The sequence below is a fragment of the Rutidosis leptorrhynchoides genome, unplaced genomic scaffold (genome assembly GCF_046630445.1).
Source record: "Rutidosis leptorrhynchoides isolate AG116_Rl617_1_P2 unplaced genomic scaffold, CSIRO_AGI_Rlap_v1 contig58, whole genome shotgun sequence".
NCBI lineage: Eukaryota > Viridiplantae > Streptophyta > Magnoliopsida > Asterales > Asteraceae > Rutidosis > Rutidosis leptorrhynchoides.
The window spans coordinates 34663-106751 of NW_027266801.1; the positions used below are offsets into that span (position 1 = coordinate 34663).

The following is a 72089-nucleotide window of genomic DNA, read 5'->3' on the forward strand; positions in this document are numbered from 1 at the left end:
CCTAAAGTCTAGAAAAATTTTTAAAACCTTACTAAGTTATGAAGCCCCGAGAAATGTGAAGGAACAAGCCGATCCGAGTTTACTCTCGGCTTGCCTCGTTCTGTTCGGGCAACGTCGCATGCTAGTGCTTATCTCAACAAGGAGTTAGCCAAACCAACGTCTAAGTGATGTTGATGGGACATGTTATTGAAGGGTGTAGGCATTTAGCGCTAAGTGTGACAATCTAAAGTCCCTTTTCTAACGACAAGTGATCGAATTTCATAGCAAAGCCGATCGCTTCGTTCTATTCGGACAACATCGCATGCAAACGTTCCACTAAATAAAAAACTAGCCAAACTAACGTCTAAACGACTTAGATTTGCCTCGTTTTTATGGGAGAAATCATTCAAAACTAAGCTAATGAACCTAAAGACCGAGGGAACATCAACTCATCGGCCTCTCGGGAAGAACCAACCCCTTCGTTTTGTTCGGACAATGATAGTACACACAGCGAAATTCAATGTAAAATTTGCTAATTACAGAAAATTGATAAAATGCAAGCGAGATGAATAATCAAAAAGTATAAAATCAAATATGAACATAAAATTTAAGCAAATATTTGCTACAACCATCCAACAAATGCTTCACAAGTTTGACAAATACAACAACGAGGGGAGTGAAGCCGAGAAAGGCAAGTTATCTCTCTGGAAGCTCGGGCTCAGTCCAGGTATTCAATGCGGATTTTGGGGTCGACAGAGTCTTGGTTTTCGTTGGCAGCGTCTGTGCCAGCCAAGGCTCTATCGGTCGCTGTCTTCTCAGCAACCTGTTCCCTCCCTAGGTCGACGAGACTTGATTCAGCCAAAGTCTCGGTCTCTTTTTCCTTGCCCTCGGCCTCGTGCTCCACATCATTGACTTCAGGGATGTTCTCCTCTATATTTTCATCGACATTGAGCTCCTCATCTTCAACCTCTTCATCGTTCCCAACCTCGACCTGTTCATCGACATTTGTTGCCGCCACGCCCTTTACATCGGGTCTCAAGTCATAGGGGTTGCCAACCTGATGTAGAAGGTTCATCTGGGGAAACTCCTTGGCCAAGTCCTCCAATGTCTCCTGGTAGTACTTGCAGGCAAAGCTAAGCTCTTGTTCTTCTAAAGCAACCCGAGCATCCCTATAGAACTGTGCAGACTCCTTGTAGTCTCAGATGGCCTTGACCAACTCCCTCTCCAAAGCCTGAATCATGGACTATGTTGACTCATACAATCCCTTGTGGAGATCGATACTCTCCCTTAGATCTCGGTTCTGCTCCCTCAGCCCCAAGACTTCCTGCTTCGCGTCTTGCAGCTCCACTCTTAGCCCAGATCGCTCCTTATGAGTATCAAAGAATCGACACCCCAAGGCCCCTACGATGGAACCCAAGAAAACGTCAAAGTCCCTAGGGGGCAAAAGCGTGCCATTACCCCAGACTAAAGAGGAAGCGCGAGTCAAGACGCCGCGGCTAACCGCATTGTATCACCCTATGGAGTTAGACACTTGCCAAAGCTCCAAATGTCGGAGCCCGATAAGAAGTCCAACTCCCTAGAGGATACAGCTTGGCGTTGCTCCAACTAAGAAGGGATAAACGCCGAATGAAATTCCCATTTTGCCAGAATATGTCACACAACAGAGTTCGACCTCTGCCTAAGCCTCGATACCGACACTCAATTAGAAGTGGAGCCCTCTCAGTGGCATGACATAGCAATATGGAGACCAGTGACAAATGCCGAGGGCATGTCGAAACCCTCTATACCCGTGGTCTCGACCTCTATCCAAGCCTCGAAGCCGAAACTCAAAAAGGAGTCGAACCCATGGGATAGAGGGGCATGACTTTGCCCTCAACCGTAACGAAGACTTGTGAATAAGGAAGACTTATTGCCTTGACGTGCAAACAAGACTTGAAGAAGATCTGCTTGTTGCTCTTCTGGCTCAGGATCGCCCGATTGGCATCCGTGATGATCTTGGTGACTAAATCTTGTGCTTTGGCCGAGTCTCCATGAATTCATTCGGTCCTAAGCAAAGGAATCCAAGGATTCCAAGCGATAGCGCCTGATTTCTTGGCTTTCTTTGACAGCGTTGGATCACAAGCCGATAAGTTAGGGGAGGAGAGCTCGATATCAGCATCTGCTCTCGGGCTCTCGATGAAAACAACCTTCCTTTTTGCACCCTTTTGCCTATCAGTATCAGAATCTTCGACCTCTCCCTCTGGGCCCTTGCCTTGGTTCTTCTCGTTCAACATGACCATCTTGGACTGCATCTCCTTGGTCTTCTTGACCCTATCCCTCAGCTTCGTGCTATCTACAAACGACATAAGTCGAAAAGGGTTAGGCTCAGAAAACGTGAAGAAGGAACCAAAGACTCAAAATGAAAATAAAGCAAGACATATCAGGCTCTTGCCATGGACGAGACAGAGCCCGAAACGTTTGGGCTCAGATGGGATCCTCGCTAATCACAAGACGAAGACCGATAAACCCGTTCTTATCCGAAGAAATGACGAGTCGATCCGACACTTACGTGATGGATCCACCGCCATTCTTCCCATCTTATAGAGATTCTCATCGCTCAACATGTTGAACCTGTTGCTCTTCTGCTCGCCTGCCTTTTCCAAGGCTCTCAATGCAACCTTCTCGTCGTCATTCAGATCCTTGAACCGGACAAGCTTATCTTTCGGCTCCACTATAGGTCCCTCTAAACATTCACTTGTAGTGCACTGGACCTCTCATCATAGCATAATGGCCTCTCCAATATTTGTTCATAGGCCTCTTCACTATAGGGATAATGGTCTTGGTTCCACCCCTCTTGTGGAATCCCTGCCAGCCTTTCCAAGACCTCTTCTCGATTTTCTTCTTCCCCCCTAGCTTCTCGGCCTCAGTCTTGTCGGCCTCAACGTCGACCCAATCTGGCCCGATCACCTGTTTGTCCTCTTCATCAGAATCAAGGAGTATGGATTTTCCTTTCCTAGAAGAACCGACAGCCAAGCCTTTCTTCTTCCTTGCTCTCAAGGCTTTCTCGTTGGATCTCTTCTTGACTTCTTCGAGTTCTAGGGGATATTCCTTTTGAATCTTCCATTGACTCCTGAAGACCATAGGATAGGCTGGAAAGCAAACTTAAAAGCACTATACTTTGAAGATACAAACCATGCCAATAGCCTTGCCGATAAATTGTTTGGGAACTACCCCCAACTGGATCATCAAATCCACAAAAAACATGTCGTACGACACCCTCAAGCCGTATTTCAGATGAGTCTTGAACATGGCCATCCCATTCTTTGGCCAATCTTAGACTCTCTCGTATTTTCCCATAAGCTCAAAGTAATATGATTTGTCTGGAAAGCCGAAAAGATCTAGCCATTCATCCGCTTGGCTCTGATCGGTGATCGTTGAGCTTATAACACTCATTTTCGTGAAGCTCATATCAGCTTCCCTCTTTGGAAGGATCTCTATGTCTTCCTCGGAAATTTGCTCATACAGCAACTCATCATCGTCTTCATCCGACCCATCGTTCTCTGACTCGTTGTACTCCGAGTCTTCATTGCTTTGTCTCTCATGGCCCTCATATTGACCATGGACCTCTTCCCCGGAAAACCTTTTTATCGACATTGTCGTCCGATCTATGCTCGCTCTCAGTCGCTTCGCAATCACCCCCGTCGAAGTAATCCGCTTTTCAGCGGCCTAAAGAAGCCACCAAGCGAAACCAAAATAATACTGATTTTGACAAAGGAGAGATAAGAGCCGACAAGCCCCTAATTATATAAAATTACAAGAGAAAGAAAGGATTAAGAGAAATTTACTTTCTTTCAAAAGCGTCTCCTTCAGAAGCGGATTTAGAGACTTTCCTGCGGTTGTCGGGCGCGCACTCGTTTCTAGAGTACGAGAGCGAGGCCGAAGGCTTGGCTGCGAAAGTCTTTCTGCGATCTTTTTCTTCGTGGTCGATACCCTCACCTTGTTACTCGGGAGCAAGCTCTATCGGGAAGGAGAAGCATCGCTACCTTTGTTATTCTTGTTAGAAGATTTTGATGACATCCTGAGTTTAAATGAAGATTGCTTAGAGAAAGAAGTCAAAGTTAAGGACAGAAGCCGAATAGATGGGCTAAAAGTCTTGAAGAAATAGTCTCTCTCGGTCTCTCAATAGCCTATCGGGCTTTGTCTTTTTAAACGAAGCAGAGCTCTCACAGAATTTGCCAAAAGTGGAAAATGAGAAGGGAGGGGTGGTATTTATAGGGAGGTCAAAAACCATGATGAAATAACTTGTACACAAAGTGGAAGATGGAGGGACTTCATAGACATTATTATACCATTGGTTCGCGTGCCTGGGTCAACCTGTGACCAGTCAGTTCGCCTTCCCCAATTACTAGGCACGACCCGACCCGTTTTCATCCGACCGGCCCGTTTCACTGATTCGTTTCAGTTCGACTCAATTCGATTCGTCCCAAATCAAGTCAATTCATCCTTTCCCTCCTCACGTCCGAGTGATCCGCCTCCACATGGATCAACACGAGACAAATTTGACTTGATGCAACGCCGATTCTCATCGGTCCAACTATGAATCAAAGCGCGAAGAATGCTCTTAGATTCATCAAGACATCTCATGAACACATTCATGACTCCAAGCCCACATTATGGAGAACGCGTGCTGCAACAAGCCGAGAGCTTCTTTAGTAGCACCGAATTTCTAAGCCCTGATCGGACTACGACGTTCTGAAAGTCCCTGCATCAATTCATTTCTTACACGATGATCACTCCTCGTTCAAAAAAGGGGGCAAATGATTTTTTTAGGGACTTTTGGATGACCGATCCCGAGAGTTTAGTCTCACATATTGGAATGGAGAGGCCCTACACAAGGATAGAGTCCGGCCTCATAGGTAGGCTCCAAGACCCACAAAGACAGATGGAGAGGCCCTCTCGAAACAGGTCTCTCGGTCTCTCTCTCTCTCCTTGGCTATGTTGACTTACACTCGGAGGCAATATGGTCATTTCCGGGTAGCCCTAGCGACTCCCTATAAATAGCCCTTGACAAGACATTTGTCAAAGAATCCCATCACTTTACTGTACGCAACCCTAGCTTGCTAGCTCGGTTCCGTACACTCTCTCTCTATCACTGGAGACGCTCTGCATATGCAAACACACATCGACACCTCTCGACCCAATATGAGTGTCCACACCTAGAGCCTAGCCTTACTATGGGCCTCTAGGTGAGTCTTGTTGGCCCGGATAGGCCGTATAAGCTCAACCACTCTCATCAGAGTCCTTCTCCTCTTACGATCAAGACCGACTATAACCATACAAGAAGCACGTGCTCCTCACCACTCTCAACTTTCTATCTGTGGACAAACCATATTGGATATATATTCCAAATTGCTAAAGGCAAATGTCGTGGTATATAAGAGGTTACTTGTACGAAAAATAAAATGAGAAAATTGAGGTTGTGAGAGGTAAACTCGCCTCGTCGCATAAGGTTTCTCCCCAAGGTTCGACATTGATTATAATTAGACATATATGTCTGCGGTGGATATGCCTTTAGTCATTTATAAATCTGGCAGTATATAAAATATTTGATATGTGTACTATGAAACTCTTGATAGGAGACTTATATAAAAATCCTTGAAGATTAAAATTGTTGAAGCATATAAGACTCTCAAGAGATTAGTCCCGAAAATGGCTATGTAGTTCATTTGAGGGGGAGAATCATGCATGATGTACTCTTTTTCCTTCGATCAAGATTTTGTCCTATTAGATTTTACTTGACGAGGTTTTAATGAGGCAGGTGCTTTAATATACTCTTTCTCATCCATCAGTTTTTTTTTCCCTAAATGGTTTTACTGGTGATCATGATGCAATATTATGAATTGTCAATTAAAGAATATGAAGTGATGTTATCATATAAGTTGTATTCTTTTTCCTTCATTCGAGATTTTTTCCCATTGGGTTTTTCTTGAAAAGATTTTAACGAGGCAACATTTTAATGTATATGATATAATTGTGAACTCCTTCAGTCCATCAGATTTTTTGCTTATGTGGTTTTACTGATGATGTTTATCGATGAAGAAGAAATGATCTAATGATGTTTCATGAGGGAATGCATACACTTAGCACTCTTTTTCCTTCGATTAAGATTTTTATCCCACTGGATTTTTCTTAACAAGATTTTAATGAGGCAATGATTTTATGTGTATGAAGTAATTGTTTATTCTTCCCTTTCCACCAGCTTTTATCCCCTAATGTTTTACTATGATATACAATATGAAATATTTATTTCGATGAGGGGGAGTAGGCTACACTCTGTACTCTCCACCAAATTTCTCTAAAAGAGTTTTACTGGTGAGATTTTAATGAGGTAGCTTCTCATGTGTATGACAATTATTAAATACTCTTTGTTCCCTCCGATCAAGGTTTTTTCCATTGGATTTTCTTGATACGATTTCTACTGAGGCATGTTATTGATGATTGTACATTCAAGGAGAGTGTTATAAATCACATAGTAAATATGTGATGAATGAATCTTAATAACTTACACAAATATTAATATCTTGTGTGTTGTAGTTTGTAACATTGAATGTTACTCACTTTACATTTAAATCTTCATTAATGTAAGTGTATTATATGTTTGATTAGAGAGGCTATACAAGAAGTTCTCCACTACATAATGAAAACACATAATATATGAATACAAATCAGTCTCTCTTTTCTTTTTATCTCCAATTTATCTTCAGTAGCCATTTCATTATAACTACATCTTTTTATTATTTTAATATACAAATTTTTTGAATCATATATAATTTGATTAAATAAAACTCATAACAATTAAATAATAAAGTTGTAGTATAAAAATTTGAACAAATTTTAAATAATAGAGTGTGCATATATTTTTGAAGAGATTTGGTTACATTATTTAAGGAACTACATAAGTATTTAAGAATGATTTTTAAAAAAAAATCATAATTTTAATCAAAAGAAGAGAAAAAAATTTAAAATCTAAAGTTGCACAGGGATGTATTAATTGATCTTAGGAGATTTTGGTGGACGGTATTATAAATCAATCATTTGACTAATTCTTGTTTATTAGTCATTTTTGTATAACTCTTGTTTATAAATATATATATATTCTCTTAGCATATACTTTATTTATCATTTTGTTTTTCAGGCTTAGGCGAATGTTTTTTTGGCCTAAATGACATACATCATAATACCATAATGTAAGATCCAAAATTAGATGTAATTCCACTAATTTATATTTTTTGATAAACGAATAGCTTGATATTTACTAAAAATAAAATCAACTTTTGTTACATATTTTTTTTTATTATATCAATATTTTTTAATAATTAATATTATAAAATTTAACAGTACATTAAATCGGATGTGAGCCAATTGATGAGTATCGTTCTTTATTTGTGGAGAATTATAATGAATAAAAAAAATTCCACAATAAAATTATATTATGAGCAATTGGTCAAAAGTCAATGAATCGACGGTGATGAGAAATTAAGATGACAATCAGACGGCTTAAACATGAGATGCACAACGTAGGAAGTGAAACACGATCCAATGATTCAAACGACACCGTCTTGAAGACAAATACGCACACGCGGCGCGTGCGTTCATCGACTCATGATCGCCTTAACTTCACTTCACATTTGTCTTCATTTATCAGCGCTCCCCAAAATCATTTCGGTCCGAACAATCTCGAATTTTCGAATCTCGGTGACCGTCCGATCCTGGTTGCATCATGTACAGAGCCGCCACTTCCCTACAGGCACTCAAGGTAAGTTTTGTTAAGCATTTCGAGATTAGCTGATGCCAGATCTGTTGATCTTCGTTATTTTGATTACGTTTGTTAGGTCTGAATTTGTAATTTAATAAGCAATCCATCGGAAATTTTATGGAAGTTGAAATTTTTAATTGTAGTCTCCGTAAATGTGTAGGTTTTGGTGTTAATCTATCCAATTGAATGATATTTTGATGTGGATTGTGATGACAGGGCCGTGCTGGCAATAATTTTGTCAGACGATATGCGAGCTCGAGCTCTGTGGCCACAAAATCTTCCTCTGCTGGTGGTATCTTCAGCTGGCTGACAGGTGGTTCCAACTCTCTGACTCCTCTAGATTTCCCTCTTCCAGATGTTGCAATCCCACCTTCTTTGCCCGATCGAGTAGAACCCAGTAAAACTCAGATTACCACTCTTTCAAATGGGGTCAGAATCGCAACTGAAACATCCGCGGTACGTAAGCTGCCTGCCCCTGCCATAATTTTGCATTCTTGCATCCGTTGATCTGCCATTTATTTGTGACATTCCTCTATTCCAGATTCCCACTGCCTCAATTGGGGTTTATGTTAATTGTGGTTCGATCTATGAATCGCCTCTCTTGCCTGGGGTCTCTCACCTTCTTGAGCGCATGGCCTTCAAAAGCACAAGAAATAGGAGCCACTTTCGTGTCGTGAGGGAAGTGGAGGCAGTCGGTGGATATGTGCACGCTTCAGCTTCTCGAGAGCAGATGGTTTACACCTTTGATGCTTTGAAGACTTATGTTCCGGAGATGGTAGAGCTACTTATCGACTCTTTTAGGAACCCTGTGTTCCTGGATTGGGAGGTTAATGAACAGGTATGCATTGCCTTTTATCTTACTCAATGTTTGTGGTTTTTTATTTTCATTTGTCCCCGTGAAATTTATAGTGTTTATTCTGCAGCTTTGGAAATTGCAAGAAGAGATTAGTGAAGCTTCTAAAAATCCCCAAGACTTGGTATTGGAGGCTATTCATGCTGCTGGATATTCTGGCGCATTGGCAAATCCTCTTTTAGCCCAAGCATCATCAGTATCTAACTTGAATAGTAAAGTTTTGGAGGAATTTGTGGCTGTAAGTTTAAGTCGATGTTGAAATATTACATGATTTCTAGATCTTGTGTAGTTTATTTATGATTCTGCAGTTGACACTTTTTTATTGCTTTTGTTTCTCTCTTAGATTCTTATATGAGGTGTGATAATTTCAGGAACATTTTACTGCTCCACGAATAGTGATTGCAGCTTCTGGTGTTGAGCACGAGAAGTTGGTTTCTGTTGCAGAACCAATTTTGTCTGATCTTCCTAGTGTTTCCGTGCCTAAACAGCCAGAATCAGAATACACTGGGGGGGATTATCGTCTCCAAGCTTCTACTGAGGTATACCTTTATTTTCTTAGACAGTGAGCTTCTCTTACCTAATATAGGAGTTGGTTGGACATCCCACATTACTCTTGCATTTGTATCTTAACTTATGCAACCTGATTCACGTGTTACTTTCCTTACAGGGAAAAACCCATTTTGCTCTAGCATTTGAACTTCCTGGTGGATGGCATAAGGAGAAAGAAACGATGACTTTGTCAGTTCTTCAGGTTTTGGTTCAACTTCCTCACTAAGTCCATGAGCTTCAAATTTATTTATTTTTTTCCGTTTAATACATCCTATGTAATTATGTTTATCTTTCGTGTAAGCTTCCTTTGAATTGCTCTTTTAGTTTGTTTTATTTCTCATTAGTGTTCTTGAGTTGTGAAGCAATAGTAGTATACTACTAATAATAGTCATAATTGTCATGTAGATGCTCCTGGGAGGGGGTGGATCATTTTCAGCAGGTGGGCCTGGAAAAGGAATGTATTCAAGGCTATGTAAGTCTTCTTACTTAGCATACATTGACTTCTAATGTGTCTGGCTGATGTGATGTGTGAATGAAACATAATGATACATGAATCGACCTCTTGCGTCATTCACTTTTGAAATTTTTGGTCCCTCAATGGAAACTAGTGTGTAAATGTAAATTATTGTTTTATTTCTTGATTCTTTCGTATATTACCTTTTTATAGCAACACTACTATCCATTTTTATTTTATGTGAAAATTGATCTGGAAATTCAATATTTTTTGCCCTTATGATGAGCAGACCTCAATGTCTTGAATGTGTGCCGAGAAGTTCAGGCATTTTCTTCATTCACCAACATTTATAACCACACTGGCATCTTTGGCATCCAAGCTACCACAGTAAGTCATTGTTTCACGTGAAGAATCCTGTTGTGACTGAAAACATTGTTTCACCAACATTTATTGTTGTAATTTTTTCTTGTTTGGTCAACTCTTTGATATCTGCTAGGCAAAGTTTTAAGTCGCTCCGAGTTGTTTTACATCAGGTGTCATTCTTTCTGATCGAGAAAGTTGAAATAATATGTCATGGTTAAGTTACTTGATTTGTGAGAAATATGATGGTCCATTCTCTGCCAATGTGTATAACATTTAACATAAAGTTCTGTTGACTAAGAGGAGCCTTATTTTTTTTTATTAGCGAATTGAATTAGTAGTTGCAAAATTGGACTGGTGATGAATACTACATACCAGATGGTGAATGAAATGTATCTTGTTGAGATTTGAGTATGACTACCCTGTACTATCTACCAGTTAACCCTTTTAACAATCTCGGTCCTCCATCATAGCTTTGCACCAGTGTTTTAGAAATTAAAAGAATTAAGCATCTGCATTTGCTGATCAATACCCTTTTTGACTTTGAATTCAGAGTTCGGATTTCGTTTCAAAAGCCATCGATCTAGCAGCCAAGGAGATGATTGCAGTTGCAACTCCTGGACAAGGTTCAATCTTGCAACTATGTTTTCTCTGATATTGTTTGGCCTTATGCTTTATTCAACTTGTTAGCTTGATAGTTTCATGTACTTTTGGCAGTTTCTCAAGCACAGCTAGACCGTGCTAAACAAACAACAAAATCTAGCATTTTGATGAACTTAGAATCTAGAGTAAGTGGATAACTATATTAAGACTCTCCAACTTTAAATATATTGATAATTACTATTATTTTTTTTGAAAGTCGATATATTAATTATTGATTACTCTATTGCTCTAGATGATCATAACCGAAGATATAGGGAAACAAGTATTGACCTACGGAGAAAGGTATGACCTCCTCCTGACTTCTACTTGTGATTGTTTCTATTGACTTTGACCATTGATCTGACTAATTGTAATTTGTGAGGTATCTACTTTGCTAGTACTAGTAAGTGGGCCCGTCCGTTGGACGGAAAGTCTGTACTTTAAAAATAAATAATTTAAATATATATTACAAAAAAATTATATAATAATTATTTACATAAATATTATTAAATCTATGTCAAATATTATATCAAAAGGAAATTATTTTAACTTTAAATCAATTAGAATTATTTTGATTTTATTTCAAAATCTACAATCCTATTAAAATTAAATTTATTTTGTTTGAAAAATAAAATATGTCCGTTTTATTTAATAATAGGAAAAAAATATAACGGATTTTTATGAGGAATAATAGTTTAATAAAATAATTTGAAAAAAAATATATATATTTTAATTTGATTAGGAATAATTTTTTTTAGCAATATGCCCGTTTGAATAGGAAAAAAAGAATATAATGAATTTTAATTAGGAAAAATTATTAAATAAGAAGATTAGAAAAAAATATAGTGTATTATAATTTTATTAGAAATATGTTTTTATTGTGTTTTGATTTCCTAATTATAATAGGAAAAATCATAGACTTATAATTGTAATTTGAAATCTAATTAAACTCAAAGTTCTAAATGAAGAATATAGTTTAATAAAAAAATTAGAAAAAAATAATATATATTATTATTTTATTAGGAATAATTTTTTAATAATATGCCCGCTTGAATAGGAAAAAGAAAAAGATGTGTCTATTTTAATTAAGAATAGGAAAAAAGAATATAATGAATTTTTATTACGAAATTTCTTTTAATAAAAAATAGAAAAAATATAGTATATTATAATTTTATTAGGAATTTTTTTAAAAATAATTGATAATAAATTGATTAGGAATAAAATTATTATATTAATAAAAAGTAATTGGTAGAATTTATTAGGAATCATTATGTTTTTATTGTATTTTGATTTCCTAATTAGAAAAGGAAAAAAATAATATCATTGACTTAAAATTGTAATTTGAACCTAATTAAACTCAAAGTTTTTATATATATGTGTCAAATTACTATTCGTTAATAAAACGACATGTGTCGGATGTTGATTTGACAATAAAATTTGCAATTGAATTTGCAATTAAATTGTAATTGAGACAAATTAAAAAAGTCTCTTTATTGTCTATAAGATTGCTGACATTGCCAACTCCAAACATTCGGGTTCCTCTAGTTAATTATTATAGAATTGATTGACTTCCAGGAAACCTGTGGATGTCTTCTTGAAGGCTGTTGATGAAGTTACTCTGAAGGATATCGAGTCAATATCTAAGAAACTTCTTTCTTCCCCACTTACAATGGCCTCATATGGAGATGGTAACCTTGGATTTTTTTCAGCTTATACTGATTTTTGTTTCACTAATCTTCCTACGGTTGATTTATCATCCTCTCTTCTTTTTTTCTTTTATGTTTTACAGTTATTCATGTGCCAAGCTACGACTCGGTCAGCAGCAAGTTCAAGTTGTAATGAAAGTGGGCAAGCACCACCATACACCTTTTCCTTAATTTTTTGCCAGGCATCTGGAAAAAACATAACTTTTTTTGGTTAGTCTCATATGAAATTAATAAATTTCCCCTTTTTTGTCGGTAAATAAAATTTCTCTTAGCGGCCTGTGTTGTAACCTGCCGAAGCAGTTTGTTAGATGGGGATTATCAGTTTCATGTTCAGTTGGGATCATCTTTGAACAAGTTTCCAATATCCATACCCTTTTTTGTATGGTTTATTTTATTCATGTTCGAAGAAGAGTAATATGGAATCCTGTGAAATTAATGATTTCTTCGATGCATATATTACTAGGCTTATTCGTTCATTTATTTATTTATTGATATGCATAACACAATTTTCTACCCATTTAAAGTCCGCTCTCCTAAAAATCGAATTCATGACTTCTCATAAAAAATATTTTAACAATTGAGTGGTATTTGATGTGACTACATACATAGCATCCACTCACAGTTGGCATTTGATGCGGCTACATACATAGTATCCACTTTAATTCATCAAGAGATTGTTAGCAAAGGCCAGTGTCAATGTCAACCTTCTTTTTTAAGTACCACTGCCTCCTTAGCAAGAGTTGTTTTCAAGGCTACAAAACAATCAAATCTCACTTTAACCACAGCTAGTAAAAATTTATGGACGCAAGTTATTTAATTCCGTTCCTAATGAAAATTACCAACTCTTACTGTATGAAAGTTCGACTGCGTGATTACTGCAATATGATTATATCATGCAAAATGAAGAAATTCTGGAAATTTGGTTTTGTGCTCTGAAGTAAGAGAATTTGTTGGAATTTTAAGGTTCGTTAATTAATCAAAGTAATTTAACCATTAAAAAAAAGAAAGGTTGTTATAAAAAATAAGGGTTAGAATAATAAATGACTTTTATTATTGGACCAAATAAATCAGTGTTGTATCTTATTTGAAAAGATGCAATGTTCTCTGAATATTTTTTGAAACAAACATAATATTTCAAAAAAATCCGCCGTTGTCGGACCAACCTCGTGATGAAAAAGGAGGAGGGTTGTTGCAGGTTGGCGGCTAGCATAAAAATCTCCACGCTATGAATCTTACAATTTATTTCTTGGGGCATAACCTCAGAAACGACGCGCTGTATCGGATCCTGAGTACATCGATAAATGAGCGAGGGTTGGGGGCATCCCCCTCAACGAGCGACGCTCCATGTCGGCGTCAAGATATGGTGTTAAATGAATAAGGGTTCCCACATACTGCGTGACAGTATGGGTAAAGAAGTTAGTTTCATCACATACTATAGGTAGTGGGATAGATGATAGACGTATATGTAAGACTAGAGAGCGTAGGAGGAGCTGTCCCAATGAAACAATGTGAGTTTATGGATAGGAAATTGAGATTAGGAATTTTTTGGAAAGGGAAGTCGCTAGAGATAGTGGAGGCAATGGAGAGAAGAATAGTGCACATCTTATGTCTTCACGAGACGAAGTGGACCAACCAAAAGAGTAATAGGTTCGGCAAATCAGGAAACAAACTATGGTATGGGATAAGAATAGAAATGGAGTAGGAATAATTATCGATAAATGGTCCAGGTATACGAAGATCGAGTGATCCGTATTAAGGTTGTGAAGGGAAAAGATGTGTTGCACGTCATTAGTGGCTATGCTCCTCAAGTAGGTCTGGATGATAGTGCGAAGCAGGAGTTTTGGGATAGGATGGATGCTATAATGCAAACTATCCCAATTGAGGAGAAAGTTATCATCAAAAGGACATGTGGCACGAGTAGGATGGATATGAAGAAGCACACAGAGGCTATGGATATGGTAGTAGAAACAAGGAGGGAGAATCAATCATTGACTTTGCTTCGGCTTATGACTTGGTGCTACCAAACGCTTGTTTCCAAAGACGGGACTCCCATTTGGTTACATTTAAGAATGATAGAAACCTTAATTAGTCTAATAGACTTCTTCCTTATATGAAGAATGGATCACATTGCAAGGCAATACTGGGTGAAGCACTCACGACACAACATAGGTTGTTGGTGCGGACATGAGGATTAGGCAATGGAAGCCTAAGAAGAATGTGGTCGAGAAATCTAAAATTCGATGGTGGAGCATTAAACGAACAAAAGAAGAAGATTTCAAGTAACTTGATGGCTGATAATATTTGAAGTCTAGATGATGATGCAAATGTCATGTGAAAGACCATGAAAAATTATATCAAAAAAACAGCTTCTTCGATATTAGAAGTCTCCAAAGAAAAAGACACCAACATAAATAATGGTTGGATATTTCATTCTAAAATCAATATATATATATCAAAAATCTATATATTTCATTCATTTATATATGATAGAATTATTGACATATGAAAGACAAGTCATACATAATCGTAAATAATAAATATATTGAAATCTTTCTTTCCAAATGTATTTCTTTCATTTTTATTTGGAGTTTTATTGTTTTGGATCTTTATAATAAATTTGGTAAAAATTTTCGAGGAATATTATCCATAATCTAAAAAGCAACATAATGAGAACATTAATTCCTTAAGAACATTGAGTAATCAATATCGATCTAAGTATTCATCCAACGATATTTTACATTATCAGGTCTAACGATAAATAAGGCTGGGAAAACGAGTTGTCCGGCCCGGCCCGGCTCGGGCCCGGTCGAGCTCGGCAAGAAAACAAGCCGAGCCGAGCCAAGCCGAGCCTCAAAATTTTCCGATCTTCAAAACCGAGGCCCGAGCCCGGCTCGGTTCCAATCCCAAGCCGATCCCGAACTGTCCGTTTAAAATTAAAAAAAATAAAGAAAAAAAGCTTACAAAATTCAAACAAATAAATACCAAACAATCCAAATCATGCATAAATAGTAAGCAAAGTGCAAAGTAATGATCTCCCAACACTTCAAAATACGATCATACGGATAGCAAGCAACAAAATAAAATTCGCAAAACACTGATCAAGTCTTCCGAAAGTGCAAAACACAATAAAAACAAAAGCCCGCAAGCAGCCCGAGATCGGCTCGGCCCGAGCTAGCCAAAAGTCCGGGTTTGTCGATCCCGAGCCCAAAAAAACCCTCCTTCTAAACGATCTTTATTTTTTTGACCGAAATTGCTCATTTTTCGAACCGATCCTGAATTTTAAGTCCGTTTTTCCAGCCCTAATGATAAAGCATCCGAATCTTAAAATGCCATATTTTCGTTTTACTAAGTCCTATTAAAATATGCTGTTGCATGCTAAAAGTTCTAAAGAACTCAGATTCCCCTTTGAAACAGATATAAGAAAGAATAAAATGGTTCGTTGAATTTGTGCTACAATATTTTCAATGAAAAATTTAGTCTCTGTGAACTCATGGATGATTTATTTATGGTATAATTATAATAAAAGTTAGCCACCGCATCGTGTATCATGAATCGTATCATATTATATTGGAAGATATATAAGGAGTTGGATAATCATCAATCAAATACTAAATTAACATCGAAACATAACAAATCGATACAAAAATGGCTAATTTCATCACTAGTTTCAATTAAATATTAAACCGTAAAAGAATCTAAAAACTCTGCATGTGTCTCATGTTTTTTACTTAAGTGTCATTTTACTTTCTATTTTCTAATAAAAATGTATTTTTGGTCTTTCTGTTTGTCTATACTAATCTGTTTCCATCTTTAATTTTCAATTGATCCAATTAACCTAAAATTGATTTTATCAATATTTTGTGTATTGATCGATATATCCTTTTGTATCACAATACAAGATCGATATTTTGGATATGAGGGCTTAATTCATTGATAATCAAAAGACAACTTTTTGGATATTAATTAGTCCCCCTGATCAGCAACCTAACTTAGAGCCATCTAGGTAGGACAAATCAAAGATTCAAAATGAGTTTCAAAACAACCTGAAAATATTGAATTGGAAATATCTACTACTAGCGTTTTACGAATAGATGGTGTGTAAAATAATATAATACTTGGAAAAGAAGCAATGATGGTCGTCTAACTTTCGAGGAAACAAGACTCTGCTTCCTTCCATCATTTACTGCTCATAAAGAATGATATTAACGTGAGTGCCAAAACAGGCCATCATCTTATACCTATATCAACAAAACAACACCAACACCAACAATCAAACTGTAGAATGTTTGGGTTTCATGTGGGCCCTGTATAAGTTGTCATGTCATCTACCCACTTCTTTGTTCTTTTGAGAATATTAATTTTGTCAAAAATGTGTCTCTTTATAATAAATTTTTAAAAATCGTCAATAAAAATAAAACACATGTTTATTTTTAAAATTTGTATTTTTTGACTAAAAATGCGTTTGACTTACAATTTTTTCTTTGTGATATTAGCCCACTAAAAATTCACCAATCATTTTTAAGATATAAAATAATATGTATATATTACATTGTATCATTTTATAATATATATTAAAATTATTATTAAATATTTTAAAAAAAACTACAAACCAAACACATCCTTAACAATAAAAATGATAGATTTTATTCATGTTTTATTTTTATTAATAGTAGATTTTAAAATCTCTTACTAGAATAGGAGGTAAGATTTTCCCCTCGGAGGTTTAGTGTATTTTGAATATTATCATTTTGAAGATTAATTAATCTCAGTCAAATATTTGAGGTAGACCTTTCCATACAGAAATGAAGAGTAGTTGACAATATTTAATTTGATCGTCTTATGTTAGTGGGAAATAATGTTTTAATCACTTAAGTTTTAGCCATGACTATAATGTTGATAGAATCTTTGAACTTTTTGGTGAGCTCAAGAACAGAAAAAAATCGGAGATAGAAATGCAGCAACACAAACGCAGAAGCTCGAATTGTATAAAACAAGAACAACAAGCAGAGATACACTAAACAAAAAAATTGATCACGTCTTTCATGTTGATTTGATGTTAAATTTAATTTTAAAAGTTTAATGTAGGTATTTAGGGTGTTTGGAACTTAAAAACTAATTTGGATTATCGGAATTCTAAAGTTTCTCTCACTACCAACGCAACGGAAATTTAAAACTGAAAAAACGATGAAAAATGACAATTTGAAATTTTGATTCATACTATTCATAACTAAAACGATTATAAAATAAACCTTTATATAGGCGTCCAAGAATTTTTAACCTAATGACATGAAATTTAAAATGAAATTACATATTGGATTTTAATGAAAATCAGAAATCGAAAATAGTAAAGTAAAACTGGAAATGGTTTAAATTTGGCACGATTTCGTTTCCACTAGACCTCAGCTTGTATATTCACTCTAGAATCATCCAAAATGCGTTTTCGAGTAGGCTGGCACTGTAAAACTGTCAGAAAACCAAACTGAGCTTCGTCTTCTTCCTTTCGACAAAGACACCATTTTTATTGATATTTTGCTTGACTTCCACTCTGAGCTTGATCAAGATGATAGCAGCATCCAACTCCTTCTATATACTACTAACAACTTAACTAAAACTTAACATTACTGAAAACATCTTTGAAATTTGAATTTCACCTCTGACTTAACGAACAAGTTACACGGAGCTACAGACCCACTTAATACCACCTTCATCAATGCATTCGAACTTCAGTTTAAGGATTCAGACACCTTCAATGGAGTGTCCTTAACGTTTCTAAACCAACGAATTCAACTACAACAGCTTATAATGAAAATGCTCAATTTCCTCATAAATTGTGGATTTCAGACCATTTCAGACTAAATTGAACTTAAAAAATACTTCATATCATCTAAACGAAAGTATCCAGAACACTAATTTTATTCATTATTGCAGAAATTAAAGATTTTGACTCAAACAAGAAGATAGAGCCCTAACCAATGTGGGATTTTTTGAATTGAAAAATTGCAGACAAATTGCTCTTAGAGATGTTGTAGCAAACATCCTTCTGAGTATTCTGGTAAGTCGCTTGAGCCCCAACTATCCTCCGGTTGCTCCGCAGATCGTCGACAGTGATTTCTGCCGAAAGACTTTTAGAAAAGCTGATGGGGTCCCCGACCTTTCCAGCAGGTACAAAAAGGTCCTCGAACTTTTGACGATGTGTTGTTTCGTCTTTTCTGCAGAGTTTCTTTTCTTCTTCTCTGTTTGATCTTCCAGTACACTGTTTTGGTTTTTTCTTTTTCAAAAACTCCATAGCTACATTTAGAAATGCTTCCATGATCGAATTGCTCGAAACTGACTTCTTTTTTGTGATTTTCTTCTTCTTCAAATTTTGTTACTTCTATTGGAAGTTAACAGCAGACTTCATTTTTTTTTTTGCTTTCTTGACAGCTGCCATTTTTATTTTTATGATCTCAAATTCTTCAAAATGATCTAAACCAACATATAAAAATATTCCATTTTCTTTTTCATGTGTTAATTTGGAACATATATATAGAAACAGCTTAAGACCGTTTCTTACCTTTTATTTGCTTTAGTAGTCAAGGAAAGATCATGTTCCTAAAGCTTTATAAAATTGAAAAAGAAAACTGATTTATTTATATTCATTTATTTTATTTCTCTATAACTCTCTTTCTATATCTTTATCTCTCTCTCGAACAAACCGTCTAAGACAAGCAACTTAACTATAAGCAAAGGTTTAAAGTAAGTAAAATGGGAGTTGTGGGGTTTGTAGGCAAACTTTATCCCTTGTTCAGTGGCTTCAGTTAAAGTAACCTCTCACCCATTCTAACACAACAATTCTGTTGTTGTTTTTTCATGGTTAAATAAAGCTGCGCAGGTACATAGTTTCTTAATTCATTCCTTCTTCGTCTTGGCCAGCGCCTGTCAATATCGTATAGAACATGCTGAGCCAAATCTTGTTCATGCTAATTTCTTCCCTTAGATCGACAGGATCATATCGGTGGGGGTTGATTATTATTGATTAATTAGTTTGGCCGAATTACATTTGGTGACGCCTCTTGAAAAAATATTAATCATATTGTATGACTACTGTTTTTCTCTTACCTAATCGATATTATATATGTTAGATATATTGTTTTCATAAGTTCTTTTGGATTAAATCTATGTATTGGTTCATTTCATTTCATTTCAATTCCTTTTTTTTTTTCTTTTGAAATGTCCTTTTATACTTAGCTTTAGTATTGAATTTCAACAGATCTCAAATTAATATCTTTTTGATTCATGATTTTTTGTTAATATAGCGAAATTAAGTGGGATATGAACAGCACAGTTAATAATTTCATGCAAGACTTCAAGAGTTTGAGTTATGGAAGAGAAGATACCAATTACAGCCAATACATATATTAAGCCATGAATAAGAACAGTATGATCAGTAGTTCAGATCCCATTGATGCCAAGCTCGAAGAGAATCAGTTGTGTGGATCCAATTGCCCAGGCTCCGGACACAAGCTCGAAGGAAAGGGGGTATATATGATTGATCCATATAAAAATGAAATTATAATTTTTTTACTATTTTTTTTCTAAAAAAGAAACTACATATCCAACGATATTTGATTTCATATAATAACGATTTTATTGATTAATTTGCGTATTGAAGCTTTGCAGGATTGGCTAGGTCTACCGGCAGGGGTGAAATTTGATCCAACTGATCAAGAACTTATCGAACACCTCGAAGCGAAAGTTGAAGCAAAGTTAGATATTAGATCTTAACCATTGATTGATGAATTCATCGCTACCATTGAAGGAGAAGATGGTATTTTTTATACTCATCCTGAGAAGCTTCCAGGTTTGATATCTAATTAAGTCGACATAGAAATTTTATTATGAAAAATAGGATAATGTTCATTTCGTTTTTATCTTTATTGTGTTGTCTTGTCTTGTAAGAATCAATTAAGCCGATTTTTCCAAGCAATTAGATGAAGTATTTTATTGACATATTTGTTCATAATTTTAATTTTTTATTCTAGCTAGTTTGTTAACCTAACTTTGAATTTTCTCCGGAAAATTGGAATTTTTCCTGTATGTAGGAGTGACTAGAGATGGCTTGAGCAGGCATTTCTTCCACAGACCTTCAAAGTCATACACAACTGGAACAAGAAAAAGAAGAAAAATTCAAACGAAAGCGACCTACAAGGTGTCGGAGAAACAAGGTGGCATAAAACAGGCAAGACAAGGCCAGTCATGGTGAATGGCAATCAAAAGGGTTGCAAGAAAATCGTAGTACTCTACACCAATTTCGGAAAGAACAGAAAACCCGAAAAGTCTAATTGGGTTATGCACCAATACCATCTCGGTGTGCATGGAGAAGAGAAAGATGGCGAGCTCGTTGTGTCCAAGATATTTTATCAGACACAACCTAGACAATGCAGCTGGACGTCTAGTAGCACTACTACTGATCGAAACGTTACAATAATAACCGTAGAAGGAAGTATTGAAAATGATCATAATAGTGTAAAGAGAGAGAATGGAAGTGCAAGTAATTCTTCTTTGAGAGGTGTGAATTCTTCTCATAGAGAACTTGAAATTTCTGGTGCTGTTGATCAGGTAGGTGCCTGCTGCGATATCAAATTATAATGCCGCCATTGATATTCAACAGCTGAAATCTCATGAGCATTTTAGGTTTCTCCCATATAGAGATAACTTCAATGAGGTACATACGCTAATTTTTAATTTCATTTTCAAGCATTTAATTAATCTAAATCTTGTAAGCACGACTTTCATTTCAATAATCCGTCTCAAGTATATAAGAGTAGTTTTTTGAGGCTGATACTATTTCTCGGAAAAAGACGAATAAAGAGAAGAATTTGACAAAAAGATATGAAATTTAATTTTTGAATTCATGATTTTATAAAATTAGTAGTAGAATATTTTTGTCGGATAAATTCAATGAATTCAAAAGATAATAATTCCATTTATCATCTTATAGGATTGTTTTTCCTTCAACGTACTACTATTTAATTAAATAAACTAATGTTGCACTTGGTACGACGAAAACTCTAATGAAGTCGAGTTGATTATTATAGTTTATGAATAAATAAGAATGTTAATTTGCAATTTTTCTTGAAAAGGAATGAACAGTTTTTTACTTTCAAATAAAAATAACAACTTGTTTATATTTAACAAACATTAATGAATCGTACATTCTATTGTATCAAGTATTTAAATAAAGAGTACGTAAACTATATTATATATCTCATCTAATTGACACGTCAATATATAATTTAGCAGGATTTAAGTTATCAAATTTGTATTATCAAATTTTTTTTATCAAATTTGGGATAAAATAGTACGATTGAACGAATAGTTAATGGTCAAAGTAATAAGAAAAGCTCTGGTCAACAAAGCAAAAGTCCAGAAACTGAAATCTGGGAGAAAAAAGAAGTATTCTTAGTAAATATTCCATCTAATTACGTCTAATATTTATATGCTCCTATTTAATTATTTATATTACGATCGATCAGGTGGGAATAGCAGTCTTCAATAGGAAGAGAAGCTCATCAACCTCCGTCAACCGCCTTGTGCGACGAGCTCCAACTGCTTAGACGACAACATGATCAAATGCACCACCACCATGATCAACATCCACATCAGCATCAGCTAGGAGCCACGTCAGCAGAATTCCACGTCAGCAGGCCTTCTCATTCAATCGCCACAATAATCTCTCCACATTCCAATATCGTACTTAACGAGGACCCTTTCAATGTCTCTAGACTTATGCAGCTTCAAGGGGAAAGCTTTCAGGTACGTACTACTAATGTATATAATTCTTTTTAAATTATGTAATATAAGAAAATTAATCAATAAACCTAATTAATTAGCCTTCCAACTGATCGACCACAATAATAAATAAACGTAATAAGGGACTAAATAACTCATCATATATACAAATAGAGTAACTGAAAAGGTGACTAAAATGAAGCTCTCGTAATTTTTAGCTAGGCACGACTGTAACACTATACATGTTGCACTACTATGGAGAAAAATGTTTTGATATTATTATTTAAAGTGATAGTAATTAGCTAATAGACAATAAAACCCCACATCTACTGGTCAAAAGTTTACTACTTAATACATTTCCATGTGTGTATTAATTAATTTATATGAAATTAATCAATTAGGATGATGAATTTAGATTAAAATTATGATTATTGACACCCTCAAAAAAAAAAAAAATGAATATTGAAGTGCAACGTATCACATGTAATTTACATGGCTTACATTAAGTTATTTTGCCATTTTAGTGAGGTCACTGAATGTGGGAGCAAATTAAAGAACAGTAATTTTTCCGGTCTAGCTAAAGATGATTTTTAGTTAATTAGCTTTTGAAGATATGGAATGATGATTTTGGATAACTAATTAATTTCTATTTTTATTTGTCTTTTTAAATGAAAAACAAAGCAGCAGCAGCAAGCTCAAGAACAAGAGCATCATAAAATGGGAGGAAGGTCTGCTTCTGGCTTGGAAGAACTCATTATGGGATGCACTTCAACTGATCGTAACAAACAAGTAAGTTGCTCACCTTTTTTTTTTTTTTTTTCCAAATCGATCCCTCTCTAACAGCAAACTTGGATAAACTAACAATTCAATCTATAACTAATGACTATATATTATGGTTACTTCATATGAAGTTGTGCAATTGAGTGAACTTAATCAATTAGCATAAACAATTAATTCTATAACTAGATGAGTATATATTATGGTTACTTCATAAGAAGGGTAGTATAACTAATTGTAGTAACTTAGCATGAAAATCAAATCCTATAGATTCAACATAGTATATATGAAAATCAATAAAGTAGTATCACAATAGATAATTATTAATATATATAAAAAAAAGAAAAAGATACATATGATATGAATGAGTTTAAAAATGCAAAACATTATATGATAATTAAGAAGAAAGTATGCAGATATCACTTTCATATATTTATTTCTTGAAATGAATAGCTTACCTATATTTTCTTACTTTATAACTGAAAATACTTAGGTATATAAACTTTATTTATCATCAATAAGAAGAGAAATGCTAATCAGTTTCCATATCCAGTAAGGATCATTTTAATTAAATACGTTTTCTTCTTCTTATTACTTTTTTTTTTCTTTTTATAAATTCTTTTATTTCTCGGATGAAAAATAAGTAAGGTACGTAACGAGAAATCAAAATTTTATATGCCAAAAAATGATTTACATACCGAATAGGAAGTCAAATATAAACATATTAATGTCTCACGGCTATCGGTGTGAGGATAACGGGAAAGAGTAAAAATATAAACAGATTAATATTTTCATTTTCTAATGTTATTAATTTAATTCTTTTGATGAGAATGTTAATTAAAACTGTTTTCGTACTAATAAATAATGCTCTATGACCAATATAGTGAATCGTCTAACCTCACGTATATATATGAACACACATCTTTAAAGGGATTTCAAATCTTAATAATTATTTTCTTTTCAAAAGAGGTAAAAATGATGGCAACTTCAAATCTTTTTTTTCATGCGTGATGAACTCATAATATACATCCAAAATCAACCCGACAATTGTTAGAAAGATGAGAAAAAGGCAACTTAACCCTAGTTTTTTTCCCTTTTGGCATGATTTTTTTAATTTGTACTTATGGCAGGAGTCATCTATCCCAAACCAACAAGAGGCTGATTGGTTGAAGTACTCTGCTTCTTTCTGGCCAGATCCTGGCAACCATGATCATCATGGATGAGAGCATCCAGGCCCACAAAAATAAAAAAGAAATGAAAGGGAAAGGAAGAAAAAAAAAAAGGAAAAGAAAAGAAAAGAAAATGCATGTATGTAAATGTTCAGAGTATAATTTGAGGTCTTTATAGTTATAGTAACAGTTTTTCATAATCGAACCTTGAAAATTAGGAAAAGATAGAAAGAAATGCTTTTGAAGGCCTCTTATTCCAACAAGGAAGAAGAATTCTGTTGCTTTTCTTTTTGGCGTAATGGTTCTTCCAACTGTAATGTATAACTGTACATCTCCATGGGACCAATGTAATTAAAGAAAGAGAAGGAAAAAAGAGCGAAAAGAAAATCAAAGTTTGAAAAACAAAAGCTGCTCTACAAATTCGTAGTAAATTCCTTTCGTCCCCTGCATGAATATCAACAATATCCATATTGCAATAATTAAAACAAATACCATCTTTTTTGTTACATATACTAGTAATGTACGATCGAGATGTATAATATTATCCATATTACATTTGGTCTGTTGAGGGAAAATTTTGACTCGTGCGTGTTATCAGGAGGCTTTGTAACCAATAATAAAAAATGATAGGTGATAATTATTAATTTGTTTAGTTTGTAAAATTAAGAATGTCTGTTTGGTTGGTGTATAATATTTTTTGATGTATTTATTAATAATTTTAATATAATATTATATGATAACAAGATATAATATATTATTTATTTATTATTATTCTATGTCTAATATATGGATTGGTGAATTTTTAATTACTATCTCCTGTCAAAATAGATACAAATTTTTACATGTAATTTATATGTAAAAATTTGCATCTATTTTAAAAAAGAATAAAAAATATAAAAGAAAAAAATTGTATACCTTTTTCTGTTGGTTGTGAGATGTATAGCCTCATGTCTAATTTTTAGTATCTATTAATGAATGCATCTACTAATCATTTTGCAATATCCTTTTTCGACTCCGATCGATTTTAGCTTCAAACAGTATGCGAGTTCATAAGCTAAAATGATGTTGTCCGGGGACAAAGGCCAGTTGATTATCCGAAACGATTCGAGGAAGAAGCTTTTTAAGCCTGTTAGCCAAGACCTTCGATGCCAATTTATACAGCGTGTTGCTTATAGGGCGGAATTTTTGAAGGCCTTTTGATCTTTAACCTTTCTAAAAGGACTAAGGGCTCGTTTGGAACCACTAATAAAACGATGGATAAGTTAAAATTGTTTAATTCGGAACAAAAAATGCTCTTTGGATCAATAGACACATTTATAACTAATTTGGAAGGTGAACTGATGGAGGGGAAGGCCCTTATTAATTCATCTGTTGAAGGCCTGATAAGAAGATACGTATGCTTTTACAAACTGTCCCTATTTCATTTAAAAAAAAAAACATAAAATGCCCTCATCAGAATATTAAATAAAAATAAGGACAAATTATTATTTTTCACTTTTCTCTCATCTAGTCATCTTCCACTCTCTCGAAAAACTCTCATCCTCACCGAACGAGGAAGCTCTCAACCTCCTCTCACCGTCAGATCGATTTCCGACGCCGGAGTAGACTTCTCGACGTCCAGTACCTTTCAACACAGTAAGTCTCACTATATTCAAGCTTTATTTCGCGATTTTTCTTACATCTGATTTCAGGGTTCGAAATTTTATTGGGGATTTTGTTTCATACTCATCCAGCGCTGCGCGCTGCTGCTCCATCGTCTGTTAATAATCTGAGCCAACAAATACTTTGCCTCCCCTGAGACGGAGATGAAACAGCTTGCTCGTGATCTGTTTCAACAGACCGAACAACCAGTCACGTTTCTCCAAATTGTGGTCGTCCATGAGTTTCCTCCAAATCTTTTAGATGCTAATTTAGGATAAAGATGACAATTGGTGGACGAATCGAGGAATTAGCATTAGGTTCATGAAGTTTCAGACTGGGAACTGGGGAAAATCGGGTTTAAGTGTTCGAATTTTGGGACGAAGTATTGTTTTTTGTCGTGTTGCAAGGGTAATTTCGTAAAATGACAATTATCCGTTCATTTGGCTGTACATCCAAACGTACATTACGGTTTAAATAAATTTATCTGTTAAACATTATTTATTGTTCCAAAAATTATCCATTATTCCAAACGTCAGAGGGGGAGTGTTATAACACTATTTATAATTATGCTACTAATTATTCCGTATTCGTTGAATTATGTCTCTAAACGAGCCCTAAATGTGTATGGTTAAAGTCGGGAGGACATGATTCACCATTCAAAAAGCCTTGCATGGAATATGTCATCTCTATTTTCATCAGTTCCCCAATGGACCTTGAAAAATACCGCTGTTAACCTGTCAGGCCAATAGATTTAGTCGATTTCATGCATTTTAGAGCGTAAGAGACCTCTTCCTCAGAAATGGGTCATTTAACCCTTAATCTATTAGAGATTTTGTTCGTTTTGTCCAAGTTTCTTTTTGTCCAAAAATTAGTAGGCTCAGAAATGAGTGCCGCTAACCTTTCATTGTCTCCTTCAAAAACTCTTTGTTAGTTTGTTATGCAATATGTCACAAGGGAGGAGTCAAGGCAATCAATTGAGGAAAGCCATAGACTGAAAATATTCGACCGCCGACTAAAAAACTCTTTGCCATGAAACAATAGCTCCATGATGATCAATAAGACTAACAATTATTATTATTATTATTTGAAGGTGATACTAACTGTAATCACAAGTTAAACAATAGGTGTGCTCACAGGAGCCTGTTAGCACAATAAGATAAAACACAGTGCAGTAATTAAAAAGGCACACGATATGTTTACGCAGTTCGGTTTCCCTACATCTGTGGGCCTAGCCCAGAGGTAAAACGGTATTTCACTATTTTTGTAACAATAGGACAGTACTCGGGTTACAACTCGCTCATATATAACCTACCTCCTATTTTACTAAGTGTACTCCTCGCTCTTACCTCACACTGCCTAAACTAACACAGTCTAGGACTTACACGATGTGTCTTACCAATCGGGCAAGGGCTTCTTGCCAATCCTCTTTCAGATTACAAAGGTTACAACACAATGCGCTGTGAAAATAACTCTCAAAGTTTGGAAGTGCTCTCGTTTAAACACAATGAAGAAGGTGGAAAAAGTGCTTATATGTTTTGTCTCTTCTTCTTCTTTATATACTGCTCCAAGCGTATCAAATCATATCAAGATCTTCAACATTAACTCGTCAATCACCTTCACAGAATCCCACTGAAATGGGGATTGAAATACTGACAAATCCTCCAGCCGGTTGACTTCTCTTTTAGTGAAAAGTTTCCTTTCTCATCAAGGAAACTAAGTAATGCTCCAAATCAAATCATATCTTCAATACAGCCGAATCGAATCAACCGGGATTCATCAGTTACTAGTTTCCCATTCTGACTTGTACTAGGATCGAATCATATCTGATGTAATAATGAGGTTTGACGAAAATAGCCAACTAACATAAACTGCTGCAGACCTGTGTCAACACATACTGTGACCACAGGTGAAGAGTCCAGGCAGTTTGCAACAACAATATTGTTTTTCTCGCTGATGCAGACACCTTGAGCTAGGCTTTTTGGGTCGTGTATGGTATAACAATATCATTTATATTTATTTTATCACTCAAATAATCATTTTATAAGTGGAGTAATATTTCAAAATAAAAAAAATTAAAAAAAAAATCAATAATAAGTGGAGTAATATTTTTCTTCAGAAGTGAAACAAAAGCCATGTGCTTCCTCGGGCCCTCGCCCGCACCATATAATAATGCAAAATTTGCTTAATTATTGACTCGAGCTTAATGAAATTTGGCCCATTATTTTGTTACCTTTTTATTTTTTGAGGCACATTAATTTGTTACCTACTGGCGCTGGAAAGTTATTTATAGATTATGTCCTCATATATTCGGGAAAGAAAATGTAGCCATTTCACATATTCTGGACTTTCCACTTAGTGCAGCTTTATTAGTTTTTTTTTTTTTTTCCTGATAAATGATATTATGCCTGCATCCATTCAATTAAAGCGTCCAAACGGACAAACTGATACATCATCAAATTACTCGTTCATCATAAAATAAATGGAATTAGAGAATAATCGAGTATTCAATTTAGCAAGATTATAAGTTAGGGAAAAAAAACACGTTTTAATTAATATCCAAATTGGAAATGATGGAGAGAAAATGAGTAGACATTATAAATAAAAATGGCAATATCCTCATCACGTGCGTAGAAATTGTAGAATATTAATAGAGCCAAATACTATGCCACCAAAAGAGCTGCCCTCCACTCTCCATTGACGAGATAAAATGTAGCTTAATTAGGCCTCAGTTTGATACTTTGTTTCACATATGAATTACTGTGCTTTTCTTTCAGGTCGTGATGAGTAATAGTATCGTAACATGCCATCCAACGAACCACATTTTTGCAAGCAACTATTCACATCCACTATCATCACAACGGACGTAGGATTGAATAGTCTAGAAAAATTGTACATTTAAAAATGGTTTAAAGAAGCATCACATTTTTATTTATTTTTTTAATGTTAAAAGAAGCATCACATTGAAAAGTTAGTTTGCCTTCCCTGAATTTAGAAAACAACAAATCATGGATTATTAATGTTAGTTAGGACTATTTAGAAAAAAATAGTAGTCATTCCGGTCCATTTGAAATGTCGAACAATGAATGTTGTAAATTTTTAAAAAATAATTAATGATAAAAAGATTAGATGTATGTTTTTTATTTATTATTTAAAACCATAAATATTATGTAATTGAATTAATTGTTAATATAGTATAAGAGTAAAATCGAAAAAAATATCTCAAAATATATATATATATTTTATAAAATAAAATTTAAAATGGATCAAAATAAATTTTATTATACGACAAGTGGAGCGTATGGAGTAATAAATTTGCACTTGAGAAAGAGAATTTTAAAGAGAAAAACACATAAATTTATAAGATAATTAGGGTGAATTTGGATTAACTTTTGCTTTTTAAAAACAAACTCACCTTAATCTCTGTCTCAACTCTTATAAAAAGTCATATTAAAATTCCTCATTACACTTAATATTTTGATGAGTAATTAATAAAATCATTTCTTAAAATAAAATAAAAATAATAATAATAGTAATAAAATTATAAGTACATAAAAGATAAAGGAAAAAACGTCACATCCAACAATGACAATTCCCAAAACTTTCCTTAAATCTTTTGAAAAGAAGAAAAAACACAACACTCTATATACAGTAGTATAGTAGAGTATGTATGAGAGACAGAGAGAGAGAGAGCAGCTGCATTCATGATATTTCAACCCACCATCTCCTCATCAATGCTGCAACCAAGAAAGAAACCTCATTTCAACGACCATATATACTTAAATTACAAACCAACCCACCACATCGACCAATACCTTTCTTCAAATTCTGTCCTCAAATTGTAAAAACCATGGTCAAGAAGCAGAGATGGCCCTTATTGGCTTTCTCATTATCCACTTCGTTTCCACTCAAGTAGCAGCTGTGACTGGCGGCGTTGGGGTTGGCTTCGGCGGCGGTGGTGGTGGAGGGATGTGGGTGGTTGGAGGAGTTAACATTAACTACAACAACAACATTCCGACGGCTACCACTAATCCATCAAAGTCGAATATTAGCTACGATGCTCTTCAAGCTTGGAAATCTGCAATCACGGATGATCCATTAGGGATTTTGAAATCTTGGGTTGGGACGAATGTATGTTCTTATAAAGGAATCTTTTGTGCAGATTCTGAAATCGGTCCTGTCATTTCAGGGATAGATCTCAACCATGCTAATCTACAAGGTACCTTAGTGAAAGATCTCTCAGTGTTCGACGAAATGACTCTGTTACATATCAACAGCAATAGATTTTCAGGAGCAATTCCTGAAAGTTTCAAGGGCATGACTTCTCTTCAAGAGCTTGACCTTAGCAACAATTTGTTTTCAGGTAAATTTCATAAAGCTTCTTTTTGTTTGCTATATGTTATGTTTTTATCCTTTATGTTTCAAAACATAACAAAGTACTCCCTGTTCTGTGTGGAACTAAGAAATCTATTTGATTAAATTATGATAGTTAAAAATTTTAATACTTACTTTTTTATTTTAATAAAGGTTTAGTACAGATTATTGTAAGAAAATAACTGAGCAAAAAGGATAAATTGAAGGTTGAGTGAAACTTCGGGTGGATTTTTTTGTACTTCTGAAATACATTAGAACTAAACTTAGAACATGACAACCTTTGAAATCTACTACCGTTTGTTTTCAGGGCCTTTTCCTAGTGCCACTCTCTATATGCCAAATTTGATGTACTTAGACCTAAGATTCAACAACTTTGTTGGCTCATTGCCTGAGGACCTCTTCAATAAGCGGCTCGACGCAATCTTTCTCAACAACAACCAGTTCGAAGGACAAATTCCAGACAATTTAGGAGGTTCCCCTGCAATCTGTGATAAACTTAGCTAACAACAAGTTCACCGGCAGCATTCCGGCGAGTGTTGGATTCATGAGTTCAAATCTCAAAGAGATTTTGTTTCTCAACAACCATTTAACAGGCTGCATTCCTGAAGGAGTAGGATTGTTTCAAGAAATACAAGTTTTCGACGTAAGCTACAATTCGCTAATGGGTCATTTGCCGGATACAGTTTCATGTTTAAGTGACATAGAGGTGTTGAATTTAGCGCACAACAAGCTGTCTGGTGAACTGTCGAATTTGGTTTGTTCATTGAAGAGTTTAGTAAATCTAACTGTCTCTTACAATTTCTTTTCCGGGTTTAGTCAAGAATGCTCCAGGTTACCGAATAGGAATGCTGGTTTCGATTTCTCGGGGAACTGTATTCCGGGGAGAGATTACCAGAGGCCTCAGCCGCAATGTTCCGACGTCCCTGGAGCTGGATTGAGTTGTTTTAGAATTCCAGCTGTGCAGCCAGATGTTTGTGGGACTCTAGCTCAATATTTAGGAGCTCAACCATAACTAACATTTATAACAAAAACAGGTTGGTTTATGGTTGCAAATTGATTGATAACAGATAATTTTTATAATTAATGAGTCTTCTAATATCATATACTACCATTACAACCAACGTGAAGTTCTCCCTAGCATCGAAAGTGGTCACCGAGCCTTTACTCAAGTAACATTAATTCGCATGATAGCCGTAGTGATCAAGTATGTTTGATGTAATACTCGCTCACAAAAATCGTCATATAGGAAAATAATTTGGCTATGTATAAAAGAAGAGATAAGTAAAACAGGCAATGAATGACAAAGAAAGATAACAATGGATCAGATTTCAATAAATATGAATAAAAAATTTGGATTGACTTTGAACATAATGTTTACGGAACACAATTGCGTCAAGAATGTACCGGCATAAGACCGGTTTCACGTGTTTCGACCGAGACATGTTCGACCCAATCAATATCGATTTAATTGGTTTTGTGATCTTTGATCTTAGCTAAGTATGACTCCAGTTTCGAAGACTTAAATCAAGGTAAAATAGTAATAGATCTTAAAAGATCTTTGATTTAAAGGGATATTCTTATAAAAATATTTGAAAGAAATTCTTAGTATATGATTTCTATTTGACGTGAATTGAATAACCCTACACCGTAAGCATATAAAAGAATATGACCGAACTTTCTTTAATTATTTTCGGCTTATTTTGATATCAAGAAGAGTGGAGCACATCGTCATCGTTGAAGACGTTTACGGGATATTTTATGCCTTCTAATTGTGTTTTCCTGAACTGATTTGAACACTTACTATATTAAAAAATAAAAGCATCATTATATTCCAGTTTAATTTATAGAAATACTTCATTCAAAATAGAGGGTATAGGGTGAGATGTCTGAGATAGCCTACAGCAATTCTATATGCTACAGTTGTAAGTAGAGAAGTAATTTCGTTACGGTTTAATGTTAGAGTAGTGGTGTGACGAGTTGGAGGCGAGCGTGGGAAAATTCCATCTACTTGTAAACTGTTGATTTTTAGCGAAACAATTTTTGGACGAGGTCCGTGGATGTAGAAATTGATAACTATATATTACGTATAGTTATCTATATCTTTATATCTAATATTTTATATGTTATTGAGTAAATTAGTTGTATTTTATTTATATTTTACTTTGATTTTATTATTTCATGTCATTGAAGGAATTGAGGTTGAATTGTGTTTAAAAGTTGAAGTTTTGGCTGAATTAGAAGTATTAAAAAGTTAAAGGATCAAAGCCTATCAATATCAGAACTTGAAGGACATGAATTGCAATCTGAGTGAAGAATGGACTTCGTACGTGATCTGTAATTCATGAAAGAGTAATACTAGTATTTAGTGGCAGACTTTTAAACCAACTCCTCGTGGGAACAATATCTTTCTTATCACTTTATTACTTCTAGCAACACGTGCACTTGCGTGTGTGTCAAACGCCCAACAAGTTTTTGGTGCCATTGTCGGGGAGTTGCGGCTAAGTCTTTGTCGTTAATATTAGGAATAGTTATTTTAATTTGATTCAGACTTTATTTTCTGTACTATCTTTCTTTTATTTATTTTTTATTTAGAACATTCTATGTTACACGTGTGTTGAAGTGTGCGTGTTCTAACACTTGTTATTGCGGAACTTCATCTTGAGTTTCTATTTGAACTCGAGATAGAGAGACTTGCTAGACGGTGATGGGATTCCCAATGTGAGATTAGAAGAACACTTGTCAGGCTGAAGGACGTTAAACCAAGCGCTGTATGGGAGGCAACCCATAGTTTAACCCTCTATGACGTATTTTTTTTTTTTTCATTTTCTTTAATTTATATCCTTTGTTTTAGTGTTTTTAATCATTATTGAGTCCGTTAGTTTATGTGTTTGAGTCACATGTGTGGAATACAGTTAGAGTCAGGAAGTCAAATGATATCATTTGAAATACAATCTACTGAACTTGGATAAGAAAGATATGCTAGTTATGATGCATGAGTGTATTGGATGATTGTTGAAACTGAACTGATTTCATGTTATGATGAAACTACGTTTAATGAGTGGGATTGAGATATAAAATTTGAGGTATGTTTTGAAAAGTCGACGCTTTGCCTGATAAAAATTTTGAAATTGAGATTTCTCATGAGTTGTAGACTAGATGTTTCTGATTTGCTCTGGACATGATATTTGAGTAAATACAATTGTAAGAGGTGATTGAAGACAATTAGGTTTGAGCTACTTATTCCAAAAACCACCCCACCTGTATGAACTTTAGTGAGCCACTTTGAGCCTGACCACTTCTTTGATTACCTTATTACAAGTCGAAAACTTCTCTCTGTGTACTAACCAAAGTCCTTATTTTAATATTTTATGTGCTGATGAGAGTATAATTTGAGGGCTGATTTATATGCGAAATGAACACAGAAAAGACCGTGCCTTGCTTCTAAAAATTATTGTATGAAATTGCTTAGCTCTTAAAGAAAAAGAGTAAAAATCTGAAAAATAAAAAAGAGAAAAAGAAAAGAAATTAAATAAATAAAGAGCTAAGTAATTATGTTCTTATAGAGTATTGACATGGTTTAATTTGAGAATTTAGGTAGTATAGGTTTTCTTTGAGTGAAGGGTAGTCCTTTGTATAGGTAGCTTTGGAAATCGAAAGTTCGGAAACTGGAGCATCAAAGGGGTTGGGATGTGAGTGTGGCACATAAGATATTAAGATCATGCACCATAATAAGCCAAATTTATTCAACACTTGACCCTACGTTACAACCGAAAGCCAAAGACCTTCTTGATCTTATGATTGTGTTGCTACATTAGCATCCTCATGAACATTGCCTAACTTGAATTTTATGTTAATATACTGAAAATTTTGTTCAGGGATGAACACTATTACATACTGAAATAAATGTTGAATGCACGAGGGCGTGAGGAAAAAATAATCTCTTGTGAGTTTTGAGCGAATTGATTAATTAAATTGTTGAGAGATTGAAGTGTTCATCTAATTCATATCGTGTTTTTAGCTAGGAGTTCACTTTTTGATGGTGCATGATTGTTGATTAGCTAGGATATATGTCATGCTTGCATTACACGATAACGAGATTTTGATGACTTGATGATGCCTATGTTATTTTTGGTTGTTTTATTATTTGTTCTATGTCATGTCATGTCATGTCTTTTTTTTTTGTTACTTGTATGCATTGTGGTAAATTTGTGACAATGGGTTTTTAGTGCTTTTTCTTTGGTAATCTTTTTCCCTCACTAAGGTTTTTACTGATGCCCATCCTTGAGCACAAATTTGTCCTTTTACTTTTTTGTTTGAGTTCTAATTTGCTCGAGGACTAGCAAAGTTTGGGTGTGAGGGTATTTGATAACTATATATTACGTATAGTTATCTATATCTTTATATATAATATTTTATAAGTTATTGAGTAAATTAGTTGTATTTTACTTATATTTTACTTTGATTTTATTATTTAATGTCATTGTATGAATCGAGATTGAGTTGTGCTTAAAAGTCGTGGTTTTGGGCTGAATTAGAAGCATTAAAAGTTAAAGGGTCAAAGCCTATCAATACCAAAACTTGAAGAACATGATTTGCAATAGGAGTGAAGAATGGCCTTCGTACGTGATATGCAAATAATTAGAAGATGGGCCAGATTCATACTACTCATGGAGTTTGATCCTGGCTTCAAATTTTAATTAATCAAGAGGTCTTATTCCTAATTAGAGGAGGGCTTTTCGATTTTGGCGACAGATATAAAAAGAGAAGAGGAGGCGTGAAGAAAGGACAGATCCATACACGACTAAATCAGGGTTTCGCAGAGAGACCACATACTTGATGAATTAGGTTTTTGCAAGAGAGAGCACGACGCTACGAAGTTCCGTAGTCTCTTATCTTTTTAATTGTGTAATTATTATTTGCTATTTTTTTCTTATTTTTTCTACATGAACATGAATAGTTAATTTTCTCTATTCTAGGATTAGATGGGATCTTCCTACAACTGTTACTTAATTTAATCTAGCATTTGAGTTTGTTTATTATTATTCGCATGTTTTCTTGTTCTTATTCTTAATGCTTTCAATTGTTTGGCCAACTATTGAATTGATATGTTTAATCTAATGAAACTTGAGAGAGTAATTTAGGTTAAGAATTGGGAATAAGAATTACTTGATTAATTAATGTAATTAAGTTGCTATTAGGATAGAGATATACCTAATAGACTTGTAAACCTAGCTTGATCATAGTATTTCATGTTGTTAGCTTCGTTAACAATTATCATCGAGAGATAGAAGTTGTTGGGAGTTAATTAGATTGTAGGATAGCCGAGAGGTCCCTATAGTACAAATTGAGCATTAGGTAGCATGCTAGATATATCGTTAGACTAATATAAAGGCGAGGTTAGAACGTAATAGGCGTAGCAAATGAAGTCGAAATTCTAGAATACTTTCTCTATTGATATTCCTTATTGTTGCTTTGTTTAATTGTCGTTTTAGTTTATTGTTTACAATTGATCATCACAATTTCAAAGCTTGGAAAAATTCATGAAAGAGTAATACTAGTATTTAGCGGCAGACTTTTAAACCAACTTCTCGTGGCAACGATATCTTTCTTATCACTATATTACTTGTGGCGACACGTACACTTGCGTGTGTGTAAAACTCCCAACATAAATTAGATTGGTTTCGAACCCCGTAAAAATATCATGTGTTGAATTTCTTACTGCACTGCAACTTTTTATATTCGTTATATTTTATGTTTGGATTTGTTTGAAAACACCCGAGTGCCATAACTACCTCACTTTTGACAATCTAGTTAACTCGAGTAATTTGTAAAATTAGGACGGTATGTGCTTTCAAGTGGTATCAACGCAAGCTATCAGTACTACTAAGTTGATCTACTCAAGCTGCTCATTTGCATGCCACTATAGGTGGAAGGCATGAGTACCACTCGACCTCCGCTTTTGTATGGAACCAACTACACTGCTGGAAAAATTCGCATGAGAAGTTTTATTTGCCCGTTTGGATATGCTGCTTGGGAATCGTGATTGACAAAATGGACAATTTAAAAATTCTCAGAAGACAATCCAATCAATAAGCCTACTGTGGCTTTGACTCTTGCTGAAACTATGCTATCTCAAGCAAACTGTCTTGCTCTTAATGCTACATTAGTCGGTGTGATATTGACCATCGCACTAAGATAATCCAAACTTCCACTACGTCATACTCTACAAAGAAGACCCTTCAATATATTTGCGAGGAAAATAGTTTTATGAATAATCACAAGATAATAGCTGTTGGACACAAAGTTTGAAACACTTTGTATGGATGAGTCTGAAACCATCAAAGAATTTACGTCTAAACCGCTTGATTTGAGGAATGAGGCTTGTAATCTGAATGCCCCTATCACCGATTTTAAAGTGGTGAAAAAGACACTTAAAAGTACCTGCTAGGTTTAGTGGAGTTGTTTATGCAACGACTTGTCGAGTATCTTGATAATTACGCTTTTTAGACACTTTTTATAGAACTAGAGGTGTTATGTGTAGTTCAGACAAGCTATTGAAAAGAAAGCTAAAACTGTTTCATTTGCGACTGGCACAACTCCTAAAAAAAGATGATATGATCTTCAGTTGGATCAACAACTTGCTAATCTAAAAGTCTGGTTTAGGAGGTTCAAGAACAATGCTCGAAACAACAACATTAAAAAGTTCCTTAAAAATGTTGGTTCATTAGAAAGGAGGTTTCGAGAATGGGGAGAAAGTATATCAAATTATTATGCTAGTTCTTATTGTTTGGAATACAATGGTGTTGGTCATTATGCTTTTAGAAAATCCAAGTAAAGAAAAAAGTTTCCTGCTACAAGTGTGGTGGAGAAGAACATGTCAAAATTGAATGGTTAAATTTCATAAGAAAGAGAAGAAAGTCATCGATCATATATCAAAACCTACCTTCAGTGATCATGATGAGGAGAATTCTATCAGACATAGGAGTGAGTCATAAATTGATGTTCGAAATAATTATGTGTCTTTGTCTATTTCTACAGTATAATTCCAGAAAGTGATTCCGATAATTAGTATGACGATGGAGATGCCTTTACTATGCTGACTGATATTGTATGAAAACTGGGATAATACATTTACAAGCCCCTGTGTCCAACAAAAACTGCTCCAGAGGTCCTTATGTCAAAAAAAGAGCTCAAGAGCTCCCTGTGTCGAAAAAAATTGCTTTGGAAGGAGCTGTGTCCATTTTACTTGATTTTTTTGATGACGTGTTGCCTATGAGGTAACAAAAAGGGACAAGTGTCCAGACTCAGCTCCACATCAGACACATTTTACAACAATTGTCCATGTCATTTAATTGAACCAAAACTAAAAATCAAATCAAACCCAAAACAACATGCTAAATCGAACCGAGTGAAACCTCTTTCTTCACCAATTAACGACAGACACGTCGTTCATCTTCTTTCCCCTCTCCTTCAACTCTAAAATGTTTTCTCATCTTTCAAAAACAAACCACAAAACTCAAATCTCAGCCAAACAAGTGTTCTTCTTCATCGATCTTAATCGAATTTTACTTAGTATTTTCCTAATTTTCGATTCGTGATTGCTGTTTTGATTGGTGAAGAAAGAGGCAAGGTCCGGTTCGATTTTGCATGTAGTTTTGGGTTAGATTCGATTTTTAGTTCAATAAATGGCATGGAGTTGAGTTTGAGACGACATAGTTACAACTGGACAAACGGGCTGCGGATATGGCGTTGAGGTCCGAGGATGTACCACCGCAATGGGCACAGAGAGGCAGGCCCGATACTTCTCTGATGGCGTACGGAGGGACGTTACTGACGAGATGGACGCCAACCCTTCAATGACATCGGGAAAATGGGGATGGCCTCTTGAATGTATGGATTTGAGCTTAGATTTGCGAGAGGGGAGTTGGGGTTTGGATGTCGTCGGTCGAGATATGATGACAGTCGACGGAGGAATGGAGAAAGAGGAGTGGCGGTGGCCATGGGTGCCCAAAGAGAAGAGTGGCGGTGGTGGTGTTTGACGAAAGTGAGATGACAAGATTGTTAGAGAAAAGAACCATAGGATTTTGTTGAGGTCCGGTTTGGTTTAACATGTAGTTTTGGGTAGGACTTGAGATATATTTTTAAACTAAGTTTTTGTGTGAAGAAGAGATGATAGAGGAGAAGAAGAAGCTCTCTGAATGATACACTCATGATGCATGTCAAAATTGTTGAGAATGAGAACAACAGCCTGAATAATTCGACCATCAAACTCATAATTATTGTTCAAAATTATGAAGCCATGCTTAAGGAAAGGGAGGAACAATTGTGTATTGTCGAAGAAAAGTTGCTTGATACCGAATAGAATCAACATATTGCTATTAAGTAAAAAGATGAAGCCGTCATTACTCTTCAAAAGTTTAATACCGGAACTCAGAAACCTTGATAAAAATTTGAACAATTCTGAGAAGATCTTAATAGAAGAAAAGTATGAAAGGTCAGAAGAAGAGAAGTCAGCCGAATCTTCCGTGACAGACATGAAAGATATTTTTCCATTATTGTGATATCCTGAATATATTCACTCATAATGTCCAAACTGAAATTATGAATTCTATCACATTTAGTGAAGAATTCTTAGAAAGAAGATATATCTAATTGACTTAAAACAAAAAACCAACTGGGTAGAGAAACAGCCAAAATATCAAATTATGATGGCCAGAACGAACTTTATTGCTATTGATGAAGATTCAGATGATGAGTTTTGGTTGTTTGACAACGTTGTTCTAAGCACATGTATGAAAATCAGAAGCCATTGAAGAAACTCAAATTTTATCTACCTCTGCCACCGTAAAAGTAGGTAATGGTAATAAATCCTCTATTAAAGGAGAAGGTTTGTTGGTTATTTATTCTTCTTGACTAAGAAATGTTTTGATTGTTGATGGAATAACGTCAAACTTGATCAAAATTAGCCAATTATCTTACAAATTTTTGTGGGTTCAATTTGATAAGGAAGAATGCAAAATTCTGATGATGTTGGAAACATTGTTATGAAAAGAATTCATACTGACAATAAATGTTATAAAATGGTGAAAAATCGGGTTTGTTTCAAAGCTAACAATGACTAATATGTTCATAATGTGGCACGAGAAAATGAGGCATATGAGAATTATCATGCCGTTGGGAATCTTTGTAGGTAGGAAGTAGCCAGAGGTCTTCCTATGGTTAAAGGAAACAATATTTCCACATATATAGATTGTGTGATGGGCAAACAATCTCCAGCTTCTCATAAGAAACTCCATACCATCACTACCTCACGAATTCTTGAACTTTTGCATATGGATCTTATGGGTCTAGTACAAATAATATATGTTTGTATTGATGATTTTTCTCGTTATATTTGGGTAGATTTCTAACATAATTAAGATGTGTTTGAAGTTTTCAAAATATTTTGCAAATAACGAAACAAAAGTAGGATTTTATTGAATTTCATAGGAAAAATGTACAAATCCTAATAACGTATGTAATAGGAAATAGTGAGGAGCCAACATATTGCGACAACAACTTGAGTGCCAAAGTTTGAAACAACACAAGAAAAATGGGCATGACGGGATCAACAAAATTGGTCAACCATGACTAACGGTGAGAAAACAACACAAAGCCAAAGAACTTCAAAGAAAACTCAACTATTTTGCAATTACCACACAAGCCAAACGCATTCAAAAGTCATGAGGAGCACAAAATATGTCAAATTTGGGCAGATTTTCTAACCATAATACATAATCAAGACATCGAAAACTTCATGGAGAAGCCCACATGTCACAATCGGTAAATGAAAATCAACCGCGACAAAAGGATGGCAACTACAAGAACTTTGAAGAGAATACAAGTATTCACAGTTACGCTCCAACTATGAGAAAACGTGAGAAAGTTAAACTATGATTCAAAAGAGGATAATAGTGTTAAAATTAGCTAAGAGCATCAACTATGACAATTAGATAACCAAAGCTCAAAACACGTCAGCGGGTTCAAATTATCGCAATCGAATAATATCACCAACCGCGACAATATTGCCACAAAAATACTAAATGGGAAAATGTTGCGATCAACCGAGGAGCTAACCATGATACGACAAGCTAACGTTTTGCATGTTAAAAGCCATCTCACTAGACCCTCTCCTTTAACATACGATATATACTTTAAGATATAAAATAAAATACTTATATACAATATTGCCACTCAATAATGATAGTAAGTTAGAGTGAGAAAGTAAGGAGTCAAGTTAAATGCTTCAACTTGGGAAAAAGCTTCCTTCTCCTTGTCGATGTTGTAGCTTTCTGACCTCTTTAATATTTAATTGTCAAGATGATCATTGGCGTTAACGAGTCATTCTTTGACCAATTATTATATGAGCCTTGAGAATATTTTTTGTTATGACACTTGTGTCGTTGGAATTTGCATAACTTTGATATCACCTCATGGATGTGACTTTTATTCTTTCACATTGTTTAATTTTCTTTGACCAATTATTATATGGGCCTTGAGAATATTTTTTGTTATGACACTTGTGTCAATGGAATTTGCATAACTTTACTATCACTTCATGGATGTGACTTTTATTCTTTTACATTGTTTAATTTGTGAAAAGGAACTAAATTGTACCACATCTACAGAAATCTCTCTCTTTAATTTATGTTTGTATATGGCTATACTAAACTTAAAGCTAAAAAAATTAGAAAAAGACCTTTGGAAGTGTATTTTCAATATGAATTTCTTGTAGGATGTAGATGCAGACATGAGAAGCCAATAGAAAGTTTAATGAATCTACATTGATAAAAGTTTATTGGTTAAGTTGTTGTTTATAGTTCCAATTAGGGGTGTGAATGAATTGGATTGGATTTGACGAAAATTTAATCCGATCCGGGCAAATCCGTGTGGATTTGGATTGAATTTTAATTTGATTCCTAAAATCCAATCCGAAAAAAATGGATTGGATTGGATCACTTGGTTTTGACGATAATATATATTCTATTACATTTTCTCGACAAGTTCCATCCTATCGATAATGAAATTCTAAAATACATATATACATATCCTACAAAAATATCTAAAGCTCCTAACATTATAATTGATTCATAAATTCGCATTTACACATATAAAAATGCCGACATCGACAATGTTAAGAAAGTACAGAAATTTTATAATATAATATTATGATCCACAATAAATAAACTTAAACAAGCCATTAATAACTTGGTTTTTTACGTCATTTTTGTGAAAAATTAAGCACCATTATCCTCACTGGTCGAGACAAACAACACTTGAAGAGTAAATTATATATATTATTATATTACTATCTATGTCTGAAAATACATACTTTTTTGCTCATGTAAATTATATAGACAAAGAGATATATATTTCTAAAGAAAAAAAAATATTATCATATTTAATACATAGTTGGATTTTTTCGATCCATAGATTTGATTGGATTTTCATTTTGCAATTTATGATTCAATCCAAATATTTTTGGGTTGAATTGGATTGGATTTTTTTTTTCGAAATCTAAAAAAATCCAATTCGTATAAATTGGATTGAATTTTAACCATAAATTTTTGGATTGGATTGAATCCATTCACACCCCTTAATTCCTGCGGCTTAATCCCACGAGTGAGGAAGAATTATTAAGTAGATCTATAGGTAGACCACACATTCCTCAAATCTAGCAAATTTTAGGCCATTGCGTTGAAAAAGAGGAAATCGTCACTATGAGGAAAGATAATGGGTCAAATTTATTCCAATATCCAAATACGAAGAAGATCATTGTGACAATCGAGGGTAGCATAATTACCATCCTTGCAACATAAGTTGACACAACTAACATCTTCATTCCCCACTTTATCTTATTATAAAAAATTATAAAAAAAGAAATTAAATTTTGTTTCTCCATGATTCTAGTTTATGTGTTGTAATTCATGCGATAAATTTTTAAATTCATTGAATTAGATATATTTATGTATCATTATGATCATGTATGTGACTTCATGACATTGTTCTATCCTTGTCCCTCGGCGACGTAATAAGAAACTATTTAGAACTATAGAAGCCTTACCTTTTTTGGACTTTATCTCTACGAGATCGATATTAGAGAGTTGCTCAATATTTTTTATACAAAAAACATGAATCAGATGCAAACAAACATGATAAGATTGATATTATGACAGCGGAAAAAAGACAAAAACAAAACCATGATAAGGTCAATGAATCATAAGCGAACAAACATGAAAAGGTTGATATTATGACGGCGAAATAAGTGATTTTAACATGTCTCAAGGAGTATTACGCTACTTGCCGGTTAGCCGTTGACCCGACGAACTCAAATCGATCATGATGCATGAACATATGATAAATCGATTTTTAGCATAATTGAACAATTCAATTTTTCAACAGAATAAAAAGAATAAAATATTATTATACTTTAAGATTGTTGGAAATATTATGCAAAATTGCGATAATAAAAATAAATAGGAGAAATTTATTTTGAATATACATCACTGAATTTTATTGATCACATGAATCATAATAATTGAATCGATAAGTACATATTAATTTGACAGAAATTAAATCAATATGAACATACATGAGCATCGAATTAAAAAAAGTAAACATGGATATAATAAATCGAATATAAGGAGGTTTAAGGGAAGAGAGATGCAAACTTTCGGAGGCACGATTGGATCGCTTTCCTTAAAGCGTATACGCCCCGTACTGTGCTTCGATTACAATGGCGTAGAGCTTCCCAGCATACAACCGAATGAATGACGATAACTACCACAATTTTTAATTGAACTTCGGGTGAGACTTACGCTAGCTAAACTCTCCGACGACACGAGAGAAGAAGAGACAAAGACGGTGGGTTGTAAGACGACCTATTTGCTAGAAGGGTTTTCTGTTTTTTTTTCGGTGTGTATAAACCCACAGACTAGCAAGGTATTTATAGGCTTAGGATTCGGTTGGAACAGGAAAAGATCGACTGGAGTGTACGTCAATATTCTAACATTATGACTCTCCTTAATGACGGACACTCAAATCAGAAACGAATCTGATCGTGATCCTCTTCCAAATATTGCGCATTTAAAATTCCAATTCAAATGGGAGAAAAAATCCGTTTCCAATTAGGAGATAAAATCCGTATTAAATTAGGAGATAATCTCCCATTAATTTCCGAATTCAAACTGTGTTAATCATAGTGGACGAATTTCCACTATTCACGGAACACTAATTAGGAAATAAAATCTCACTAATTAAATAGACAAAAATTAAACTAGCTTCATTCCAAAAAAGAAGCGAACTGATATGATCCGCGAAGCAGTTCAATTGACAAATCCAAATCCAAATCGAACCCGAACCAGTCCGGGTCAGGTCGTGCGTGAGTGGTGGTGTGCTCGTATGGAATCTTGTAGACTTCCTCTACAACACACTTTAAACTTCAACACACACAAATCACTATATATATGACTTATGTTTCTAGAGAATTTTCAATGTGGGACTTTATACATTAATGCACAAATCACCAACATTTGCACTACCATTTCTCATTCATTCTTGACAAAAAATGTCAAATAAATGATTCAATACTCAACTATATAGTATAGATAAACTATAAAAACTAATTTCGATTTAATCCGACACGAATTAATATACACATGTGGTCAAACTACCATTGACCATGTAATTTATCATTTTATCTAACATTTAATTAAAAAAAATATAAAATATAGAATACAAAATTATATGTAGGAATCTTTAAGCACTATATGATACATATGTGCTTACAAACCACAATCACTCATCACTCATTACATGAAAATAACCACTTCTTGATGGTATATATCTTTCAACTGGCTATATGTATATAAATAAAGATTAGTTTACTTGAATTTAGGATTCTTCAAAAGATAACCTTCAACGGTCTTGAACATAATAGCACCCTTTGCTTGACCGATTGACTTTGACATCATCTTCGGATATTACAATTTCATACCGGTCTTCACAGTCAAGATGGAACATCCGAGAAGCTACGATCTTATTCTCTTGATATATTTTCTCAACCTTGTTAGAAAACATATCTCCATCGATGTCGTTATAGTTGTATATTGGGTTATATATATTTGTCCTTAAAGTTGATCAATTACTTCATGTAGCACGCATTCTGGCATGTCATTATCATTAATCAATGAATCATACAATCGATGAAATCCTCATTTTCATTAGATCCAACTCTCAATGAACAATCCAGAGCTCAGATCATCCTGTTAACCTCTACAACGCCTCTTTATCCATTTCTACAATTTTTTTTCCTTTTTTTTTTTTTTTAAGGATGGGAAAAAAATTATTAATGAAAATAAAATGGTGGTTGAGTTAATATCGTATCAATTTATCGATATTCTCCAGATAAAATCCTAACCCTTAAAATTAGGAGTAAAACCTATTGTAATATCGTGAAGTTTCATTCATAAGTTAACTATTAGGGCGAATTACAACAATAGAATTTATAGTGAAGTAAATACTCCATCCGTATTTAAATAGATGATGTTTTGATTTTTACGTTCATTGAAAAATTTATGTATCTAATCATTATTATTGTCTAGATACATCAAATTTATAATGAATCTAAAAAGTGAAAATATCAACTATTTATATATAGAGATAGTAACTATTATTATATACATGCATCATGGGTGATTACATAAAGGAAAGGCTTAATTCCAATAAAAAGGATTATGATCATCTAGATCGTTCAGGTCGGGATGGATAAGTGTCGTGTCTAAAGAATTAAAAAGAGCTGTGAGTGGGGTTGAAATAAATAATTTGAACTAAGTACACGCCCATGTACCAGAAGCAAAGATGTTATTTCTGTAATGACCAAAATCTGTTAATTTCTATCCAAATTTCTTAGACTTTTATTGGAACAGAATTGGATGCCACCGGCAATTCAATGGCCGAGTAATAAAGATTTATTGGCAGCTTTATACTAATATACTGCTCTATGCATTGTTATGAAAAGGAGGTCATCACACTTTGAGTCGCAGTTGTCAAACACGATCAGGTTTATTTCTCTCCATAGAGTCCCGGAAATAACCGCAAAGATGATTCTGGTGAACAAATCAAACCATTGAGAGAGGAAATCATTAAAGCTGGAGAGGATGCAGCTTTTAATACCCCACCAAATATATTACAGAGTTTCCAGGAGAAATGGAAATATTGAGCCCGGAGATGGTCTAAAGTCTCTGGCGTCGAGGAGCAAAAAAGGGCATAGATTTCACTCTTGCTCAATGATTCTGAGTAGTTAGAGCCAATTTCTAATTGGGAGTCTATTATGAACAGCTTGCCATAGAAAAATATGGACATTTGGAGGCACTTTTACGTACTTTCCAGCTTGCTCGGGATTGGCTCTATACATGATCACTGTGATACTGTTAATTAAGATCTCATGAACGGGTTTTAAGAGACACACTAATTACTATAGTCTTAAGATTATTAACATATCAGTGTACCCATTTCGACATATCGTCCATAGTCAAGATAAATACTATACTCCTCTAGAACAACTTTGTATAGAAAGAGGGCGTACACTCACCAGGTTTCCTCACACTCTTGTGTAAACTATCGACTCTGTGTTCCCATGCCTATAGATGATGTCCCTGAGAACCTTGTTGAAGTCCTGAAGGACACCTTATCGATAATATGGACTTTGAATAATCACATAAAGAATTGCTCATTTGTGCATTGGACAAGTGAGGAGGAGGTTCTCTATTTATACGCACAGCCGTATTGGTCGTTACTCAAACAAGCAAATGACCCGACTGTTCATTATTAATTCTTACTCATCACTCGATTGCTGATTACAAGATCGAACAGATTACAACAAGAAAATTGTTGCTTGCTCAGTACTTTTGTTTAAACAAATTCTCTGGACATTCGTGTGAATACATGCTATATCAAGGTTGAAATTGGTTGAAATTGTCACTTTTTGACCATAGGATGTATGATTTTAAAATAATGATATTCGATCATATGCTGACAGAAGAATACTAAGTTGATCAAACGGACCAGAATAATATTGTGAATGCATGGCACATGATAGTTACTAATATTGTCATCTTCTGACAAGAGCTTAGTCACGATTGATATAAATGTAAAACGTGACTAATTAGATGCAATAGGATAAATGACAAGGAGGAATCAGTGAGCATGATAAATCAACGATCATCAAGTAAAATCGATGACATGAAAGAATCAACAACTAAGATTTGACTAGTGATTCAAATAATCAAAAAGAAAACTAAATCAGACATAACAAAGGAAACAATTAATATCGATTAGGTTTCTTGGGGATCAAGCTTCTTCTATGGAAAGAAAATATGAGGATCACAAAACTTAAAAGACAAATCAAATCATATCATTCTAGATTTACCATCAAGACTATAAGTGACGATCAAGACATAGGAGGCTATAAATTGAAGATGATCATACTACAGGAAGACTTTGCACAAACAACACACAAGGAGGAAGACAGAGTGACGTCCATTACACTCTACCCTTTGTTTGTCGCCATAGGTTATCCAGATTCAAAGAGTGGTGTGTAGAGATCGAGAGTAGTAGCCGGTCGTGGCTTAGTTTGGTGGGATCCTAGAATAAACTGGTACTAGGTCTAGAATTTACATAGGAGATAATCGAATTACAAAAAATAGTCTTGACGTGTGGTTTGTATACGCATCTGAGTAATTCAGGAATATTACTCTCCCCATTATAAGCAACTTCTACCTGACCTTTTTGGTCCGTAGACGTAGGTGTTGGCTATTTAATGCCAAACCGCGATATATCTTTAATTGAATAAATTTAAACAAAGTTGTTATTTGTTTCGTATTGAATCTGTCGCGTATAATCTCTACTATTCTTATTTTTGTTAATCTATCTTGTGCCAAAAACTACAACGTTTATATGCTCCAACAGTTTGATCTATTCTAAGTGAAAACTGTTATATCCATCAATCTCATTTTATACGACTGAGCAAATCCATATTTGTTTCAGGCTTGTATATGTATCCGCCAATCGTAACAATTGGTCGAGTCGCTACTCGTTGAGGTGTTACATCTATCCTTAAATCAAATCTGTACATTTGACTTAAGTATTAATATTTTGATTTAGTTATATGTCTCTAAACTTCGACACCAGTCTTCGAGAGATTTATCTTTTATACGTCTGTTATTTAAATCAGTTTAACTCCAATAGTCAGGAATGATCTATTCCGTTAAAGTCTGTAAGCACAAACACATTTAGTAAGTGAGACTTTCAATCTAGACAGTTCGTAGCACAAACGATCCATCAGATCTTTAGATCACCAGATCTATGGATCCACATATTGACTACTGTTGTTGACGTGTTTGATTCGGTGATCACTTAACTGAGTTAGATCTGAAGGTTCTACTTCAGTATCAACTCAACCGAATCAGATCAGACAGACACTAATCCAGTTTCCAATTGACTGGGTTGGTTCGACACTTGAAGGACACTAACTCGGGATCAGTGTGATAGAGTTAGTTCGACACTCAGGAATGTTAAGTCACGATCATCATCATCATCCGAAGGAAGGACTTAGCCGTCATCACCTTACTAAACTAAGGTACATCAACATGAGCTTAGAAGTCCACTATAAGTTCTAGTTTAATCCCTACTGAACTCACTATACACTATTCACAACACTTAGTTTACCTATAGGTTGTAAGCTGTCTGTAAGTACTCGACCAGTTGTTACGGACCAAGTACTTGTTTATCTTTCACAGTTTATTGACTCTGATTCGTTAATTATTTTCTAGTCATAAACTATGTTAGGTTTTGTAGTACTATTGTTTTTACAAGTTTAATACGAGGATTGTACTTTCTCTAGTAGTTTAACTGTTTTAATAGTACTGATTGTTTATTCGTTGCTATTTAGTATCTAGCTTAAGAATAAGTTTATCTTTATTGTATTAAGATTATTTTTTAGTAGAACATTTGTACATCTGATTAATCATTTTGATAAAATCAAGATATATATAAGTGGTTGTCAAATTAGGTTTGAGTTATAACTGGTTAAATTGTCTCTTAGATGACTTAATCGAAAAAAGTTAGGGCTATCAAATTTCAATTCTATTATTAAATTTCACGATATAAATAGTTAAGTTGTCTTGATGTCATACGATCTTATTTTCAAGCTTATTTACATCCGTTGATCTTAATATAAGAGAGAACTTTCTTTCTTCAATCCTTGTATAAATTACTTGCATTGTTGTTGTCCAATAGTCAATCCAAGCGATTACTTTAAATGCACTCCTTGTCTTTGATCTTGTCCTACTCTTTTTCTACATGAAGTAGTTGTTTATAAAAAGGAAAGTTTAGTACAAATGAACACAAAAGATCACGTGATAAAAAAAAAATTTTTTTTTTCTTTTATTTGAAAGCTATATATCGTATATTAATCCTTATTTAACTTGAGTGAATATTCCATTACATATAAAAATATATTTATTAAATGGTAACTCTATAGTTCTTATGAGAACTTTAAAACAATAAAATAAAAATTAATATTCTAACATTTTTAGTATTTCTATTTTTTTTTTCAAGTGCCACTATTTTTTTTAAGTTATTATTATTATTATTTTTATAACGGAGGAAGCAATGTTATTAATTTGAAGAGAATGAATATTCCAGCAACTAACATTTTCATATTGTCCTGAACAAAATGGTGTGTCTGAGAGAAGAATTAGAACCATAGTGGAAATGGCCAAATGAATGATGTTTTGAATGGACTGAGGCATGTTATGTAGCTCTTTATGTATAAAATAGGATACAAACAAATGCTTTGAAGGGTAAAACTCCCTAAGATGCATTTTGGCTATAAACCAACAATTCATCACTTGAGGGTGTTTGGTTGTATAGCTTATGCTCATATACCAGAATAAAGAAGAAAGAAGATGTCTAAGAAGGCTATCAAAGGCGTGATGATGGGATACAACTCTGAAGAGTTTAAAGGCTATAGAATTTTTGATCTTTTTATAGAGAAAATGATCATATCCACAAGTGTTAGATTTGATGAATATAGTGAGTGGAAATGGGAGGAACCAACTGTGAGAGAACCAGGAAAAATACTGAGTGAAATACCAATGCATCCATTTATTTTAGAGATTCTGAGTAATAATTCATCTGATGATGAGGATTCACCAGTTTCTCATTTTGATGCAGGTAATTCCAACAGTTTTGTTTCATTTTCAAGAGGAAAAAATGGTGATCAAATACAATCACATGAGATATTTAACCAAGGAGGAGAAACTGAAGATGTCACTGAAGGAGATTCAATCAATCTTAGAGAAGAAGTGCAGGTAGAGAATGAAGGGAGTCCAAAAGATCCTAAAACTGAAGCAATTAAAATCGACACAACAATACCACAAGATATGCAGCCTAAAACCATGAAGAGTCTATAGTTAGTCTATGAAAGGGCATTGCCAGCATCAAATCCTAACTTAATGAAGTTCCTAGAAAATGCAAAAGAAGCTATGGCAATCAATGTGGAGCCTACAACCTACAAGCAAACTGAAAGTCTCCAAAATAGATTCAAGCCATGAAGGAAGAATGGAAAGCAATTAAAGATAATGGAACATGGATTCTGATGGAAAAGCCAACATTAGATGTGAAAGTGATTGATACAAAATGGGTGTACAGAACAAAGCTCAATATAGACGAAATTGTGAGCAGATACAAAGCCAGACTGGTTGTTAGAGGCTACAAGCAAGAGTATGAGATAGATTATGAGGAGACATGTGCTCTTGTGGCAAGACTTGATGCAGTTAGAATGTTGTTGGCTTTTGCAGCAAACTTTGGATGGAAATTGCACCTGATGGATGTTAAGAGTGCATTCCTAAATGGAATACTGGATGAAGATGTTTATGTATAGTAACTTGAAGGTTTTGTTGTTCCTGGAAAAGAAAAGAAATTTTACAAGCTTGTGAAGGCCCTATATGGTTTAAAGCAAGCTCCAAGAGCTTGGTACTCAAGAATCGATGGCTTTTATTCTGCAGAATGGCTTTCAGAGAAGTGAAAGTGAAGCAACTCTCTCTATGTCAGAAATCAAGAAGGAGCAAATCAAGAAGGAGCAAAAGCTCACTTATTCACTCTATGTTGATGATTTGTTGATCATTAGAACCAATTCAGAGGTGGTAGAAGATTTCAAACGCATGATGAAAACTGAATTTTAAATGACAGACTTGGGAGAGATGAAATATTTCCTTGGCCAGGAATTTTAACAAAGTGAAGCAGGGATTTTCATTCACCAAAGGAAATATGCTAGAGATATGTTGAAGAAATTTCAGATGGAAGATTATATTGGAAAACACAGAGATTTAGATACTAAAATAATAAGGAAAGTTTAACTCTCGATGAAGAAAACAAAAAGAAAGATTTATAATATTTTGAATGAAAATATTTTGGACATATAAAAACAGAAAGTTCTAACTACCTTAAGAAAATAGGCCAAAAATAAGTCATATAATGTCTTTTGTATCGATGAGAGTGATGTTTAAAATGATTCATAGTGATGTTGAAAGTGACTCATCTGAAGAATTCATTAATTTTCAAGTATCAAGCTCATTCTAAAATAATGATGTTGATAATGTATCAATCAATAGTCTCTCTCTCTACACGAAGAAGAAGAAGCAGAAGATGAAGATCCACTCAATCCAGATGAACTTAATTTTCACATATGTTATCCTGTCTTTATCAAGGATGAACCAATCATGTACTATCATTCAGACATCTCGGAAGAGGAGTTAGAAAAGTATATATGACACTAACAATGTAATTATGTATTTCACAGGTGTAATTGGAAAGATGAAAACTATGTCTTAAACCAGGAAGAAATTCAAAATCGCAACACTCGAGAACTCATAAATTACATTGATAATCAAAGGATGGTGGAGAATCTAGAGGATGAAGATTTTTTTGATACATAAAAATTTGAAAATGGGTGGTTCATCAAGCTAATTCATAAAGAAATAGGTAATTTCTTGAAGATTCAATTGGATTTCATGGAAGATCAAATTGAACCTTGCTGATTAGTCAGGAAACTACAAACAAGGAAAATAGAACACTCTAATATTTGTAGGATTAACAATGCAAGGAGCACCAGAGGAGATTTAGAAGCTAGAACATAAAATTATCGAACAACACTATCAAGTTTAGTTTGAATTAATGGAATGTAAGGAATTATTAAAATAAAAAGAAAAATAAAACTATAGATTAGAAGTAGAATTAATGTATAGTCAAACCAAACTGGTCTTCTCATTATAATAAAGTTATAAAAATGTGTGTATGTGGTAATTTCAAGTATACATAAGAACAATGTCAAAACGTCAAATGTATTTTTCAAGAGAAATTTTTTTTCTAGAAATCCTCATCAAAGGAATTGGAAAACTTCATGCAATTTCTCATTAGGACATTTCTCGTACAACACTCCTGCTCCGACGATTTTATCATTTTCTTTCTCCAACATCGGTATTTTGATTTAAGGCTGAGCACAAATCGGACCGAACCGATAAGATCGAACCGATCACACCGATAACAATTTTGGTTTCGATTGTGAAATAATTGATTTTTTATTTTCGATTTTTTCGGTTCGGTTTTTGGTTTAACCAACAACCGGAAACCGATATAAAACAAAAAAACCCTAGGAATCCAAATCTCAATCTAATACAAACAAACAAAAATCGAATCTGTGGTGAAACAAAGATGATTAAGACAATGAAAGAGGCAATCAGAGTGTTAGCTAAACACTACAAGTCTACAAGCGATACGATATTTTGAGTTTCTTCGACTCCCTCAGACGCACGACCTTCTTCCATGGCGGCGCAACCTCTCTTAGATCCAACCACCACCATAACCTCCACCAATCTTTCTTATTCGATCGAAAATCTTCTCTATTAGAACAATCTGACCCCTCCACCGTCTTCAATCACTCCACCACCAGAAGCTACGTCGCAGCTCTTCGATAACTCCACCACCAAAAACTTTATCATCTCCCTCTCAAATATCGAATCAGATCTGGGTTTCTGATTCGTGACTACAGAAGAAGAGAACCGTCACCCCAGCGACTTCGTCATGACTTGGAGCTGAAATTTGATAGCCCTAACTCTTTTCCACTAAGTCACTTAAGAAGCAAGTTAACCAGTTACAACTCAAACCTAATCTAACAATCACTTGTTTATATCTCGATTTTATCAAAGTGATTTAATCAGACTTACACAAGATCTACTTAAGAATAAACTCAACACCAATATGAAATCATATTCTTAAACTAGATACTAAATAGCAGCGGATAAACAAATGATACTATTAAAACAGTTAAACTACTAGAGAAACAATCCAAGTATTATAACTGTAAAAACCATAGTACAATGAAACCTAGCATAGTTTATGATTAATAATCAATTAATAAATCTGGGTACAATAAACTGTGAAAGATAAATAAGTACTTTCTCAGGAACAACTCGAACAGTACTAACAAACAACTTACTTTCTACTAATAAACTAAGTGTTATAGATAGTGTAATGTTCAGAAGGATCTGAACCTAGACTTACAGTGGACTCCTAAGCTCCTGCTGTTGTACTTTTAGTTGAGTAAGTTGTTGATGCCTAAGTCCTTCCTCCAGATGGCGATGGTGAACGTGACTTAACGCTCCAAGTGTCGAACTAACTTGATTTATCAGATCATGAGTTAGTGTCCTTCAAGTCGAACCAACCCAGTCAAGTTGGATATTGAGTTAGTGCCTTCCTGATATGATTCAGCTGAGTTGCTATTGAATCAGAACCTTTAGATCTAAGTCAGTTATATGATTACTGAATCAGTTACGTCAGCAACAGTTGTTGATAAATTGATCTATAGATCTGGTGATATAAAGATCTAATAGGATGTTTGTGATATAAACTGTTTGTGTTAAAGATCTCTCTAAATAAATATGCCTTGTGCTTAGAGACCTTAACCTAATGGATCAGTCTTAACTATTGGAGTTAAACTAATTTAAATGACTGACGTATAAAAGATAAGTCTCTTGAAGACTGGTATCGAGGTTTGGAGACTTACGAATAAATCAAATAAATAAATACTACGTTAACGTGCAAGGTGATTTGAGAAATAGTTGTAACACCTCAACTAGTAGCGACTCGATTAGTTGTTATGATTTGGTGGATGTGTTAACAATCCTGAAACAAATATAGATTTGCTTAGACTTGTAAAACACGATAAGATGGATAGAACAATTCTCACTTAAATTAGATCGAACTGTTGGAGCATATAAACGTTGTTGGTTTTGGCACAATATAGATTAAACAAAAACAAGAATAGTAGAGACTAAACGCAAGAGATTCAATACGAAACAAATAACAACTTTGTTTAAAATTTATTCTCTTAAAAATATATCACGGTTTGGCATTAAATAGCCAACGCCTACGTCCGCGGACCAAAGGACCGGGTAGAAATTGCTTACAATGGGGAGAGTAATAAATCCCAAATTACTCAGATGCGTGTACAAGCCACACGTCAAGACAATTATTTGTAATTCTATTATCACCTATGTAAATTCTAGATGTAGGACCGACCTATTCTAGGACCCTACCAATAACGAGGCATGACCGGCTAGAACTCTCGATCTCTACACACTACTCTATGAATTTGAATAATCTATGGCAACAAATTAAAGGGTAGAGTGGAATGGACGTCACTCTATCTTCCTCCTTGTGCTCCGTTTGTGCAAAAACACTTAGGTGAAAATCCATCTTCTATTTATACTCTCCTGGTGTCTTGATCGTCACTCCTTGATGAAGAGAATGATCTACTTTGATCCGATTCTAATGAGTCACTTACCAAATATAATTTCTTGATTGATAAGGAACTGAATCAATATATTTTTCTTTTATACATGATTTAGTTTCCTTTTTTGATTCTTGCTTCCTGTGAATTGTATAGTTGTCCCCCAACCATTGATTCTTCTATGTCACCGATCTCCTTATGATTTGTTTCTTTAGCATACTGATCGTTGATCCCTCCATATCATCGATCTTCAATTGATTTGCTCTATTAACACATTGATCGTTAAACCTTTTATGTCATTAACCTTTGTTCATTTATTTCATTGATATTCAAAATACCTGGATCAGTTAATCGAAAATTATATGTATAGGGACTTAACTTTATTTAACAGTCAAAAAGTGACAATTCTGAAACCATGGTCGTGCATTCACAGGAGCAATTAGAGTCGTCGCCCCCACGACTTTAAGACGTAAAATTAAAGGTTAAGTTTCCTATATTGACTATGTTTCATGTTTAGTATAAATAGACATGTAGATTAGGTTTTTATTCATTCAGAAAACTAGGGAGTACCTAGATTACTCAGAAAGACAAGGCAAACGAAGAGAAAGGCGAATCGACATCCGAAATTCAACTACTTCTTCGAATCCTACAATTTATTAATCATGTTCAACTCTTGTTTATTTTCTTTCAATTACACTATGAGTAGCTAAACTTAATAGATTCTAGGGTTAGATGAACCTTTAATCTAGTCGGTGTTTGTTTATATTATCGTACTTGGTTATTGAATGAATTATTTTTTCTTATTGTGTGCTTAATGCTTTTATACGACTTGCCACCTTGAGAATTGATTGATTATCCTTTACAAGACCTTGGAAAAGTGCGTTTAGGATTAAAATCCGAATAAGAGATCATATGATAATGAATTCATTAAATCGATGATGTTATTTGTCTAGAGGATAGGAATATACTGATAGGTTGTATGAACCTAGCTTGATCGTTAATTGTAATGCTATTGTTATGCCTTCTAAGACCATGGGAATATAGGGTTAAAGTATAATGAAAGGGTTAATCGATATAGGAATATGCTTTTAACTAAATATGAGTATTAGGTAACTATGAAATTCAATCAACCGAGTATGATGATGTTGTTGGCACTAGTGATGATTAAAGTAGTAGTCTAATGCCCTGGAATCCTCTCGAAATCTGAATCTTTCTCATCGTGCTTGCTTATTTACTTACTTTTAGTTATTGCATGGTTTACTTTTCAATCTCAACTATCGATTTTATTGTTTGAACAAATAGATAATAGGACTTGAACTAGTAATTAGTGAGACTTGTAACCAACTCCTCATGGGTACGACATTTTTCTTATCACTTTATTACTTGTGGCGACACGTGCACTTGCGTGCGGTGTAAAATGGCCCAAAAAAAACATAAATACCTACCTATCACTTAATGGAAACATAAACACACACCTCTCTTCTTTTTCTCTAAACAAGCTCTCTCATTTGAATCCAAGTCTATTATCCTCTTCATCTTGCTTTTCAGCTGAGTTGAAATCATACAAGAAGGTTTGTATTTCACTTATAAAAATCTTTAATTTTTTGTTGTACATCATAAGTTGAGCTGGATCATTTAAATAAAGCTCAATTTTCATGAATTTATGAAGTGGCTCTGTAGTTATTCATTGTTGGAAATTAAAAAGTTGCATTTTGATGATGACTTGATGTTAGTTTCAAGCTTTCAGTTTACAAATCAAATATTCAAGGATTACAAAAAAATTATTGTTTCGCTTCGATTTTTAATTTAGATTTATTTAAACTGGTGGCTGTGAATTCTATATATACCTATCTTTGTAGGTGTGATTGAGCTCTAATAAAATCTCTGAATTGTTTCCTATTAATTAACAGTTGGTAATCAGTGGTTCAGAGATATGGGTTTTTGTTACAATGGTGATTGGTTGACTGACAGTTGTTTGTTTGTGCTATGTGCCAACCAATGATTGAAAGTACTTAATTTTTTTTCAAAATACGGAAAATGCTTAAAAGTTTTGATTTAAATTGGGTTGTTAAATGAGCTTTCACCATCTTAGTTATGTTTGTACTTAGACTACTTTGGGAAAAAGAATGACTGGAATTGGTTTCTCACAGTCCCGAAATTGGAATTGGTTTGTTCTAGAAGCAGGAGCCATGTTGTGTGTTTTGTGCCCTTTGAAAATTTTAAACTATATATTTTTATCCATGTTGTATATTAATTTGTATCCCCGCTCATAATTAATCATTGCATGTATGTATTTTATTGGCAAAATGAGAAAAAGAAAGTGAAAAAGGAAGATGATAATACACCTAAAGAAATGGCAATATGGGACAATTATGCAACCATGGCTTTTTACGACCTCTACATCAAAGAAATAGATGTTGAGAATCGTCCTAGTTCTTATTTCAATAAGGAAGGAAGGGTCAACATTGAAAAAGGATTCACAGAAGTTACTACCAAAGAATACAATAATGAACAACTCAGGAATAAGTAGGACAATTTGAAAATTAAGTAGAGCTTGTGGAAACAATTGAAATTTGGATATACTGGTTTAGGATTTGATGTAAAGAAGAATGTGAATGGTGTTACTCCAAAATGGTTTCTTCTAATATTACTAAAATTTATTACAGTTTCTTCTAACATATGTATGTTTTAATTTTGTAGGAGAATGAAAAATTTAAACCCTTTCGAAAGGAAGATATCAATCCGAAGTTGGAAGATAAGCTTGATATAATGTTTGGAGGAGTTGTCACAATGGGAAAGGGTTCTTGGGCTCCCTTATCTGGATGTTCTCCAACAAATGATCATGTAAATGAATCTCTTAACATAGAAGGTAGTGGAGATTCAGATGAGGACTTGAGGGTGAATAGTAAAGCACCATAAGTAATTAAACTTCAACATTGGAGTTAAAGGTGTTCGTCCTATTGGAAGTAGCAACGAGACTGTTGTGATAAGCGTGATAAAAGGAAGGCTAAGGCTGGGAAGAGTGGATCTGAAAATTCAAAAATGTTGGAGAAACTAGCGAAGGGCATGCAAACAATGAGCAATGCATCATCTCGCCAATTTGAAGGACCAACTATTGCGGATGCATTCAATGAGATGGAGGAGGAAATTCCAAAGAATAGTGAGTTAAGATTTTTTTTTGCTATACATTTGGTGAGTATGAAAGAAAAAAAGAAGCATTCATGATCCTCCCACCCAAAAAAAGTTAGGGTATCTTAAACTTGCACTTGAAGCATTGAAGAGGAAGTGAAATAGTGGTATTTTGTGTTGTTTAGTACTTTATTTAGTATTTTATATATTGACTAGTTGTTGGATTTTATTAGGAATATGTTATCTAATTAAAACCATTTGCTGCTTTTTAAAATGTGGATGTATAATTAATTAGCCGGCTTTTAAAAAAATAATTGGCTAAGTCAAAATTAGTTATGCCGCCATTAAGGTCATTTTCAGTACATCCTCTCCTCATTTTTTCCCTTTACTCTCTCAAAGAATCGAAGCTATCTGGAATCCCTAATTATCATCTCCATCTCTCGTATCTCTCAAAGCTCACTCTGATCTCTCACTCTCTCTCAAACATGTCTCTCAAGAGTTTGGCCCAAAATTAATTTTCCGTCTATTTTATTTTCATTTCATTCCTCCACTCGATCGACAAAATCCACTCTCACTCATACACTTAACTGGAAAACCCCCATCGCCGCCATCTCTGGATCCCAACCCCTGCCGCCTCCATCTCCGCCCTCTTCTGAACGCGAATTCAACCCTCCTCTTCTGGTGTTATTCCCATCCTACTCTCGACAGAAGATTCAGATAAATAGTCAGATTTAGATTTTTTGAAATTGCTTTTAATTTGGGGTTATTCGAAAATGGAGTGTAGGAATTGCAATTGAAGCTGATTCCGATTGAATTATGTGATGTTATACCGGTTAGGATTAAGTTTACGTATTCAGGATTAAAGATAGGGTTAGACCAAGTTTTCTTTTCATAAATATTTTGTTTCAATTTTCTTAGAATTTAGCTATGTGTTCGATTGCATAATCTCTTCACTAGGATGTAAAATATATGTGCCCTATAAGTCACAAGGGGAAATGTGTTAATTGGTGTGCTCTATCTTGTCATTTTAGTTAATATATAGAAGGATGTAAATTTATTTATTAACTTTTTTAATGTGATATCAGTGAACTATATGTTATTTGATTGAAATTCATGTATATCGCATTTCGATTCGAGTAAAAAATTTGGGTTCAGAAACATCAATAGTTCAAGAAAAGCATTTATTCTCAACTAAAGAAAAAGAATAAAAGAAAAAAAAAATATAATTGTAGAAACGTTACTTACAAAAAAGCAAATTGCAAAGCACAATTGTCCATATATGTTATATATGAAGTTTGTTACTCTTTTAAATATCTTTATATTGAAAAAAATAAGGGTCAAAACTGTCAATTGACATCAGAAAACCCTAAGCGATTCAAAATACTGTAAATAGTTGCTAACATCATAGATTGTATCGCTAGTTCCCTTTTTTAATTTCTTTCGATAAATCTCGCAGTCACATCGAGTTCTTTTTTTTTTTTTTGAAAGAGGAAAACAAATACAACTAGGAAATAAAAGAGTACAAAGACTAAATTAAAACCAACAAAAAAGCAGGACAATTGCAATAAAATCTTCAGCAGCCAAAATTGGACGGAGAGAAGCATCTGAAGATTGCAAGCCAGAAGAAAAACCATGACAAATTAAACATATTTAAGAGAATTTTTGGCTGCGTTAACTGTTCCGAGTAAGCAGCATTTTTTAATATAACTTAAATATATATATGTTCATTTTAGTGAACTCATGTACGATTTTTATAGATCTGGGCATTTCTTGAAAAAATAGATCTTGCCGTCACATAAAGGTCTAACCTAAATATATTTTCATCTCACAGAATTCGTAGATCTCGGTATGTCTTGAAATGATATATTGAAAAGATAGATCTTACATCCACATACATAATCTCCATTGATCACACCCTACTGATATGCTTAGGCAAGTTTTGAAAATATAGATCTCTAAATACCTGTTCATCTCACACACGATACACAATTTTTACAGATATAGACATGTATTCAAAATGAATTGTGAAGAGAGTATGGGCAACCAGGATGGTGGAAGACATTTTTTTCTTTTTGAATATTTTCCAGCAATTGATCGACTTGACGATTTACTAGAAATGTAAGTTTTTCTTTTTTTTTTAATATGAATATGATTACTTCAATTATATTTCCCTAACATTTCTTATTCACCTAGATGAAAAAGAATAAAAATAAAAAAATGCACTTCATTCTCTTAGTCTTACACCTACCTATGGTATTTGTCGAGCTAATATATTCTCTGAGTCTGAAAAAAAAATTCACAAGTAAGGTCCAATGTTCAAGAGTAATATTTGAAAATTAAATCTGATGTGGAGGTATTCGACAATCCATCGTAGATATGATCATGTGTTCGAGGCCCGCTTTAATTAGATGCAGTATACTATGGGGTGAAAAGGTTCGGTCTGATTCAGCCTGCATTACATAACTATAACTATAATATTTACTTATGTTATATTTATTTTTCTAATTTTTTCACATATATAAATTTAATTTTGTAAAAAAAATCTATTCTTAAAGATAATTTATATATCTTATTGATTAAGTATAATAATTGTTTTTTCTTTTGAAGTTAGTATAATAATTCTTTAATTATCTCTCGTGTAAACTTTTTCAAAAGAAAATTAAAATAGTCCAGGTAGATCTGAAATCGAATATGTACAAAATTTTTTTAGATCAATTTGAATTTAAAAAACCTTATACCGACCGAATTTAAGTTGCTATCCGCGATTCAGATTTTCATTGGCTATCCGCGATTCAGATTCTCATTCACCTCGATATTCAAATGTGATCAGTGATTATATGGCCTAATAATTTCAAAATGTAAAATATAATCTAGTGTAGGTAGATCATATTAAATTGGATTCTGAAAGTAGGTGGTAGCTAGATCTAGTTCGGTTTTGGTTGAGAATCGATACTTCTCAAATTTGATATGACCCGTTGCCATAAATTAGGAGGTGAGGTTCAATCAAAGTAGAACTCATAACATCTTATTGAAATTTGATAGTAGAAATTCCAGGTTCTGAATTTCAAAATCCAATAAACAACATGATTCGATTATGATACTCTACATGACTAGTTAAGCATATACAATATTTTGTATTTTCAAAAAGCTATAAATAAAAATAAGATTTAATGATCTTCGCATGTATTTTATTTTCCTCGTTATTTTGTTTGCAGACATATCACGAGGGCTTCTAGGTCAACAGCATCACAGAGAACCATAGCCACTCAATGCATGACAAAGATCAGCTGGCGGGCGAGGTTCTAAAAAATTCAGCACATGTCTGCAAGGTACGATTTAATTCTAATTACTGACATTAATTTGATACGCACAAAGTACTTTGAATTTAGCATGTAACGTTCTGATGATGGGTTTCGTTGCATTTCCTGTTCTCTATGGACTCATTCAGGCATATTAATCTATGAAATGAAGAACAGAATGGATGTCATCGCCTAGAGACGATTTCCTAAGACCTCTCACATTTATTAAGAAAATGAGAGAAATTAGAAACAAACAACTGTGCTTTGGAAATATCGAAAAGTGATTGGAAATGCATTGAAATAAAGAATGAGAGAATTTTGATGGGTGATCCTTACATGGACTGCTAACTTACGTTCCTAAAGAATCTCAGATATTACAAAGACAGAGGATCCGAAAAGATATCATGAAGAGAAAATCTTCTGGAAGGCACTCACGTGCTAGATCATCTTCAGATGAAATCCAAGGACAATATCAGAATTTCAGAATGTTTTGACGGGAGACAAGTCCAAATTTACTAATAGTGATACGTCGTCAGTCTTCAGAATCCGGCGGCAATACGAATCAGATCATGGGTTCATCGTTGGCAATGATTCAAGGTTCATCACAAAAGCATTCTACAGAAGAGTACGAAAAATGATGTATTTAGAATCCAGGGGCCCTATCAATTCTAGGAAGTTTCCTGATTTCCTAGGATAGCTCTTTGTAAATTTAAGAATCAAGTTTTTTACAAAAATGCCACCTTCATTTTCAAAATGAGGCTACAGTTTCTGTAATTTTAGGACATTTATTTTAAAAGAAAAAGCATCTTTGGGATACTGACACCACAAAAAACCTAAACACAGGTCAACTTTGCAGATAGCCGCTAGACTTTCAAAGTTTGCAAATGTATATCCAAACATTGTAATCGCAAAGCAAACAGAGTACTTTACGTTACAGGTATCGATCCTACATGTCATATGACACTATATATGCGATGTATCATAAAGTACCTATTTGCCTTTATTTCAAAGTTCAGGTATGCATACTTAGGAAGTTCAAGTGACCATTTGCAATGCTTGCTGACCAATTGTGATGTGGTTATCCTGTGATTTTTATGTAAAAATGTGTTTGAAAGCTCTAACTGTAAAACTCATTAAAATAACTATGTATGGCACGCTTCTACTTTATAGAGTACTAATCAAAATACATAAGGAGCACCTTCCTCTTTGGGATTTTTGGGAGCATGGAAACTAAAGCTTTAATATTTTAAAGCTGAGGATCCTTACATTTGCGTGCCAATCAAAAGGCAGGAAAATTAAAAATGCCAATGCTGGAGAAAGAAAAGGTAGGCAAATAAAAATGCTTATCTGAATGGATCAAAGAGAATAAAGACTTCCATTGCAAGTCATTGAACCATTGGATCGGTTTGTATATAGGTTTGAGCCATTGATTAATAGCAACTAAATTCTTGATCCTCGTGAAATTAGTTTAAACTGACGACAATTGTAGATTAAAGTTTTGATCCGTGTTATAATATTAAAGCATGATCCTCGCCATTCGAATAAATTATGATCATAAAGAACAGATCTAAATAAGGGTACGTATTGTGTCTACACATTTTAATTCTATACATGAGGAAAATACTGTATCTATACAATCTTATGATTTATTATATTCATAAAGAAACTACTCTTTTTATGTTTCCATCATCATACGATAACTATATTACTACCTCCGTCCCAAAATAGATGCAAATTTTTTTATGCAATTTGTATATAAAAATTTGCATCTATTTTGGGACGGAAGGAGTATATGATTAAGGTAATTTGTACTTACAATTCCCATTATGACATTCCAACGAAATATAAGATGATTCGTGGCTCTCTGCAGTAATTGTCTCTCACTCGGCCGGATATTCTTTTGTTATCAATAAGCTTTGTTTCGTGCATCGACCTAATGAATCATTGGCAGACTAACAAACATGTTGTTCGTTACCTTGTTGGTACAGTTAACGGAGGCTTATTTTTCTCGCTTCATTCACCCATTAAACTTCATGCTTTTACGGATGCCAGTCATGCATGAAATTTGAATGATTTTTCATCCACCTCTGTGTATTGTTTTTCTAGGTTTTAATCCCATTTCATGGTGTTCTCAATAATAGAATGCTGTTACCAAATATTATACCCATGCACTATATATATCAGGCTCTTTGTGAGGATGTGTCAGAAATGCGTTGGAGCCAAGCACATCTCGTGAGTTTAGAGCGTCACTCACTCACTCAACCTCTTATTCTCTCTTGTGATAATTTAGGGTCGGAGTAGGGTAGAAAATTTTTTCTTTTAAAATATATATTATCAAAAAAGTATAAACATATGAGATTTATAATAAAAAATTATTAACATTATATAAAATAGTTTTTATTTCTTTTAGGGAAAAAAATATTGAAAATTTATGTTTTAAGGACTAAGTTTTTTTTTTATTTTTTTTTTGTTGATGTTAATTAATTTGAAAGTTATAAAAAATAATAATAAATTGTTTAACTGTCCAATTATAATGATAAATTGTTTACTAAACCTGTAAATGAGACAAAGATAATGATAGAAAGTACAACGTGTTGTTAGAATAGATCATTTCGAGGAGCTTGAGGTCAGAGAAGCTCAATTAACAGCTGACAAGAAGGAGAAGAAGAAAATAAAGCTTACAGATAGCTTCCAGCAGAAGCAATCAAGTTTAAAGAAGAAGAAACCAATTGAAGACGAGCCTGTTTTTCACAGTTCGATCGTGAAAGTATTCTATAAGATGCTAGTAGAGTTCTCGAAGTAGAATCAACCAAAACAGTATCCTGAAAGGTCGAACACAGTTGAAGAAAAGAGTTTCTGCAGAAAGGACGAAACTACACATCGTCAAAAACTGGAGGACTGGGATGCACCTGCTGGAAAAGTTGAGGACTCAGTCAGTTTTTAAGAAAGTTTCTCGACGGAAATCAGTCCAGACGATCTGCAGAGCGGCCGGAGCATAGTCGAAGCTCGAGCCACCTACCAAAATGCTCAGGAGTATGTCATCTACAACACCTCTAAGAGCAATTGGCCCGCAAATCCCTGAATCAAAAAGCTCCAATTTGGTTAGAGTTCTATCTTTAAATTCCAGTCTGAATCTTTAATTTCTCCAGCAATCAATAAATTGGTGATATGGGTAGTTTCGTTTAGATGATATGAAGCAGTTGTTAAGCTTAATTTAGTCTAATATGATCTGAAGTTCATAATGTAAGTTCGAGTTGTGTACTTGAGAACAGAAATCAAGCATTGCTATTATAAGCTATGGCAGTTGAATTTATTGACTCAGAAACGAGGAGGATACTCCATTTAAGGTGTCTGAATGTTTAGATTGAAGTTCTGAAGCTAAAACGAAATGGGTATGTAAGCTCAGTGTAGCTTGTTCGTCAAGTCAGAGGCGAAATTCAAATTCCAAAGTTATTTTCAGCAAAGTTAAAGCTCAGAGAAGTTGTTAGTAGTATGTAGATGAAGTTTCAGTCTCGATCAAGCTCATAACAAAAGTCAAACTAAAAGTCAACAAAAATGGCATCTTTGTCACAAGGAAGAAGATAAAGTTCAGTTCGTTATTTTTACTATTTTACAGTGCTATCCTACTCGAATATACTTTATGACTGAGTCTAGGGTGAAAATACAGTCTGTAATTAAGAGGAAAAACAAAATCGTGTGAGGAAATACCATTTCTAGTTTTCACTTTACTGTTTCCGATTTTCTAGTTTTCCTTAAAATCCAGGTTGTAATTCGAATTTAAATTTCATGTCAGCTAGGTCAGTAAGCGATCGACTATATAAACAAACTATCTGTAATCATTTAAAGAGAATGGTAATGAAAAACAAAATTGAAATAGCCATTTTCGTCTTTATTTTTACAGTTTAAAAGCTTGGTTGTATTGGTGAGTGAAACCTTAGAATTCCGTTTACCCAAAACTAGATATAGGTTCCAAACACCCTAGATATAAATGTTAAGCCATATAATTAGGATTTGAATCAAATCGATCATGAATGGATATGATTACAATTCTGTTTTAGTGAATCAGTATTTTTTATCTCTATTTTCTGCAATTTCGTTTTTCTATTTCTATTTGTTGTGTTCTTCATCTCTGTTTCTACGATTCTCGAGTTCGTTGCGTTCGAGGGATCAAGGACTTTTCAATAGTAACATCAAGAGCTTCGAGTAGTATCTTAGACCTGCAAAATGAATCTATCACCAGTCGATCTTTCAGGTAACAGTTATGGAGTTTTTAAGTTTACAGGTGATGATTATGATGTCAGGTCTGTAGTAGCTACTGATGTTTTAGATAGAGTTGGATGGACGGATGTGGTGGTGAATGGAGTAGGAGATTTTCCTATTGAGATTAGAATGGAGGAACTAGGCGAGGATGACAAAAGGTTTAGGGAGCAACAGATAGATAAGGATAAGAAAGCTAAAGCATGGCTGAGGGGTGTGTTAGAGATAATTGTGTTGAGGAAGATAATAGGTTGTGTTTGTGCTAAGGAGATGTGGGATACAATAAAACTTGAATATGAAGGCAGTTCTCTTACTAGGAAAATCAAAAGAAAGAAAATAAGAAAAATGTTTGAGGATTTCAAAATAGGTGATGAAGAATCTGTAAGAGAGATTAGAACTAGATTTATGAAAGTTATATAAAAAACTAAGACTTATGATGTGGCTGTGAGTAAGGAGAGGCAGATAGAGAAGTTGTTACATAGCATCCTATGAAGTTTGAAGCTATAATTGCACTACTGAACAGAGAATTTGAGAAGGAGCCTGAGATAATCAGTCTGGAAGAAGTGTTTAATGTTTTAAAAATCCATAAAACTAGGTATGGAATTAAGGAGGAGAAGGAAGAAGTAGTAGCTGCTTTTAGAGAAGAGAGGTTTAAGCATCAATAGATTCCACCATTGATGATTTCACAGAATGATTTTTAGGAAAGCATGGAGACTGGTACAGACAATACTCAGGCTGTAAATCAAGTTTAATTGCAGACAGTTCATTCTCAGAGTACTGTAGGACAGTATATGTATCAACCATTGTCTCAGCAACACTATATACCTCAGAATCAGCAAGTTCAAGCTCAGAATCAGGCTTGTCAAGCCTCACCTTACATGCAGAGGCCACAGTTTCACAGCTATCAGCAAGGAATCCCTCAAAATCAATCCTACCAGCAAGGATATCAACCATGGAGACCTAGAAACAATGGTGGAAGGGGATTCAATAATCAAAACCCAAGAAATTCAAACTGGGACTGCTTTCCTAAATGTAAGTACTGTAAGAAGAATAATCACCCTGGGGCAGGCTGTTTCTGGCATGAAGCTGCAGTTTACAACTACTGTAGAAAGAAAGGACATGTGGATGTCATGTGTTATAGTAAATAGTGTGATGAATAACAAAATTCAATGAGCAGAACATATGGAAGGAGTCCAACTGTGCATCCTTTTTTAAGGTAGAATAATAGCTATCAATATCCTAGCCAAAATGCAAACTTTACTCCATTGGGATCTTCAAAAGGTCAGTCTGCAGCACAACATCAATACCAGACAAACTATGCCTTTGGACCTGTGAATCCATAAGCAACTCAATGGCAGGTACAAGGAAACTATCTGACTTATAATGCTGTACAGACTGCAATGCCTCAAATCACCTATCATCAACAGAATCAAGTCAGTCCTGGAGCTGCATCAAGTGCTGCATCAACACAGTCCTATAATTCAAATACAATGAGTCCAACAGGTCAAAATGTTAACAGTCTACCAGCTGGACAGAGCTCTGCAAACTCAGGAGGAGTAGAAGAAAGTGCTTTCACTGTTGAGGTATGCTATGTAGTTAGAAATAATAAAAAGGATAATGTATGGATTGTAGATAGTGGATGCTCTAATCATATGGCTAGGAATGCTGATGTATTTGTTGAGAAGACCAGTAGAGGTATAGATGCTGTTATTAGGTTTGGTAATGGTGAAACTGTGACTGTTGAAGGTAAAGGAGTGGTAGAATTGGAGACAAAAGCTGGAAAATCAGTGTTGGAGGATGTGTATTTTATTCTTGAACTAGATCAGAATCTGATTAGTATAGGACAACTCTTAGAAAAAAAATATGTTGTGTATTTTGAAGATGAAGAATGTTTGATTTTCAATGAAAAAAAGATGATGGTTCATAGAATCCCAAAGGTGAACATAATGTTTAAACTGAGAATAGAAGAAGTTGAGGGAGCATTCTACACTGCAATCTTGATAGAGACAACAAAACTATGGCACATGAGACTTAGACATTCAAATCTGGACAACATCATATCAATGCAGAAAAAAGAAGTGGTGAAAGGACTGCCAAAGTTATGTGGAAATATGAAGCAAGTTTGTGAACCTTGTGTAAAAAGTAAGAGTCACAGATCAAATTTTCCCTCAAGTCATTGGAGAACAATAGAGAAGCTGCAATTGGTACACATAGATGTTTGTGGACCTATTGAATTGCAATCAGCTGCTGGCAATAAATACTATGTGGAATTCATTGATAACTTCACAAGGTACTCATGGATTTACTTTATGAAGACTAAAGATCAAGTGTTTGGACTATTTAAGAAGTGGAGAGTCCAAGCTGAATCAGAAATAGGCTACAGAATTAGATGTTTAAGAAGTGATAGAGGAGGTGAGTATGTTTCAAAAGAAATGAGGGAGTACTGTGAAAGAGAAGGCATCTTTCAATAGATGACAGTGCCATATTGTACAGAACATAATGGAGTTTCAGAAAGAAAAAACAGAACTATTGTTGAGATGGCCAAGTCAATGATGTTTGCAATGAAGGTTCCAAGGAAATACTGGACAGAAGCCTATTTTACAGCAGTCTATATTCAAAACAGACTACAGATTAAAGCTCTCAAAGACAGAACTCCATTTGAAGCTCTCTTTGGCTACAAGTCAACTGTTCATCATCTCAGAGTATTTGGATGCATTGGCATATGTCCATATGCCAGAACATAGAAGGAAGAAGATGTCAGAAAAGGTAATTAAAAGAGTGATGATGGGGTATAGCTCAGGAAAATTCGAGGGTTATAGGATACTTGATCCTATTACAGGAAAAATAATCATATCCACAAGTGTTAGGTTTGATGAACTAAGTAAGTGGAAATGGAGGAACCCACTATGAGAGAATCAAGAAAGATATTGAGTGAAATACTAGTGCAACCAACTATTTCTGATATTCTGAGTGTAAACTCATCAACTGATGAGGGATCACCAGTTTCTCCTAATGAGTTTATCCATTTTGATGCAGGGAATTCAAATAACACTAGCTCAGTCACAGGAGGAGACAATAATGATCAAATACAATCATAGGAGCCACTAAACTCAGGAGGAGAAACAAGCAATGACACAGGAAGAGGCTCTGTGAATTCTGGAAGTGATGATGAAGGAAATGATACTGTTCCAGATCAAATGCCACCTAAAGGAATGAGAAGTTTACAATCAATCTATGACAGGGCTCAGCCAGTACTAGTGCCAGACTTGACAGAGTTCTTGGTGAATGCAGAAGAGGTTAGGACAGCAAACATCTAACCTAAGACCTACAAGCAAGCTGAGAAGTCACCAGAATGGATTCAGGCAATGAAAGAAGAGTAGAAAGCAATCACAGATAATGAAACTTGGATTCTGATTGACAAGCCTGAAGATGTGAAGGTAATTGACACTAAGTGGGTTTTTAGAGTTAAACTGAATGCAGATGGCACTGTCAATAGGCACAAAGCAAGACTGGTGGTGAGAAGATACAAGCAAGAATATGGAATTGACTATGAGGAGACATTTGTACCTGTAGCTAGACTGGATACAGTGAGAATGTTGATGGCATTGCCTGCAAATAATGGCTAGAAGGTTCATTAAATGGATGTCAAGTCTGCATTTCTAAATGGATACCGAGAAGAGGATGTTTACGTACAGCAACCTAAAGGATTTATGGTTTCTGGTGAAGAAGGAAAGGTGTACAAGCTAGTAAAAGCCTTGTATGGACTGAAACAAGCTCCTAGAGCTTGGTATGCTAGAATCAACACATATCTGCTACAAAATGAGTTTATGAAGAGTGAGAGTGAGCCAACACTCTATATCAAGAATCAAGGAGGAGCAAAACTTATTTTGTCACTCTATGTTGATGACTTGCTGATTTTTTGAACTGATACAGGTATGGTAGGCAGGTTCAAAGAGATGATGAAGGAAAAATTTCAAATGACATATCTGGGAGAGATGAAGTATTTTCTTGGTTTGGAGATTGAGCAAAGAAAAGCTGGGATTTTCATTCACCAGAGAAAGAATATTGCAGATATGTTGGAAAAGTACAAAATGGAAGACTGTAATGGGATATCTACTCCAATGGAAAATCAAATCAAGCAGAGCTGGTGAAGAGTTTGCTTCATCACTTTACAGAAGCATGATTGGATCTTTGATGTATCTCTGTGCTTCAAGACCAGACATTGCTTGCCCAATCAACATAATGGCAAGTTTTAATGCCAATCCCTCCAAAACGCATACAATGTATCTAAAAAGAATACTCAGGTATGTCAAATACAGTCTAAATTTTAGCATTTGGTTTAAGACTGGTGGAAATGGAGAACTGTTTGTCTTTAGTGATGCTAGTTATGCAATGAGAGAGAATTGTAGAAGCAGAAGTGGTTACTGTTGCAGTTTTGGTAGTGGAATTTTCTGTTGGAGTTCAAAAAATCAAACTGTTGTTGCATAGTCTACAACAGAGGCAGAATACATTTCAGTCAATCATGCATCAAGGCAGGCAGTTTGGCTCAAGAAAGTCTTATCTGACATTGAAGAATTGAAGGAAAATTGTGTCAAGATCTTTTGTGATTCAAGTTCTGCAATTGCCATGACAGAAAATCCAGGCAATCACTCAAGATCAAAACATATTCTAGTGATAACTATGTCAGACAATTGGTGGAAAACAAAGAAGTGAAGATGGTGTTTTGCAGAACACAGTTTCAATTGGTAGATATTTTCACCAAGCCATTGCAGAAATGAAGGTTTGATGCTCTGACAGGACTCATTGGAATGATTCAAGCTCCTCTTGATGAAAGAGGAGCTGTTGGAATAGCTCATCTTGAGGAGCTTGAGGTCATATAAGCTCAATAAGCAGCTGATAAGAAGCAGAAGAAGAAAATAAAACATACAGATAACTTCCAGTAGAAACAATCAAGCTTAAAGGAGAAGAAACCAATTGAAAACGAGCCTGTTTTTGACAGTTCGATCGTGAAAGCATTCTACAAGATGCTAGTAGAGTTCTCGAAGAAGAATCAACCAAAACAGTGCCCTGGAAGGTCGAACAGAGTTGAAGAAAAGAGTTTCTGCAGAAAGGAAGTAACTGCACATCGTCAAAAACTGGAGGACTGGGCTGGACCTGTTGGAAAAGTCGAGGACCCAGTCAGTTTTTAAGAAAGTTTCTCTGCGGAAATCAGTCTTGGCGATTTGCGGAACGGCCGGAGCATAGTCGGAACTCGAGCCACCTACCAAAATGCTCAGGACGATGTCGTCTACAACACCTCTAAGAGCAGTTGGCCCGCAAATCTTTGAATCAAAAGGACCCAAGTTGGTTAGGGTTCTATCTTTAAATTTCAGTCTGAATCTTTAATTTCTGCAGCAATCAATAAATTGGTGATATGGATAGCTTCGTTTAGATGATATGAAGCAGTTATTAAGCTTAATTTAGTCTAATATGGTCTGAAGTTCATAATGTAAGTTCGAGTTGTGTACCGAAGAACAGAAATCAAGCATTGCTATTATAAGCTATGTCATTTGAATTCATTGACTCAGAAACAAGGAGGATACTCCATTTAAGGTGTCTGAATGTTTAGATTGAAGTTCTGAAGCTAAAACACCAGAATATGATCCCTTAACAGTTGACTTAAGTGTTAACTTTTGATTTAACCATAGAATTGATCAATGCATCTTGCATGAAACTTCTAAACCTTGAAATAAACTAGTATGCTATTCTACTTCTTAACTTCAACTAAAAAATAAAATGATTTAACTGGTTTGACTAGATTTGAATTAATGTGCCAACTTAATAGCAAAACTCATTCTTTCTGGCTGAAAACGATCATACACCTTCTCTTCAACTTGCAAAAGCATATTATGACTTTACTGAATTGAAAAATCCAACAAAAGTGGGCTGCATAATTTTTTCCCCAATTTTCAGCTGTTATTTTTTAGGATTGAGAAATTCGAACTGTCATTTTATTCTTTTATAGTTATATGCTGAAATTGACTCAACCAACCAACTATAGAGCACCATTTTCAAGCTAAATGAAGCTTTGAATGGCCTTAATCCATCCAGGATTGAGAGAGATAGAGAATACCCAATTTTTTAGAAAGACAATAGAAGAACCCTAATGATTTAGGGGGTTTTGATTATGAGATATGGCAGGCCAAATTGATGCTTCAATGTTGTTAGCAACATCATCACGAGTATTTCCATATGTCGTATGAGCTCTACCGACGATTGTAGCTCCAGCAAGCATCTTTAGCTTAATTCTGCCGAAATCCCTGACTTTTAAACTAGTTACAGCAAGGTCCCTCACTTTTTTCTTACGTGCATTTTCATCTAACTTTGTGTTTTTGCTGTAGAATCCTGAATCAATTTTGCTTGATGATGTAGCACACAATTTTGCCTCCAGAACTTTGTTTAGCTCCATTAAAACTTCCATGAAACATTTTCCAACTTGAATGGCTAAAACAAATAGCTCCCTTCCATTTTCTTTCTTCTTCAAGCTAAACTTCATCTTTCATTTTCTTCCTAACTTCACTTGCAAGGAGATACCTTTCCAATCATCTTTATCATATCAAGTTTCTTGAAACAATCCACTCCAATAAATATTTCATGAGAATAAGATTTTAGCTTCTCCTTATAGTGGTTCCATCTTGACCATGAAAGCTGGTACGAAGCTGAAATATCCAAGGACATCGTCAAAGCCGGTCAAGCAATTGGTGTTGCCATGTTCAAGGCCATAGAAGTTTATCCCATGACAAATCATAATGAAACAAGCACGTAAAATAGGCAGAGACAATAATAGGGAGTACAACATACGTCAAGTGACTCTTGATAAGTTGTAAAAGAGACAGAGGCAATGATAGGGAGTACAACATACCTCCAGCTTCATCCCATATGTGTATTTTATACTCTCCTTTGCTAGTTGAACCACCAATTGCCCACTCGCTGTCTCTTCCAAATCAAGGTTTTATCAAGTGACTCTTAGTGTTAGAAGATTGAAACTCCTTTAACAGTGTTAAGCACTATATTGTCAAGTAATTAATGTACTATTGATTCTCTCTAATTAAAGATGACATAAATTATCTTATAGTGACTTCAGCAAGAGAGAAAAAAAACCATTATGTTTATTTAACTTAAGGGCATTATTTATTGTTAAAAGAAACTCTTAATGAAAGTGGGAAGTTGATCGATTGTATTTTTCTTTGTTAAGTTTCTGGAGGTCAGCCGACCGTCAACCGCAATCAGGACGTCGTCGTGATCAATGACATATGCTTCAATTAGTGTAAGAATCTTTGTGTCGAAAAATCCTCTTTGTTAGGATTCTATCTTTATTGTTCAAGTTTAAAATTCAGCTTCAGTAATTTGAATAAGATTAGATTAAATTAATGATGTGAGTAGTTTTGTTTAGAAGATATGAAGTATT

The 72089-nt window shown here is 34.4% G+C and overlaps 1 protein-coding gene and 2 pseudogenes across 1 annotated transcript; all 3 read left to right on the forward strand.

The window, feature by feature from the left end:
* Nucleotides 1-7738: 7738 nt before the first annotated feature.
* Nucleotides 7739-12471, forward strand: LOC139884635 (mitochondrial-processing peptidase subunit alpha-like). The gene is made up of 13 exons (XM_071868647.1): nucleotides 7739-7774; nucleotides 7991-8230; nucleotides 8316-8612; nucleotides 8698-8865; nucleotides 8999-9166; nucleotides 9295-9378; nucleotides 9582-9648; nucleotides 9920-10017; nucleotides 10544-10616; nucleotides 10708-10778; nucleotides 10886-10935; nucleotides 12208-12320; nucleotides 12422-12471. The coding sequence occupies exons 1-13, from the start codon at nucleotides 7739-7741 to the stop codon at nucleotides 12469-12471; spliced, it is 1515 nt and encodes a 504-aa protein (XP_071724748.1).
* A 7271-nt stretch (nucleotides 12472-19742) lies between these two features.
* On the forward strand, nucleotides 19743-24109 carry LOC139884636 (NAC domain-containing protein 75-like; annotated as a pseudogene).
* Nucleotides 24110-29560: 5451 nt separating this feature from the next.
* On the forward strand, nucleotides 29561-31079 carry LOC139884637 (uncharacterized; annotated as a pseudogene).
* The last annotated feature ends 41010 nt before the right edge of the window (nucleotides 31080-72089 follow it).

What these genes read in the sequence shown, in the direction of transcription:
- LOC139884635 (XM_071868647.1), top strand. Translation starts at nt 7,739, where the DNA reads ATGTACAGAGCCGCCACTTCCCTACAGGCACTCAAG. An exon ending in CTTCCCTACAGGCACTCAAG is followed by an intron (nt 7,775 to 7,990) that starts GTAAGTTTTGTT and finishes TTGTGATGACAG; the next exon opens with GGCCGTGCTGGCAATAATTT. An exon ending in ATTGGGAGGTTAATGAACAG is followed by an intron (nt 8,613 to 8,697) that starts GTATGCATTGCC and finishes TTTATTCTGCAG; the next exon opens with CTTTGGAAATTGCAAGAAGA.